The sequence below is a fragment of the Lactuca saligna genome, chromosome 1 (genome assembly GCF_052625555.1).
Source record: "Lactuca saligna cultivar CGN05327 chromosome 1, ASM5262555v1, whole genome shotgun sequence".
NCBI lineage: Eukaryota > Viridiplantae > Streptophyta > Magnoliopsida > Asterales > Asteraceae > Lactuca > Lactuca saligna.
In genome coordinates, this window is record NC_136417.1 from 43,305,199 (window position 1) to 43,377,287 (window position 72,089).

The following is a 72,089-nucleotide window of genomic DNA, read 5'->3' on the forward strand; positions in this document are numbered from 1 at the left end:
AAAAAGCTAATTTTTGTCCCTGGATGTTACAATATACATCATTTTTTAGGCTTAAATAGATAAATTTACGTTAATGAGTGTAATAGACATAATATTTCCTGGTTGGTATTTTTGTTCCCATTCAGTTGGGTTTTTGACCTGTTTTTCATGGGTTCCTCATCTCTTATTCTATAGGACGATGGGAGTTGGGCTTCTTCTTATGAAGTCCAAAGTTCTTAAAGGAATTGACGGCTCATTAACTTGTTTTACAAGTTCACCTAAGCTTCTTAGGTCCCCTCCTCCTATTCTACAGGTTGGTAAGAGATGGTTTTCTTGCACGAAATCCATAATATAGCACCACATGCTTCTCATCTGAATTGACGGCTTTCATCATCACTTGTCATCACAAGTGCAACTCGAGTTTCTTGAGTTCCCCCCCCCCCCACACCTATTCTACAGGTTGGTGGGAGTTGGTTTTCTTTGCACGAAATCCAAATTATAGCACATTGGGCTTTGCATCGGAATTGACGGTATTCATTTTTACTTGTTAATGCAAGTGCAACTTGTGTTTCATGGGTTCCCCACTGCCTAGTCTACGGGTCTTGGTGGGAGTTGGACTTCCTCTTATGAAGTTCAAAAATCTATAAGGAATTGATGGATTTTATCTTGTGTATACAAGATTGCCTAAGCTTCTTAGGCCCCCACCACTTATTCTACGAGTCTTGATGGGAGTTGGACTCATATTATAATATCCAAATGGTTTCGGCAAGGAAAGCACAGATTCGAAAGAAAAAAAAATTTCATCACGAGCAAATAAAGGCGAATAAAAGATGTTTGGTAGATTGACCATGTCTCGGTGTTTTCATCATATATGGCTCCTCGGGACTCTAATTCAAGCGACTCAAGATGTTCCGGAAACTAGACACAATTATCTACAAGTTTCGTTTTTTTGAGTTTTCACTAATTTAGTCATTTTTCAGTTAAAAATCGACTTAGAAGTTGGGATCTATTTGCTTGACGAAAATCAAAAGCTAAAATTAAAAAAAAATGAATTAAAGTTGAAAGATCAAGGGCTAAATTTGTACCATGCTGAACTTGAAAGATACGAGGGGTAATGGTGCTGAATTCCTGAAAGTGGAAGGATCATTCATGCACTTATGCTTTATATATATATATATATATATATATATATATATATATATATATATATATAGGTAGGTTCAAATGTTTTTCATATCTATTGTGTGCTACAATGCATCAATAGGAATTTAGTATTAATTATATGTATATTAAATACTATCCATACTTATAACTTATTTTTATGGAAACCAATTAAATTCCTCATTAATGTCAACAATAATGTTCTTTCAAAATGAATTCATATCTAGAAGAATAAGAGTGTATTCCAGCAGAATGAGAGTGTATTATAGTAGAATACATTCTCGTTCTTCGTATTCAATGCAACTTTATTGTATTTTAAGTGAGCGAGTCCTGAAACAAAATACGAACTCATATATAAAATGTAGATGTGAATTCATTCTAAAGAATGTTATTAGTGACATTAATGACGGATTTAATTAGTTTCCATAAAAAGAGAATTATAATTATGGATATAATTTAATATACATATAATTATGGAAAGCATTCAATATCTATATTTATTTAATTAAATAATTATTTAATTTACTAAATTCCTTTTGGTGCATTCTAGCACACAATAACTGTAAGAAACAAAATAACCTAGCCCTATATATATATATATATATATATATATATATATATATATATATATATATATATGTCACACCCCCGGACCAGACGGCGGAAACGTCCGAAGGCGGGTGACTTTATTGTGCAGTATCATAACAATTGAATATAAATGAAACAGAGCAATCCAAACATTATACATTGAGATATCAAATTTACATTGTTTACATATTGCATTTGTTCTTCGAGTTACACAAAAGAGACATAAGCAGAAAAATTCCAAACTACAGCTAAATAGTCATGCATCCGCGCCCCTTTTGACCTGCTTACTAGATCCCTGAGAATACAAGTCGTTTTGAAAAGCGTCAACTAAAAAGTTGGTGAGTTCATAAGCATTTTTGTGTAAATAGTTTTACACTTGTTTAGAATCGTTCTCATTTCACTTTCAGAAAATCCTATATTTTATATGAAATCGTTTGAAGTCTTGCTTTGAAAATCATAGATATATGTGTGCATGTCATTACTTTTGTTCATCCTTATGAGGAGTGATTTTGAAAAGTAGTGTAATTTGTAAAGGCGAGTTGTGTTCGAGAATAGTTCTTTTGTATAGTAATAGTCAACCGTTTCCAGTAAATCCCTTATTTTCAAAAAGAGAATATAGTTGAACATCTTGTTTTTCTTATCGAGTAAAATTGAGTGTGCGTTCTAGTTTATCGTTATCGAAATCGTATAAAATCGTTTTCTCCAGAAAATCCTATATTTTATGCTATAAAATATTCGTAAGTGTTGTTTCCAACTGTGTATACTTGCATATGTGTATGTTAGTTTATCATTTTCAAAATCGTTTACAAACGTTTTCCATAAAGTCCTACATTTTCTGATTTGCAAAATAGTAGTATTAAGACTCTATACTTGTTAAGTGAAAGAATCAACATGGCGATTGTGGACGTTCTACGCAATGAAAAAGGACAGTCGACGCAACAAATGCGGACCATCACTACCATGTGTAGGACAGTCAACACAACGTGCCAAAATTTATTTATGAGGTTTTCCTTGCATAAATCTCTAGATAACACAACATATTCTAGTGAGTCGTTATAACCATACTAATATGACGGAAGCCTATTTTGGCGTTTCTCAGGCGCCCTCGTTTTGGATAAAGACATTTGTCACCCTAGATTGGTCGGTCTAGCTGTAGCGAATAGCGTAGGTGCGGGGTGTCAACCCCGTATAGATCTATACACAAATTCCGTTCTCCCTCCAGGAGACTCGGGCTATAACTCCTTATAGGACTTTAGACATACACTAATATTTTCATATTGAGGTACTTTTGAGATTTGTCTAACTATAATATTAACAACCTTTTGAGCAATTGTTTGAGATCCATTATTTTTTAGACAAATAATGAAATCCATACTCATTGAATATAAATATCGTCCTCGTTCCATATCGTTTACTGTGCTTGTTAACTGGGTGCTCATGTTCGTTCCGTTTCGTGTATTGAAAAATAAGCCGTTTTGAGCGTTTATCAAAATGACCCAACATTTCGGAATTGGCAAACAGGGTATTTCCTTTCTATAAATGGTCGGCTCGGACTCATATTAGTCAAAAGGAAAAGTGCCAAGTTATAAGTTGTGTAAGTTCATAACTGTAGGTTTTGACACGCAGTTTCTGTTCCATGACATATTACTTATGTTCCCGTAGGTTTTACGACAACAGTTTATGACATGAAAATACTTTTGTCATGAAAACTCAGTTTTCATATATTCTTCTTGATAAAATTATTTATATCAAATATTTATAAATAACCTCAACTAGTTTGTTAATCTGGTAAAAAGTCATGAGCATGGAATAATATTCTAAGATAACCTTTATATTTCTGTTTGGCCAACAGTGATCCAAAATATTATTATTTCCATAATTTAATCACTTTCCAAAATATTTTATCTAACAACTTATTTAAGTGAATCTTGAAGAAAATCCTTATAGTTGTTGTTATATAAATTTGTGACTTATACTTGGTACATACTAGTTCTTGTTTCCAAACATGATTTGTGAAATATAATCCAAACTCTTGAGACTTAACCAAAATCTTGAGTTTTTGGACTATTTTAAAGGAGTTTCATACTTAAGCACATGTAAGAAAGCATGCATACACATTAAGCAATTTGATTATGATTTATGCAAGACTTTGACTTGTATTCTCCCCCCAAAAACAATAAAACTTTGAGAAAAAGGTGGGGGTATGAAGCTTACCTTGAGTTAGTTGATGAGCTGTTTGGAATGATGGAGTGAAGATCTCAAGCTTAGGCCTTTGGCTGAGATGAGGAACTTCCTGGGAGGAATGTTGTCCCAAAGGTGATCATCACATATTATTATGAATAAAATATTTTGAAAATTACATAACATGTTAGATGAGTGGAGAAACTTACTTAAAACTCTAGAGAGAAGTTGAGAAATCTTACTTTCAGCAAGATCCTTGATTTTTGCTCTTAGGGGGGGTATGTGAGAGAATAGGAGAGAAGTGAGAGGAAATGTGAAGCCCCATTTTCTTTTTATTGTCGTTGCTTTAAGAGTATAAGAAAAGGAGGGAACTTTGGTGTATGGGGATCTGATGGTTCATGCATGGTTATCTGGTGGTTAAAACATTGGATACTATGATTTGCATGGGAAATGATTACATCAAATCACAAGGTCAAACCTCCTTGTCCTTATCTTGATTTATGATAAGATCTTCATAAATCCTAAACTTTTATTTTATATAAATATGATTTAAATAATCAAATTTGGCATAAAATAGAGGTTTTAGGGGTCTAAGTTACGAAAAACACGCGTTTGATGGGATTCCCGACGTCAAAATACCCCAAAGTGGAGAAAAAGTCCGAAATAGTCCAAAATCCGGAGTCAAAACGTGAATTCTGGAGCCACATAACAATTTTCGAAGCTCCTCTTAGAATTCTGGAGTGGAGGGTTAGGTATGCGAGGGTCCGAAGTGGAAACCAAGGAGTTCCGGAGGCGCTGGGCGAGTTCCGAAGTCATCAGTGAAATCCGGAGTTAGGTGCGAATTTGGTCGGTCCGGACCGAGGTGCGAGGCTGGCTAGACTTCCGAAGGGTCCGAGCATGGTGTTTCCGGATCTTAAACTTTCCGGAGCATGCGAGGAGGTCCGAAGATGAGATTCCTCTTGGTTCTTAGAAGGCATTCCGGACTAAGAGGGTTCCAGACCAAGAGGTTCAGGACCAAGATGGTTCCGGACTAAGAGGAGTCTGAACCAAGAGGGTTCCGGACCAAGAAAAGTCTGAACCAAGAGGGTCCTATTGGGTTTTCTCTTTCGGTTTTGAGTTGTTTTCGACTTGTAACACCCAAAGTTTTGAAGACCAAGAAAGGGAAGAAAACCCTAAGTTTAGGGGTCGACTCGGCGAGTCCAAGGAGGGACTCGGCGAGTCGGAACGGGATCCGGGTCGAGAAGTAAGTGACCGACTCGGCGAGTCGGCCAAGGTGACTCGGCGAGTCTGGTTTGTGCGAGGAAAACCCTAATTCCGGGAGTTGTGTCCTATATAAAGGGTGTTATGTCCCTCCCTCAGCCCCCATATCACTCTAGAAGACCTGTAAACCTTATAATCCGTGTGAGCTTCCATTATTGAGAGAAATAGCTTTGGGAGGAAAGAAACTTTGGAGAGAAACTTGAAGATCAAGAAGGTTGCTTCAAGGGAGAAGTGTGTGCTCGAGATCTACCTCAGTTGTGTTCATCTTGGAGGTATTAAGTGTTGGATTAATGTCTAAGTCCATAACTATAATTGGTAAGACTTGACCCGACCCGGCATGGTCCATTTGGGTTGCATACCATCATGCACTTGGATAGACTATAATGAGAGAAATAAGACACTTATGGTTATTAATATATTATAAGTTCTAGTATATTAATAATAAGAATAATAAGATTATTTAATTAGTATTGATCAAGAATTAATCTAGGATTAATTAAGTGATCAAAAGAAGACTAATTAAATATATGGGTTGATTGTGTAAATCATCCATACTTGTATAGTGGGCTAATGCTTCATGGATAATCAAGTTGGGCTAAAACCCATAGGATGGTCCATGGATGCTCCATGGTGTATTTGTACCCATGGATCCAAGGAAATGGAAAGCCATGACAATTAAGAGTTTACCCTAATTGTAACACTATATAAAGATATTATTCTTGGCAAAATCGGCCACTTGTGTGTATGAAGTGAAAGGGCTAGCCGATTTTGATGAGTGTAGAATCCTCTCAAGTCATTCCAAGTGTTTTGATGATTGTGATTCCATTTGAGGTGTCACACTTGGGGCACTAGGCACTCAAGCTTCATGAAGACTTCCTACATCAAAGAGGTATGTATTCTATCTTGCTATAGTCATTGTTTTGTATGCTAGATTAGGATAATACCTTGGAAGTTCTTATTTGCATGTATAATAGAGAAAACATAGATCCAAGGTATTTAGGGTTGCATGTACACTTAGGAGTGTTAGAATGCTCAAAACCCAACAGTGGTATCAGAGCCTAGGCTTGTTTTCTTGTTATACCTGCAATAGAAGCTGAAAAAAACGAATTTGGTGCTGTCTGGCCATCAGACTCGGCGAGTCCATCAGGAGACTCGACGAGTCCATGCCTAAAAAGTGTTGAAATCGATCTAACTCGCCGAGTTGGTTCATGCACTCGACGAGTTGGACCCCCAGACAGCATATTTTCGAGTTTTTTGGCTAGAAATGGACTAGGAACATTACCCTAAGTTGTTTTTGAACTTATAAACTTGTTTTTGATGTGGTAATGTTCATGCTAATTCAATTTCAAAGATAATTGTCAATAGATTCATGTTTTGAATTAGTTTAGTGATTAGGCTAATTACATGAAAAAGTTTGATTTGAATTATCTTGTTCTTATGAGTTGCTTATATTAATAGAAAAGTTGAGTGAAATAGTTGTTTTCAATCCAAATTAATCTAAGAGGTGATTCTAAAATGTGTTTTTGTAACTTGTCCTCAAGTTATATGAAAAGTCACATTTAAGTTTCATAAAGCTCATAAAGGTTGGCAATGGTTACAAAATGAAGAGCTTGTGTCATTGAATAACTTTTTATGACTCCATAACTTGTCCTCAAGTTATGGAAGTTCAAGAGTCACTTCATTAAAGAAAAATATGTAACCATAATTAAATCCATAAGTTATAAAATAAAGAAAAAGTTAGTTCTTTTATTAGTTTAAAGTCTTCCATAACTTGTCCTCAAGTTATGGAACTTGAAGAGTTTTTGGATTAAAACTACTTTAAACACATAAGTTATGGAATTAATTAGTTTTGAATAGTTTCAAAACTTGCCCTCAAGTTTTGGAATTTGTAAAGTTTTCACTTATGAATACTTTAATTCCAAGTTAGCCCTTAGAATTTTAAAAGTTAAAATTCAACCCTTATACTTTATAATATTATAAGTTAATAATATATATATATATATATATATATATATATATATATATATATATGTATAAGAGTAAAGTCAGTCTTACCGCTAGTACGCCTCATTCACGAAGCCGGTCTACAAGGTGGGTATAAGGTTGTTGCCTATAAAATGGCAACTTAATGGGTGTCCACTCTCACCCACCGCTTGCTTGACTGGTGGAAGGTCGCTAGCAGCAGATGGTTGGCCGATGTTGCCAACGCTTTTCGTACGAGCAAGTGTCCCGAGGAGGACAAGGTTAGACTCGCCTCCTGTCTTCTAAAGGACAGAGCGAGGGATTGGTGGGAGGAGATTGGACATGCTTTGGGGGATGATGCCGCGTTGGACGCGATGACTTGGAGCGATTTCTCGGCCAGGTTCAGGGCGGAGTTTTTGCCGATTATTGAGGTGCAGCAGCTGGCACGAGAGTTTCAGGATTTGACGCAGACTACTGAGACTGTGGCGGAGATCACCGCCAAGTTCAGGGAGAGGGGTCTTCTTGTACCGTAGTATGTCGCGGATGAGGAGATGAAGAAGGCTCGATACCATGAGATGTTGAGGGATGACATCAGGGAGTTTGTGAGCAGGTCCAGTTGTAAGACGCTGGAAGATATGATTTCTCGGGCTAGAGAGAGGGAAATTGATTTGGAGCAGATCCGGAAGAGGAAGCCGGATGAGGTTTAGGTAGCTACGGGTTCGGGCAAAAGGCCCAAGGGACCGGATTCGAAATCGAGGGATCATCAGGACCGCAGTCGGTGCGGAAAGTGTGGCAGGGCGCACGGGGGTGCGTGCAGGAGTCGTAGCGGTGGTGAGTCTGGCTGCTTCAAGTGCGGTCGGACTGGTCATTTCAGCAGGGATTGTACTGTTACCGTCGCGCAGGGATCAGACATGATATGTTTTCATTGCAACCAGCGGGGCCACAAGAAGGCCCAGTGCCCCATTTTGTCTTCAGCAGGACGGGTGATGGCACCCGCCCCTGCAACTTTGAGGATCGCAGATGGCCGTCAGGGCCGGGTATAGGCACCCGCGGCAGGGAGCAGGGCTTTTCAGATGACGACCTTGGAGACGCGAGCAACGCCGGACGTTGCAGGTATGCAATTTCCCATTTTCAGTTCTTTTATTTGTGCATGATTTCATTGTTATGGTTCTGCATCATTAGCGGTAAAAGTATTTCATTTTGATTGGTTGATTGTGATCGAGTTATATGCCATCTGCATACCTTGGATATTGTATAGTAGTTAGGGATGTGCTCTATTGAAGAAGGTTTCGAAGGATGCAGTAACTGTAGCATGCTTGGGAGGGATTTGGTACGTTTCGCTAGTTCGGAGTGGTGCAGTGATTGTGATGGATTGGCTAAATCCCTAGGTATGGCGGGCTTGGGTTCCTCAGTAGATGGGTTATGGAATGGTAGCAAAGATCGGGATCTCTTTGAGTAATGAGTAGCAAGGGGTAAGCAGGATCGAAGTGGGGGAGAATCCTCCGGGTGTGCCCAGAGAGGAGCACGCAGACCCAGAATGAGTATGTGACCTCCGAGAGGGAAGAGAAGTAGTTCAGCGTTTGATGGATTGAGGATTTCAGGGTTGGGAGTTTGAGAAACTCCACATCAGCTAGTGCGTGTGATGGTAATGGTTAGTTATGGGTGAGAATTCGGGTTGTGGATCGCCTGAAGGACTCGCGGGAGTCGGAATAAGGATCTTGAGCAGCTGATGGCACGTGGGTGCCTTTGTATCAGCAGTCAGTAGTGGAAGTGTTGTAAGACTACAGGGCAGCTGTAGCATTCACTAGAGGTCATCAATGGATGGTGATGTAAGCCTATGGGTAAGCCGTAGCATTCCTTAGTAGCTCCGTTAGTGGAGTTGGGGCGAGGCCCTTATCTCCTAGTGATCTGGTAGGGATCAAGATTGAGTAGTGGATGAGAATGATAGGGAGTTGCCTGTATAGCTCTAGAGAGGTGAGGCCTTGGGAGAGGCCGCTCCAGGATGTAGTTGGGTGAGACCCGTGGGCGAGGCCCGTATGAGATTAACAGTGTAGATGAGACCTGGGAGCAGGGTTGCTCAGTAGTATGGTTGGGTGAGACCCGTGGGCGAGGCCCGAGCTAGAGTGACTAGACTAGTGAGACTAGAAGGATAGGGGCGGGTGGGACCCGTGGGCGAGGCCCGTGAAGTTTTAGCAGCGCAGGTGGGACCTGGTAGGGACCTTAGTGTCAAGTTAGGGGATCGGGGATCCCAGGTTTGTAGTGCCTGAATGGCAGGGTTGATTGAGCAGTTATAGGTGGTCGAGGTTTCCTTGGAAGTCGCTGAGAGCGACCAGTGATGGTGTTGGGACTAGCTACCGGTGGGAGCCGGTAATCCAGTCATTGATAGGTTGGTAGGGACCAGGGTGGTCCCAGTTTATCAGGGAGTCAGACGAGGAATAGCAGAATTGCCAGTCGGTGACAGTGCGAGTATGCAGCATATGGTGGAAATCAGTTAGTTGAGTCGAGGGGTGCTCGACACCAAGTGTTGTCAGAAAGGAGTGTCAGTGAGTACTGACGGTGATGACCCGTTATGGGAATAGCGGGGGGGGGGGGGTGATGGATTTAGTGAAGGATAGGACCTTCACACTGTCAGAGGCAAGGTCGGTTATGAGGCTTTGCCTTGGGAAGGCAATGAAAATTGCGCAAGGAAAGTAGTGGAGAACCTCTGCGGGTTCAGTGCAGTACTCGGTGAGTACCAGAAGGATTATCGGTTGAGTAAGTTCTGTTTCTAAGATGTTCAGGGTCAGGTTTGACCCAAGGTTTAACCGCGAGGTTGATGTTAGTCAGACTGACCAGGTGGAAGACCAGCGTAGGTAGGCGGCTGGTGTTGGGTATTAGAGGCAGATCGCAGGCGGTGGGCCATGGCAAACTTCGAGGACGAAGTTTAATTTAAGTAGGGGAGAGTTGTAACACCCAAAGTTTTGAAGACCAAGAAAGGGAAGAAAACCCTAAGTTTAGGGGTCGACTCGGCGAGTCCAAGGAGGGACTCGGCGAGTCGGAACGGGATCCGGGTCGAGAAGTAAGTGACCGACTCGGCGAGTCGGCCAAGGTGACTCGGCGAGTCTGGTCTGTGCGAGGAAAACCCTAATTCCGGGAGTTGTATCCTATATAAAGGGTGTTATGTCCCTCCCTCAGCCCCCATATCACTACAGAAGACCTGTAAACCTTATAATCCGTGTGAGCTTCCATTATTGAGAAAAATAGCTTTGGGAGGAAGGAAACTTTGGAAAGAAACTTGAAGATCAAGAAGGTTGTTTCAAGGGAGAAGTGTGTGCTCGAGATCTACCTCAGTTGTGTTCATCTTGGAGGTATTAAGCTGTCATTTTCCCTTCTTTGCATCTAGATCTATTTTGTCATAAGATTTGGGGGGTTTTATGGTTGTTTGAGACCCAAATCGGATTAGGGGCTTAGATATGTTGTTGCCACTTCAGATCTATTGTTGGGATGGTCTATTATGTCATAAAGCATCAGGAGATGAGTAGTTGGTGAAGCCCTTGTGTCCTTAAACCAAACCCTAATGTGTTTTGAGCCTAAATCTCTTTAGTTATACGTAAAGTTTGCAACTTTACGTAGGGATTGAGCTTTGGAAGTATGGAACTATGGATTGGAGTCCCTGCATGACTCAAAAGCCCTCTGCATGTTGGGAGATCTGAATGGACTCGGCGAGTCCTTTGAGTGGACTCGGCGAGTACCATGAAGATGAGGAGGAACTCGACGAGTGCGATGAACAGCTCGTCGAGTCGGATGAAGATAGGCATGAACTCGGCAAGTTGGATGAACAACTCGGCGAGTTGGATGAAGATTGTCGTGTGCTCGGCGAGTCTGTTCTTAGACTCGGCGAGTCAGGTCGCGTGGTCCCAAACCCTTCGAGTTAAGTCTCGAGTCAGCGAGTCGAGCCAGGACTCAGTGAGTTGGACAGGACAGGAATCGGGAATCAGTAGACTCGGCGAGTCAGGGGCTGACTCGGCGAGTAGAGTCGCGAGTGGAAGGACTCTGGACTTATGAACTCGACGAGTCAGTAGGGTGACTCGACGAGTAGGGTTGACCTGGAAGGTTGACTTTGACCAGGACGTTGACTTTGACCAGAGTTGACTTGGTTGACCTTTGAAGGTCAGTTAGACTAAGTGTTATGTTGATATTGGTAGCTCGGGGAGCTAGCTGAGCAGCAGTTCGGAGTCAGTGGTCAGGTAGCAGTCAAAGGGGTTAGTAGCAGCAGTTCAGCAGTATCGGGTGAGTTTTCCCTTTGTATGAATGGGTCTACGGCCACAATGTCGGCCCATGTAGTTATGAGTAGAAGACCCGGGGGTTAGCCCTAGGCATAGTATGCTAGTATGATATTCGGACGAGGTCCAATGATAGAGGGCGGGTGCCCAAGGAGCGGTTTATGTGATAGTTTATACTTGTTGTCTGTGTGATACTTGTATGTGCCTGGTAGGGAGGTGAGTGTGGGCGAGGTCCCGTATCGCACCAATAGCAGAGTGTGGATGGTGTTCCACATCTCAGTAGCAGCAGAGCAGGGGCGAGGCCCAAGTCAGGAAAGGAGTGAGGGTGGGCTGGGCCCGTATCTCACTATCAGTAGGAGTATGGACGAGGTTCCATTACTCATCAGTAGCAGGACACGGGCGGGACCCGGAGATAGGCGAGGCCTTAGAGCAAGAGTTGTTAGTATATGTTTAGTTTATGTAATGTTATGTGATATGTTTATGTGCTATTATATGTTAGTGGGCGAGGCCCTGTGACAGGCGAGACCTAAGTGAAACAGATCTGTATCCGAGCGGGGCTCGAAGCCAGGCGGGGCCTGGAGCGGCGGGGCCGTTGTATCGGGCGAGACCCGGGGTAGGGGCGAGGCCCAGGATAGCGGGCGTGGCCCAGTATGTGCAGTATGTGGTAAGGTGGGGAACTCACTATGCTTCGTGCTTACGGTTTTCAGTTTTGTTTTCAGGTACTTCCGGTAGCGGAGGGAGGAGCTCGGGGTGATCGCATGGCACGCACCATAGATTAGTCAGCCTGGGAATGTCTACTCTGATAATAAACATGTGTTTGAAAACTTATACTCAGATTATGTTTTGGAATGATGTCTTTGGTTAAAGTAATGTTTTATTAAAAAGAAATTTTTGGTCTTGAATTTTGGGACGTTACACGACTGAGGAAGGTACTTAGAGAGATTTGAGATACGTGAAGAGATTTGGGAGAGATTTCACATAATTGGAGAGATTTGATATACTTGGAGAGATTTCATATACTTGGAGAGATTTCACATACTTGGAGAGATTTCACATACTTGGAGAGATTTGGGAGAGATTCGATATACTTGGAGAGATTTCATATATTTGGAGATTTGCGAGAGATTTCACATACTTGGAGTGATTTAGGAGAGATTTAGGAGAGATTCGATATTCTTAGAGAGATTTCATATACTTAGAGAGATTTGGGAGAGATTTCACATACTTGGAGAGATTTCGGAGAGATTCAATATACCTAGAGAGATGTCATATATTTGGAGAGATTTAGAAGAGATTTCACATACGTGGAGAGATTTGGATTCTAACACTATATGGCTCATCAGGAACTCATTTTGTTCACTTAAATGTGTTAGCACAAGTCTCACAATGGTCCTTGTTTACCTGAGGATGGAATTTCCTAGCCAAAAATGCTAGTTGTGACAATATATATATATATATATATATATATATATATATATATATATATATATATATATATAGGGCTAGGTGTGACATCCACATTTTCACGGCCAGAAAAGACCGATTTTGTTTATGCTTTATAAAAATCAGAATACCTCTTTTAATAAGAATATTGTTGAATTTGTTCCCAGTAAAACATGATAAGTATGTTATCAAAGCGTTCCCGAAGAAAAGTATTTTTATTCATTTTAAAATATTTGGGATGTCATCGTCAATACAGAAACATAAGCATAAACATAACATACATTCATTATCACTAGTGATCTATATCTCATTTAAGTCTGTCAATGCAATGTGACTTCATCTCAACACCTGTGATATAAATAAACTGAGTGGGTCAGGTTGGGAAACCTGGTGAATACATAGGGTTTTCAACCCACAATAATATAATTATTATGTTTAAAAAATTAAACAATTAACCCAATTACCCATCCCCATTATCTTCTTTATTCTTAAGGATCTACCCTAAGAATTAGCTATTCCTCGTTCATTTATTCCTAAGGATCATCCTAAGGAATCGGCACAAAGTCCATCGTTTCTACGATTTACACAACGGGCACTAAGTCTACATAGTCGCCAGGGCTTAGGCACTAAGTCTGCATAGTCGCCAAGGTTTAGGCACTAAGTCTGCATAGTCGCCAGAGTTTAGGCATCAAGTCTGCATGATCACCAAGGTTTAGGTATCAAGTCTGCATGATCACCAAGGTTTTAGGCATCAAGTCTGCATGATCACCAGGGTTTAGGTATCAAGTCTGCATGATCACCAAGGTTTAGAGTACACCGGGTGAGCACATCGTTCACAACACCTACAGGTTGCGAGCCTACTAGTGTTCCACTGGACTGTCTAGAATAGTCCGTGGTTGTCATCCATACTCTGCTGAATGACAGGGCCATCGCTTGGGAAAAGGCTTCTCACATCGTCCACCTCTCACCCTCACCTAGTGGTCTATAACACCTCTCAACTCATAATCCAACTCATATTCCATCTATTACATCTACCCATGTTTTACCCCAACATTATTGTAGATATAAAATACATATACAGTTTAAATCATTTAAAACATGTATACAATCGTTCATTTAGCATAGACAACAAGTACTCAGATAATATGCACACATAGCAAGTAATTTATATAAAATACTTCATATTTATGTGTAAGATGAAAGTAACTATGCACTCACTTGAAAAGGTGGTGATTCCGAACTCAGACAGCGCTTCGCTTCTTAAAAAAAATTATTTCCTTCGACGAAACCTAGTATTATTACCAGTAGAGTTTAGTCTATTATTCGCCGAGACTAATTAATAATCTAACTATTATTACTATTATATAAGCGTTAAATAACACTCAATATAACTCATAATAATAGCCCAAATAATTATTTTAAGGTCCTAAAAATGTTACTATAATTAAACAAAAGCTATATTAAATATAGTATAGGCGTAGCTCACTTACAGCGGGTTTTTATTAAAAACTGGGCTTCCCTGGAGCAGCGTTTCCGAGCCGAAAGCTTTTCTTCTCGGAGTCGTCGGGCGCTCCGGGGCTTTCTTCTCGTGCTAGGGAGGTTCCCTAGACATGGGAAGAGTTTAGGGAGGTAGAGAGAAGTTAGAGAGAGAAAGAAATGCTTATGGTGTGAAGAAACAATGAAGGGTTCACTATTTATTTATAGGGATTTTATAGTAAAGTAGCCGCTAAGTTTCGTCTGTATCTTCGCGTACGAGCTCCATTTTCTACATTCTTTATATCCATGCGTTGGTATTTAGGAGGACTACAACTTTCATTTAGACCTCGTCGGCTAATTCTCCTTCTATCTCGGATTTACAAAAACTGTATCGTTTAACACCTGTATAAATACTTACACAGTTCAAATCATTTAACACCTGTATAAAACTCCAATTTCCATGCCCATCTCAAGTAGACAAATAACATATAAACACATAGCACGTATTTCATAGCAAATACTTCATATTTATGTGTTAGAAGAAAGTAACTACACACTCACACATATAAACAACAATATACTTAATACACACAAACCATACTTGTATTATTATCGTGTTTATGAAAGGTAGTATACACTCACTTGATCAGAAGATGATCAGACAGCACTACGGATTGCAGAAGTAGTATATCTCCGCAAATCTGGAAGATCTTCACAAAAATTGAACTTCTCGCGGGCAGAGCTTCGGCTCGAGAATCACGCTCTTTGGGATTCTCGGGGCTTCGGATCTTGCTTCGGGACTTGAGATTCAGACTGGGGCTTCGGGACACTTCGGGCACGCAAAACGATGCAAAACGGGAGAGAGAAGAGAGAAAAATAGCAATTGAGCCGGCTGCCCTCACATCCTATTTATAGGAGGCTGGAGCCTCGGAGTACGCGGGGCGTACGCGTCCGAAACGTCACTGCATGCGTCATCCGAAGAACTCGAGTGTGAAGGTCGTCATGCTTCGCTGTACGCGGGGCGTACTTCGGATGAGTCTGATGACTCGTCTTCGGATAATACCGGGATTTAATAATTAAATTTAATTATTAATTAATTAATAAACTTCGAAAATCCATATCTTCTTCATACGAACTCCGTTTTCGACGTTCTTTATATCCACGCATAGGTGAGACTACGCTCTACGACTTTCGTTTAGACTCCATCGGCTAATTTTGACTTTTATTTTTATTATTTATTTTTAATAGGTCGGGACAGAAAATTTCGTTATAAATTCATAACTTCTTCGTTTGACGTCCGTTCTTGCCTAACTTTTCGTCGTTTCGCTACTAACAATGAGATCTTCGATTCTCATTTAGATCGCTAAGGCTAAATATCACTCTAACGTAAAGTCACTTTTTACGTCATTCAGCGTTGTGTCGGTTCTGTCGCGAAACTTCAACAAGTCATAACTTCTTCGTTATAACTCAGATTTTGGCGCTCTTTATATGCACGAAAACCTTGTAACATATGCTACAACTTAGTTAGGATTATTCATCCTAAATAATCTTCTATCAAAAAGTCATTTTTGACGCTTATTGTCTCTAAATTGACTAGCCCTGATCTACGGGCGTTACAACATATCATCAACCAAGAGGGTATTTCGGTGGATCCAAGCAAGGTTGAGACAGTGATGCGGTGGGAAATAACGAAGAATGCATCTGATATCCATAGCTTTTTGGGACTTGCGGGGTATTATCGGAGATTTATCCAAGACTTCCCCAAGATCGTCGTGTCATTGACCTGTTTGACCAAGAAGAATGTGACTTTCCGGTGGGGCCCGGACCAGCAGTTGGCTTTTAAGACCTTGAGAAAGAGGTTATGTGAGGCCTCGATTCTAGTACTACCCGAGGGGTTGGACGATTTGGTAGTGTATTGTGATGCATCGATCCCAGGGCTAGGTGCACTTTTGATGCAGATAGGGCATGTGATCGCGTACGCCTCAAGGCAGTTGAAGCCTCATGAGGCAAATTACCCCACTCATGACCTGGAACTGGGGCGGTGGTATTTGCCCTCAAAATCTGGAGGCATTTCTTGTATGGAGTGCGGTGCACCATCTTTGCCGATCACAAGAGTTTGAAGTATTTGATGGATCAGCAGAATCTCAACCTGCGATATAGGAAGTGCTTGGATGTACTGAAAGATTATGACTGTGAGATCTTATACCATCCAGGGAAGGCCAACGTGGTGGCCGATGCTTTGAGCCCCAAGGCAGCGGGTTCTCCGATCGGGAACGTTTGTTTTAGGATAACGGTGGTCTCTCCACTGTTAGATATGATTAAGAATGCTCAAGTGGAGGGTTTAAAGAAAGAAAACTAGAAGATAGAGCGGATTCGGGGTCATTTTCCCTTGTTTGTATATGATGGTCGGGGACTCTTGACACAGTGTGGCCGGGTGTGGGTATCGGTGTCTGGGGGAGTGAGACAGAAGATATTGGAGGAGGCACACAAGTCCAAGTTCTCTATACATCCGGGGGCTACAAATATGTACAGAGATCTGAGGCTGAGTTACTGGTGGCCCTGCATGAAGCGGGAGATCGCCTGGTTTGTCGAGCTATGCTTGACCTGCAGGAAGGTCAAGGCCGAACATCAGAGGCCTCATGGTAAAGTTCAGCCTTTACCCATTCTTATGTAGAAGTGGGAAGAGATCACCATGGACGTCATCACGAAGTTACCGAGGACAATGAGGGGAGGGGCATGGATTCTATTTAGGTCATTGTGGACATATAGACAAAGAGTGCCCATTTTATTCTGATCTTCGAGAGTATCTTTGTTGAGAAATTAGTAGATATTTATGTACGAGAGGTGGTGGCCAGGCACGGGGGGGGGGGGGGGGGGGCAATGTCGGTAGTCTCGGATCGGGATGTCCGTTTTACATCCAGTTTTTGGAGGAAGTTCCACGAAGAGTTGTGAACTCGATTACATTTCAGCACCGCGTATCACCCTCAGACAGACGGTCAGAGCGACCAGATGATCCAGACACTCGAGGATATGCTTAGGCTTACGTATTGGATTTAGGAGGGAGTTGGGATACACACCTCCCACTAGCAGAGTTTTCATATAACAATAGTTATCATGCTAGTATCGGCCGACCCCCGTTTGAGATGTTGTATGGTCGGAGGTGTAAGACCCTAGTTTGTTAGGGTGAAGTTGGGCACCGAGTCATGGGAAGCACCGTGGTGGTGCTTAAGACTACCGAGTTGATCTAGTAAGTGTGCGACAGGTTGCGGGTCGCACATAGTCTTCAGAAAGAGCTATGCTGACCGTCGTCACTCAGACCTTGAGTTCTAGGTGGGGGACTTCGTCTTGCTGAAAGTGTCACCATGGAAGGGTGTCATTTGGTTTCGGAAGAGGGGAAAGTTAGGGCCCCGATATATTGGTCCATTTAGGATTACTGCCCAGGTGGAAAAGGTGGCTTACCGTTTACATCTGTCGTATGAGCTTAGCCAGATTCACAGCACCTTCCATGTGTCCCAACTTCGGAAGTGTGTCACTGACGAGGGTTCGGTTATTTCTTTGGATGACATTCAGGTGGATGAGATCCTAAGCTACATTGAGAGACCTATTATGATTCTGGATAAGAAGACTAAAGTCCTTCGTAATAAGGAAGTGAAGCTAGTGAAAGTGTAATAGCAGCACCGAAGAGGCTCCGAATGGACATGGGAGCCGAAAGATGAGATGCGAGACCACTACCCGGATTTGTTCGCATCAGCAGACTTCGAGGACGAAGTCTAGTTCAAGTGGGGGAGATTTGTAACGCTTATTTCAGGTATCATTTATTTCTCTAATGTTTTAGGGTTTTGGACCGGGACTCGATGAGTTGGGAGCTCTAACTCCTCGAGTAGGGATCATTAAGGATGCGGGATGAAGGGTCTACTCGGCGAGTTGGAAGGCCCCAACTCAACGAGTAGATGCTGGAAAGGAAAACCCTAATTTTTTAGGGTTTTCATCCTATATAAAGAACTTATGGCTCATTTGTGACCTCCCTTATCGTCTTCATAGCCTAGAGAAACCCTAGTTCGAGCCTTATACCTTCTTGTGTGTATGTGTTAGCTTTGAGAGTAACTTTTGGTGCTCATTTGAAAGGAACTAGAAGCTTGAAGAGGATAGATTGAGTAGAAGGCAGTAGATCTGGGATTTTCTCTAGTGTTGCAGCTACATTGAGGTATAAATTCGAAACCTTGGCCTTTTATTGCTTAGATCTTCTTCTATGAAAGTTTATGGCCATTATTAGCCTAGTTAGGGATTATTCCTTGGTTGAGCATGATATGAAGATTTAGCCTCAGATCTGGATATCTCAGGGCTTTTATGGACTTAAAGTTCCCAACTTTATCAATTCTTGGCCCCCATTCATACTCTAAGACCCTTGACAAGTTTGTTTAAGCATTTTAAGCCCTTTGATGCGTATCATGGATGTAAAGTTAGCAACTTTATGTGTTATCTTAACCCTAGGGGACTGGATCTGTAGTTTGGGGCTTTAGATTCAACTAAAAAGGGCTGAATAGGTTAAGACTAGGAAAAATCGACGAGTTGCCCTGGCAACTCAACGAGTTGGATCGAGTTACCCCACTTTCTGGATACTGAGTGAACTCGACGATTTGATGAGACAACTCGGCGAGTTTGCTAGGGTTTTTCCCAGTTTTTTGAACAGCGAAGGAACTCAACGAGTTGCTAGATGCACTCGACGAGTTGGGGTCAACATGGATTGTTGAGTTTGACTTAAACCCGGGGTTGACCAAATTTCACTGTAAGGGCATCTTTATTAATTCGGGGTTTGGTGAAGTGATTACAGGTTGGTTGTGGACGGTTGAGTTCGGAGTGTGAGTTGGGATTGGATCTTATCAGTTCGGCATTTCTTGAGAGGTGAGTCTGCTCACCATACCAATAGGTCGAAGGCACCAAGGCCGGCCCATTCTGCGATATGTGGTACACTAGCTGGTTATATGTTATGTGGTATATTAGTTGTTTTGTGATACTTTCATGAAAGACCTCGGGGGGGGGGGGGGGGAGGGGGTTCCCGAGGCACTTGGGTGTAAGACCCTGGAGGGTTTCCAGGGCATCCTAAGCAAAGACCTCGAGGGGTTCCCGAGATGCTAGGGTGTAAGACCTTGGAGGGTTTCCTTGGCATCCTTATTTAAGACCACGGGGGGTTCCCATGGGACTCGGAGTAAGACCCTGGAGGGTTTCCAAGGCATCCTTCTATGTTTGTATGCATGGCCTATGTAGCTTATATGGTTGATATGGTGTGTGTGATTATGTATATTGTGTGGGGTATGTTATGAGGAACTCACTAAGCGTTAGCTTACAGTTTGTTGATTATTTCAGGTGCTTAAGAGCCTAAAGGCAAGGGTAAGGTTTGATGGCGTGGCATACACTCTCCGACAATTTATACGGGGACACTCTGATATTTTGAATAAAATGTTGATGTTATGGATTTCGAAAAAAATTGTCATTGGGATTTCTTATTTAATGGGAATGTTTTGATTATTTAAAAATGAAAAAAAATTGGAAAATTGAGCTGTTACAAAATGGGTTTCGTGTTTTGATTTTTTCGTCTCTATTTTAGTAGATGAAAACGACGAATCTATGAAGGATGTTGAAACTGTGGTAGCTAGACCAGAAAAATTATCTATGAGCCACTTGTTGTGATGTACACCACATGTTTGTGGAAATGCGGGGAAATGATCCACCGGCTGCAAAGAAAGAAGGGAGGATGATGTATTACACGGTGGTGGATGATGATGGGAACGTTGATGGATGAAGAGAACGAAGAAGAAGTTTGTGGGTACGAGATTGTTTCCAACAAGATATCTTCAGTGGCTACTGTCTAGAGAGATAAAAATGAAGAGAGAGAGAGAGAGAGAGAGAGAGAGAGAGAGAGAGGGAGAAAGAAAGATGAGGTGGATTAGTTACGTGACATTAGCAAAGTGATAATTAGGATGGGTCACCGAGTGATCCCTTCAAATTTTCCAAAAGGACCGTTTAAAACCTAAAAATAGAAGTTTGTACCCTTCAAATGCAAAAAATAGTTATTTGGGATCATTTATAAATTAGACAAAACTGCAAAATTGGTCCTTGTGGTTTGCAAAAAAAACTTTGGATAGGGTCCAAAATGTTTTCAACTTGCATGGAAGATCCCAAATCAAGAATTTTCTTTGGTTTTGGTCCTTAAAAATTTGAAAGGACTATTTTGCCCTTATTATTTATTTTTCATATTTTCTTTATTTGTTTTAATTGTTTTATAATTAAAAAAGCAAAAGAAAAGAAAAATAGAAGGCAGGTCCACCCCACCCGATCTCTCTCTCTCTCTCTCTCTCTCTCTCTCTCTCTCAGGTCGTCTTCCTCAACCTTGGTTCACTTCCTTCTAATTTGTTCGATCAATATCATAGTCCCATTTTTGAGGTTAGTTTCATCTTTAATTTGGAACAAGAACTGAAATTCGCTACCATTATATCAAATAATTTCTTCTGAAGTTTCAAATTTCTTCATCTGGGTCGAATGAAAAGCAGCCACAACTCAAAAAAACAAAACCCATCCTCCATGTTTGAATCTTAAATTTACAAGCCCTAAATTTAGAATATCCATGGCAGTCAAGCCCAAACTGTGTTGGAATTCTTCTCTGGATTTGGTGAGACGTGGTGGTGGAGACGATATGATTGGGGGTGCTTGAACTGGCCAGGTCGACGGTGATAAGAACATGACTCTCTCAAAAAAAAACTTTACAAATTTACAGTTTTAACACTGACTTTCAATGAGAACCAGGACCCATCCTAGATGACCCCGATACCCTACGATCGGAAGCTGCTTCGGACACTGATAACCATCTATTAACAGTCAAGTTCTTCTATATTGACCCTATCAGACTTGGGCAAGGGCTAGGGTTACGGTTTTGGCTCTAAATCAGAGCTGGAATCACCGATTTGATCTTAGTCGATCTCAGAGAAGAAACTCGAGGTGAAGAAACACGAGGGGAAGAAGCGTAAGGTGAATAGATTGAAAATTCTTCATGGAGTGAAGTATTTGTGATGTTGTGTCTTCGATTTTATGGAAGATACAACAAGATGGGTTGAAGATGAAGGGTGGGGAAGACGATATGAATAGAAAAGGTCATGTGTGTATGTATGTGTGTGAGAGAGAGATCACGTGGGGGTGGACCCGTCCTATTTTTCTTTTCTTTTGCTTTATTTTTAATAATAAAACAAATAAAACAAATAAAGAAAATTTGAAAAATAAATAATAAGGGCAAAATAGTCATTTTACATTTTCAAGGACCAAAACCAAAGAAAATTCTTGATTTTGGACCTTCTATGCAACCTGAAAACTTTTTGGACCTCATCCAAAGTTTTTTGCAAACCACAAGGACCAATTTTACAATTTTGTCTATAAATTACTAGTTCATAACCTGAGAGAATGTAGTTACAAAGTTAAACTTTCATAGTAAAATTCCAAAATTATTAATCAATTATTTTAAATAAATTATTAATTAAGAGATATTTTTTAATTATATAAAATTCTAATCATTGATTTAAATAAATATGCGAAATTATATCACCTTATAATTTATATTAATTTTATTTTAATTTTATTAATTTAATGTAATTAGAATGATAAATTTAAAATTTGAAATGGAGAGTGAATAGGTTGACAAGAGACATGACATTAATTAGAAGACTTAATATGGTATTGACGAGATCTTCAACTCTTGTTTAGATTGTTTTTCCTAACAATCTACTGATTTCAATTTCGGTTTTTTAGTCACACAGGGTTACGATGAAACTTTGAAAAATCATAACTTCTTTCACGAAGTCAGATTTGTGTGTTCTTCATATGCACGAGTTCTTTTTTTTCGATTGCTATGCCTTTTGCTTAGATTATTTATCCTAAACAATATTCTATTTTTTAATATTTATTTTGGTCCTATTTATTACGTTTCGACGTAAGTTTCTACACTGATATCATATATACCTAATATCTAATAATTTCACACACACACACACACACACACACACATATATATATATATATATATATATATATATATATATATATATAATTTGTTTTTATTTATTCATAAAAGAATTTAATCGTCGAACGACATACATGTAGACTCATTACTATGCCTAGCGATAAACGCGGGCCTCACAATATATATATATATATATATATATATATATATATATATATATATATATATATATATATATATATAGTTAGGATCATATATAAACTTCAACTATTGTGTGAACGTATGGCCAATTCTGGACCAATCACCACACAAGGGTATATTATGATCTCTTAATTTGCATGGTCAAGAAACAAGAATTGACGGTGCAAGGGTTATGTTTGAATGAGAAAACATGGTGGGTTTTTTTTCATAGAACTAATAAGCAATAGCTGGTTTAAAACAACAAAGAAGGCAAAATTAATTTGTAAGGTGTGTAATGATGGCGACAATGGAGATGATGTAGGGTTTTGTAATGGTGATACGACAGTTAAGGCATGAAGGAGAAGAGACGCCTATAAGGGATGCATGATTTAAGAGAAGTTACATAATTACGGAATTTTATTTATGCTTCGTATTTAATCATAACCTTATATATGGTTAGGATAAATACAAACTACAAATAGTGTGTGAACGTATAACCATTTATTGTTCGTTGGATTAAAAGAATGAATGATTGTGATATGAGGGTGCATGGTATTAACATGGAATAAGATTTATTCTATAATTACACTAAATTAATTGCAAGGGTACTTTAGGTTATTAACTTATATTTAAAAATGGAAGATTCCTTATTTGTCTCCTACTTTGATCGGATTTTTTATTAAATATTATTTATCTTATTTTATAAAAATTAAGAATGGATAATTATATCAACCTTTTGAAAACGACAAGTTTATATCACATTAATATTGAAACATATTCTCTTTTCATTCTTATAGAATATTACTTTATTCATGTGATTTTTTAGGAATTAATAACCTTAAAGAATACACATGTACGTATTACCAAGAATAACAATTTATATCAAAATACTAATAATTCTTATTGCAATGTTGACACATTCTTCTAAAAATCATGTAAATTCCTAAAGAATGTCACTATATATACATCATCAAGAATCAAAATTTGTATCAAAAGAAAAATCATTATTATTGCAACATTGACATATTCTTTTAAGAATCATGTAAAAAAACAAAATGAGAATGCAATTCTTCAAAGAATGTCTGTATTTTATACTAAATACATAAGGAACAAAGTATATTCTTTGAGAATGAAATATAAAACAAATATTGTATTTGAGAATGCATTTTGACGATTCTCTCATTTCTAAAAGAATATTGTTGTTTTTGTAAGGAGAATACTAAAATTCTCGATTCTCTATACTCTTAAAGAATATTGATGTTTTTATAAGGTGACTCCTGAAATCTGAAAGAATATTATTGTATCACAACATCAACCAAATCCCAAACTAATTGCTATTTGACATCTCAAAAAAAAACACAAGCAAATGATTATTAAGCAACAAATCCATAACGTTGATAATGTTAATATAACAATAAAAAATGAAATAATCGTGAACTAACCTCAATCAATATGATCAAAATAATGTTTTGTTCCAATAAAATAATGTTATTGTTCCATTACTATTTCTTTCCTCACACCATTTTCATGACATAAAATTAATTTAATACATTAATGGAGGTTTGGTGTGATGGGAAAGTGTATAAATGATTAAATATTCAAACAATGGGTTTTATTTTGTGGCTAAAAAGGAGTTACTGTTGGAAAAGTGTCTAAGGCTGCAACTATATTAGGCAACTATTTGACCCGGTTGTGCATGGTCCTTTTGGGTTGCCTTCACCATAGCAACTTGAAAGGATGATTTATTATGAGCGAAGAAATATTATTAATATATTATGAGAATAATATAAGGAATAATATTATTATTATTTGATTAATATAAGTCATAAATTAATTAGGAATTAATTTGGTGACTTAAAGAGATTAATTGAATAAAGGGGTATAAACTGTCAATTGTATGATAGTTGTACTTTGGGCTATAAATCCTTTATGGATAATGGTGGACGGTTTTAAGGACTTTGGATAGGCCTTGAAAATCGTCCAAAGGCTTATCATGAAGGGGATTGGATTACTTAGGGCCTAAGTTATCCAATTAGGGTTTAAGGGTGAAACCCTAGGAGTCTTACAAGTATAAATATACCCCAGGGGTTATGGAAATCGGCACTTGTGCTTTAGAAAGAAACCCTGACCGATTTTGATCCCCTCTCCTCTCTCTCAAATCATCCTCTTGCTAGTTGGTGTTTGTAAGCCATTAGAGGAGTGACAATTGTGACTCTAAAGCTCCAAGGACAAGAAGATCAAGCAAGTGATTCAAGGTATACTTCTAATTCTGATTTCATATTGTTATTATAGTCTATTAGCCATTAGAAGTCTTGGATTGAATGCATGTTCAATTAGAGAAACCTGGATCCAAGCATTAGGGTTGCATGTGCACATAGGAATGTTCATGTGGCTAAAACCCATCAGTTACAAGGAGAGGTATATTATGATCTCTTATTTTGCATGGTCAAGAAACAAGAACTGACGGTGCAAGGGTTATGTTTGAATGAGAAAACATGGTGAGTTTTTTTCATAGAACTAATAAGCAGTAGCTGGTTTAAAACAACAAAGAAGGCAAAATTAATTTGTAAGGTGTGTAATGATGGCGGCGATGGAGATGATGTAGGGTTTTGTAATAGTGATTCGACAGTTAAGGCATGAAGGAGATGAGACACCTATAAGGGATTCATGATTTAAGGGAAGTTACATAATTACAGAATTTTATGTATGGTTATTAAAACAACTGTATGCAAACTTCCGATAATACCCTTGTATGGTGATTGGGCCATACGTTCACACAATAGTTGAAGTTTATATATATATATATATATATATATATATATATATATATATATGATCTAACTTTCTCTCTCTCTCTCTCTCTCTATATATATATATATATATATATATATATATATATATATAATTCTTTTCTTTCTCACTATTTTACACAACTTCGCAACTACAAAAATAAAAAATAAAGAAAAACCCAAACACACCTTTACCAAACCCAAACCGACACTCGAACACAACCTCTCCACGGGATCTGCTAAATGAAAGGATTTTGTAACCTACTTAACACTCATGGTTCATCGTAATTGGCATACCAACAAACTTATTTCAACCTTGCCTCACCTTCGATATAATTTCTTTCATCACCATACTTCCAACAAAACGTTTATGGGCAACAACCAAATTTGTATCTGAACCTTTTAGGTACATCATCTTCCATACTAGATTTCCAAACATAAACAACCATTCAACTAACTCCTACCCAATAATTACCACCCACACAACCATAGGTTGAATTTGTTACCGAACTCAAGCTAAAGGTAGTAGTAAAAGGAAAGCGAAAGAAAGACCAAATACGCTTCTACAATGGTGGAGGATAGAAAAAAAAAATTATGTTAATGGAATCGTAGTGTGGGTCAACAAAAAATGACAGTAAAGGAAGTGATATAAAGCAAAGTGCTTTTTAGGAAGCAATGCTCCAAAAATTTCTTGGTTTCTTGAAGAAAAGTTCATACTGCAACATCGATGCGTTCAATAGTAAACGACGAGAAATGAACAAGAGGTGCACCAATTTAACTTTATCTACAATAAGCTTTATTTGGAAAAGGAAAGCGTTCATAATGACTTCCATGTCTTTAAGGTTGTAAAAGCACAATATCTAGTGGAGATGGGTCATAATTTTTGTTTTTATAGACCATAGGAGATTTTGAGAAAATATCCAAAATTGACTCAATGTTCAACGTCGTCAAAGGTAAAATCTAAGAGGCCACGAATTTGAGTTATGTCAACATGTCTGATGCACAAACTCATATCGACCTTAACGCTGATACGGATAATATTGAGGATAACATTGAGGATATCTCCCTCCTCAACTACTGGTAGGAAGGGACAAGATAAAGTGAGCAGCTAAACATACGGAGGATAGTGAAAGGAAAGTGAAGCACATGGTGGAAATAGAAGATAAATTCAAGGAGTTCATAGTACTGCAACAAGAGAAAAATGTGTTGAGATGTGATCACTTAGAAAATCTTCGAAGACAAGAAAATGTTGATCGGAAAAGACAAGATATATATATATATATATATATATATATATATATATATATATATATATATATAAAGAGAGAGAGAGAGAGAGAGAGAGAGAGAAAGCAATCCATCAGCAACAAGAACTCCACAATGACTTAGTAATTCTTAGGATGAGCACCGAAGGTTTGGCGCCCAAAGATCTTGAAGTGTTGCAAGTGTTGAAGATAAAGATTTGCAAAAACATTAAAGGCAAACATATATGGAAATTAAAGTGGCATGGTGATGCGGTGGGTATTTTCTATTAAATGTGGTTTGTTGTAATGACGGAGCCAGATGGGGTGTTAAGGGTACTACAATACCCCCAAAAAAGTTGTTTTATGTATATAAAAAAATTATTTGTAGACAAATTCTATGTTATTGTACCCCCAGCTAAAGAGATTATATCATATTTTTTAATGGACGGATATGTTAACTACATATAATATTTATTGATAATGTTTGTACCCCATATAAAAATTTCTAGTCCACCACTCAGAAAGACATAATATATATGATGGAAAAAAAATATAGGAAAGAAAAACCAAGCCCACGAGCCTAAAGAATTGCATGGTATTATACTCAAATTTTATATCTGATGCTTTGAGACTATAAACTACGTTCGAGTAACATCGCAACATCATATCTTCCTCTTTCTTTTGTTATTTCTCTCTAATCCATCCCTCTTAGGTGTAAATATCTTGCTTCAATGGTGTAGATTTCTTCGTTCCTACTATAAACTAGTGTTTCAAACAAAAAACATAGTCAATCGGTAAGCTTTTAGTCATAATTGTCAGTTTCATCCGCGATTCACTTTGCTTTTTTTTTTTTTTAAGTTCAACTCAATTGAATCAATCAGTCATATAAAATTTTGTAATCATGGGATAATTTGTGAATGAGAAATTTAATATACTCCTACATTTTATTCCTACTATCATCTTACACGCATTAAATGGTAACAAGTGGAGTAAAATATTATAAATTTTATTAAATATGTTATTAAATGTGACACCTATTAACATTTGATATGATAGAAAGATAAATAGAAATAAAATGTAGGAGAATATTTAATTTCAATTCTCTTTGTGAATACACATATGTTTCTTTAATTGATTAATTAGACAATTGATTTTGCCCTAGATTTTTAATTCCATTTCTTAAATCTCTAATCTCTTTTTGCCCTAGTTTCTTAAAATTCTATAATCTTGTATATTTTGTAAACAGACGTATGGTTTCTTTAAGAAACCTTCATAATGTGTATTTATTTTCCTATTCTAGCTTTGTATTTTAGGTTTCGTTAGTAAAGCTTTAGTATGATGCAAGTGAAATTTGCGGTCCTATGAACAACTAATAATTTGTACACTACAATACGTATCAATAAAATCTACGTATGTAACTAAGACACGCATAACAACAATTGTGTAAATTTGGTAAAACATATTTACAAAATTTAATTATCCTGTGATGAGAATGATTAAGAGTGATGTAATTTATTATCATCATCATCATGTACTTTTAAATTTTTTGGTTTAAATTAATGTAATATTTTAATTTTATTTATTTTATTTTTATTTCATGAAGGGGAGAGATGGATGATCATTTCCTAAATAAAACAATTTCCTAGGTAAAATAGAATTGTAGGAGGTGGATAAAGATGTGGAGTGATATCACTATGAGGTGTCATGTAAAAAGTGAAAAGAATATGATGACAACACATGATAGTCTTTGGGTGGTTGGAGCAGCTTCGATTGAGAGGAATGAGATTAGGGGTATCGTCGATGGAACAACTCCAAGTAGCTGGTGGGTTCGTGGGGGAGGGGTATCTGATGGAAGGCTTGAAAGCGGGTTAGAAAAGCCGCATTCTCCCCCCCCCCCCCCCCCCCCTCTCTCTTCTTTACACACACACACACACACACACACACACACACACATATATATATATATATATATATATATATATATATATATAATGGTTGTAAAAATCGCTCAATGTTAGCTAGTCGATGGATTGAGCTTAAATGATTAATCGGCTAGTCAGAGATTAATCGGGGACCATTAATTGCCAATTTATTGAATTTTAAAAAATTAAATAGGACTGATATCTTATAAAAGTTCCTAAATGCCACTAATATCATAAAAAAGTAGGTTAGTTGTAACACCCCGGATTCCCAGGTATATTATTTTATTCCTTTATTTTTGGAGGTTGGGAGGGGACTCGGCGAGTTGGTGTTTAGACTCGCCGAGTATGGTCGCGAATTCGTATCCAGGTTCACAGCTGGACTCGATGAGTTCATGAGTGGACTCGGCGCGAGTCCACGCTGTTTAATGAAACCCTAATTTTCTGGGTTTGGGACCTATTTAAAGGCCCTTAGGGCCGTCATTTGCGGCTACCAAACCCCAGAGAGAAACCCTAAGAGATCTAGAGTGTTTGTGAGGAAGGAGTGGCCATTCTTGATCATTATGTTGGTGTAATTGCAAGAAGGAGGTGACCAAGGCAAGAGGAGGCTGAAGGAGGTGCGATTCTGGTGACTTCAGAGTTCATAGACTTCATCTTGAGGTATTTATTCGGACCTTCTTCAAATTGGTGTTGATTCTTAGAGTTAGGGTTTTCTAACCCCTTTTAGAGGATGGATATGTGGAGCAATTGGTCCCCTATCGAGCTTATGCTTTGGATCTGGACTCAAAGAGGTCCAGAGACCTTAACCCTTGGAGCTTTATGAGTTATTTTGGGAGCCATGAACTTAGGATGTTATTTTTGGGGCTAAATCACCAAGTGGGACCATCTAGATGCTATATGTGTGTCAAGGTCTGAACTTTACGTGACTATCATGCTTGGGAACGTCAGATCTATGGATTAAAGGAACAGATGTGACCTCAGGAGGTCTATGGAGTTTGTGCATGGCATGAACTCGCCGAGTCCAAAGATCAGACTCGGTGAGTAGGGTTAGGGTTTCCCGTAAATCACTCAGTGAGTAGACTTGCCGAGTTGGGGAAAATAACTCGGTGAGTCAGAGGGGGGTTAGGGGACTGGAGTTCAAGGCGAAACTCGCCGAGTTGTTCTTGAGACTCAACGAGTTGAGTCGGGGTAACCCTGCGATTCATGCCAAGTGTGACTCGTCGAGCAAGGGGAGGAACTCGACGTGCCAAGCGGGACTAAAGAGTTAATGGACACATGTAGACTCGCTGAGTCGCCCAAGTGCACTCGACGAGTCGGGTCAAAGTTTGACCATTGACTTCTGTTGACTTTTAGGGTTTGGTCAACAATGTGGCCTTTGAGCTAAAAGAGGGGTAAAATGGCCTTTTGCCTGCTAAGGGTGCCTAGAGAGGGTTGAGTCTAGTCCCGAGAGTTATATTTATGAGAATATTTACTTTATGTGATTAGGCGGAGGCTAGATCATATTTCTATCGAGTCAGAGATTTACTGAGACATCTGAGGTGAGTCTTCTCAATATACTTTACCAAGTGTGGTAACAGAATTATGTGATAGAGTATTTTAGAGTTATATGTCAGGGTATTTGCATGTTATTATGTGTTGTGATTTATTGTGATATGTGATATGCATGATTCAGAGTTTACAGAGTTAGGACCAGTGGGTCCACAAAGTATGGGACCAAGAGGGTCCCACTGAGATATTCGGCGAGAGAGTCAACAGAGTTACAGCCTTGAGTGGCTGATATGTGTTTATGTGGTATTTCGGGGAACTCACTAAGCAAATATGCTTACAGTGTTATGTGTGGTGTTTCAGGTACCAGCGATGATCGCAGGAAGACGTCGGCATGACTCGTACACACGCACACTGAGTTTATATGTTTTGATCTTGGGGTTTTGTATTAAGATAATGATGATATAATGTTTTAAAATGTGGATGTGAATGAAATTATATGATTTTTAAAATGCAAAAAATTGTTTAAATTTTTACGGTGTTACAAGTTGGTATCAGAGCCTTGGTTTGAGGGATTCGGATACATCTTCGGGCGTATCTGAACTCAAACTGAGGATTTGAGGAAAATTTTGATAATAAAGTAAAAATTTTGAAAAGAGTAAAAAGAGTTTTGAGACAAACAGAGCCGAGCCGTGTGTACGATCAGCCAGCGCCCGAATGGTGATTTCCCAAAATACCCTTACAATAAGTGCTATCAGATATGTTATGTTATGCCATATAACGAATTGTGATATGCATGCTAGAGTAGACTAGGTATTCTTATTAGGACTAGAGTGGCCTGATATATGATGCCTTAGTCTAGAGGATTTTGCTGCTAGAAATGTTTGAGAGTGTTTAGATAGCAGCGAGGTGCTTATGAGATATTTGCTTGTGAGTAGCACATGATTTAAGAGAGTAGAGTGCTTGGAAATTTGGGACTCTGGGAGGAGGACTTGGAATGAGTGCCGAGTCGGTGTGGTCGGTAGTATTGGGCCCGTACTACCGAAGGCACCGGGTCAGTGCGCAACCCAAGTAAGAATCCTTAGGGTACCAGAAACCAAGTAGGATTGGGGGTATCGAGTGTGTGCATGCTCGAGTGGGTCCTTGATATCTAGTGTTGTATTTCAGAGAGGTATCATGGTGGGAACACGCAACAGACCAGGGACTAGTGGAGGGGTGTCAGGGACTAGTGGAGGGGGTGTGAGCGACGAGGAGCTCCGCCAGATGATTCATGATGAGGTGGCTACTGCCATCCGCGCTGAGATTCCAGAGATGTTCGGGTCTATCAAGACCACCCTGATAGAGACATTTGATGAGAGATACACTGCTCTTTCTGATGCTGCTGTTGTTGCGGCCACTGCAGCTGTAGCTGCGGCTAGACCGCGGGGTGGTGATACGTTGTTGTTCCGGGAGTTCAGCAAGACAAAACCACCAGAGTTTGATGGGACCCAAGACCCGATTGCAACGATGAGGTGGATTTCAGCCATTGAGGGCTGTTTCTTTACTTGCTCATCTCCTGAGCATTTGAGAGTCCGGTTCGCGCTGAACCAGCTTCGCTTGGGAGCGAAGGACTGGTGGAAGTTTGTGACGGCGCACTATACGCTTGCTGAGCTTGTTGCAGTGACCTGGGAGAGATTCACTGCTATGTTTCGAGACAAGTACGTTCCCCAGGTGGAGAGAGAGCGTTTTGCCCAGGAGTTTTTGACCCTCAAGCAGGGTACTGAGTATGTCACATTGATTACGAGGATGTTCCATGAGCGGGCGATGTTCTTCCTAGAGCGCGTGTCCTCCGAGCAGGCACGTATGAGCCGATATATGAGCATTTTGAGGAGGGATATACGGGAGTTCGTGGCGAACTCAACGTACCGGATATTTGCTGAGCTTCATGCAAATGCCCGGAAGAGGGAGATAGAGCTGGAGACTCAGGGGAGGGAGGGGGCTGAGTCTCAGGGGAGGGATCGACGATCGGCGTAGTCTCAGCCGACAGCCAAGCGGGCTAAGACCACTGATTCGAGATCTAGGAGTCAGAAGGGCCGCACTTGTGGCAAGTGCGGCAAGAGCCACGATGGGGTGTGTAGAGCGGGGTCTTGCTACAAATGTGGCAAGGAGGGGCATATGGCCAAGGATTTCCCCAAGGGGTTTGCAGTATGCTTTCACTATAACCAGACCGGACACCGCAAGGCAGAGTGTCCACGGTTGCGAGGGACAGCCCAGGGAGCACCTCAGGGATCTGTCCCTGCTGCTATCAGAGCTGCTGAGAGCCGGCCAGTAAAGGCCGAGGTACCAAAGGCACGAGGGAGAGCCTTTCAATTGACTGCGGAGGAGGTCCGCGCTGCGCCCGACGTCGTGGCTGGTATGTATCCTTTCTTGTATTTATTTTGATGTTGGGATATAGTGTTTATTTTATGTTATGCGTAGGTACTTTTCTTGTGAATTCTGTACCTGCCTTGGTGTTATTTGACTCGAGTGCGAGTCGGTCTTTTGTATCTTTGGCTTTTAGTCAGCACATCAGTATTAGTCGAGAGGCGTTGAGTTGACCTCTGAGAGTTTCCATAGCTGACGAGAGGACGATGTATGCCGCCAAAGTGATCCGAGGATGTGTACTCGATATTTTCAGCGTCGAGTTTCCGATTGATTTGGTTCCTATTGCGATGGGGGGTGTCTGTGTCGTCGTGGGCATGGACTGGTTGAGCAAAGTGGGAGCAGTTATCAACTGCGAGAGACAGCTGGTGACCATACGAGACCCCAGTGGGGGAGTTCTTACGGTGTATGACGAGGGTACACATTCTGGGTCAGCATTTTGTTCAGCCGCCAGAGCGAGACAGAGTCTACATCAGGGTTGTAGGGGATTTGTAGCATATGTGATGGATACGAGGGTTGATTCAGAGAGACCGAGGTCAGTTGATGAGGTCCCGATAGTGCGTGAGTTTCCGGATGTATTTCCAGAAGATTTGATGCGTGTGCCTCCGGAGAGGCAGGTAGAGTTCAATATCGATTTGGTTCCGAGGGCTGCGCCTATCGCCAGGGCGCCTTATCGTCTTGCACCTCCAGAGATGCAGGAGTTATCCTCGCAGCTGCAGGAGCTGCTGGGGAAGGGGTTTATTCGGCCGAGCAGTTCGCCATGGGGAGCACCTATCCTTTTTGTCAAGAAGAAGGATGGTTCACACCGGATGTGCATTGATTACCGGGAGTTGAACAAGCTACCGGTCAAGAACCATTACCCATTGCCGAGGATTGACGATTTGTTCGATCAGTTGCAGGGGGCATGTTGGTTCTCCAAGATCGATTTGAGGTCTGGATATCATCAAGTGAGGGTGCGAGATGAGGACATCCAGAAGACAGCATTCATGACTCATTATGGGCATTACGAGTTCGTGGTGATGCCTTTCGGACTCACCAACGCACTGGCGGTGTTCATGGATCTCATGAACAGAGTGTGCAGACCGATGTTGGATCGCTCGGTGATCGTGTTCATCGACGACATATTGGTGTATTCGAGATCCAGAGAGCAGCATAAGGAGCATTTGAGGGAACTCCTCGGAGTTCTAAGATCGGAGAGGCTTTATGCCAAATTCTCCAAGTGTGATTTTTGGTTGCGAGAGGTCCAGTTCCTAGGGCACCTCGTGAACCAGAAAGGGATATTGGTCGACCCAGCCAAGATTGAGGCAGTGATGAGTTTGGAGGTGCCGAGGTCACCTACCGAGATCAGGAGTTTCCTAGGGTTGGCTGGTTATCATCGGAGATTTATCAGGGATTTCTCCAAGATCGCCGTGCCACTCACTAAGTTGACCCGTAAGGGTGTTGCTTTTTCATGGGGTCCAGAGCAGCAGACCTCCTTCGAGACACTTCGCTAGATACTATGCGAAGCTCCGGTGTTAGCCCTTCTGGAGGGGATGGAGGACTTCGTAGTGTATTGTGACGCGTCGATATCTGGGCCGGGAGCGGTGCTTATGCAGAAGGGTCATGTGATAGCATACGCATCGAGGCAGCTGAAGCCTCATGAGATGAGGTATCCCACCCACGATCTGGAGTTGGGGGCGGTGGTGTTCGCCCTCAAGATCTGGCGTCACTATCTGTATGGGGTTCGGTGTACCATATACACAGACCACAAGAGCCTGAAGTATCTAATGGATCAGCCCAACCTGAATATGCGCCAGAGGAGATGGTTGGATGTGGTGAAGGATTACGATTGTGAGATCCTGTACCACCCGGGCAAGGCTAATGTTGTAGCCGATGCACTGAGCCGAAGGGCGGAGGGCACCCCAATGCGAGATGTTTCTTTGAGATTGACAGTGATGACTCCGGTGTTGGACACTATTCATGGGGCCCAGGCTGAGGCCGTGAGGCCAGAAAGCCAGAAGAAAGAATGAGTTGTCAGGTTGATATCGGAGTTCGTTACCGATGGCCGGGGGCTTATGACATTTTAGGGTCGGATATGGGTACCGTTTGTGGGCGGGACGCGTACCATTTTGATGGAAGAGGCTCATAGATCGAAGTTCTTGATCCATCCCGGGGCCACTAAGATGTATTTGGACCTGAAGAGGGAGTATTGGTGGCCCTGTATGAAGAGGGATGTCGCATGGTTTGTAGAAAGATACTTGACCTGTCGCAGGGTTAAGGCCGAGCACCAGCGTCCACATGGTAAGCTGCAGCCGTTAGAGATTCCCGAGTGGAAATGGGAACAGATTACCATGGATTTCATCACCAAATTGCCAAGGACCGCGAGAGGTGTCGATGCAATTTGGGTTATTATGGACAGGTTGACGAAGAGCGCTCATTTCCTTGCTATCAGTGAGAGCTCTTCCATGGAGAGGTTGGCAGAGATGTACGTGAGAGAGGTGGTATCGCAGCATGGAGTGCCGATCTTGATTGTCTCAGATCGAGATGTACGTTTCACTTCCAGGTTTTGGAAGAAGTTTCATGAGGAATTGGGTACGAGACTGCATTTTAGTACCGCATACCACCCACAGACTGACGGGCAGAGTGAGCGGACGATTCAGACGCTCGAGGACATGCTCTGAGCATGTGTGTTGGATTTCGGCAGGAGTTGGGACATGTACTTGCCCTTGGCATAGTTTTCCTACAACAACAGCCATCATTCAAGCATTGGTATGCCACCCTTTGAGCTGTGGTATGGGAGGAGGTGTCGGACCCCCATTTGCTAGGGAGAGGTAGGGCAGCGTGTGATGGGTAGTACTGAGATCGTGCTTCAGACGACAGAGCAAATTCAGCAGGTCAAACAGAGGTTGTTGACCGCTCAGAGTCGTCAAAAGAGTTATGCGGACAGGCGCCGGTCCGAGCTCGAGTTTCAGGTCGGCGACTTCGTGTTCCTGAAGGTATCTCCTTGGAAATGAGTGATTCGATTTAGGAAGAGGGGCAAGTTGGGGCCCCGATATATTGGTCCTTTTAGGGTGATCGCGAGGGTAGGCAGGGTAGCCTACCGTTTGGAGTTACCTACAGAGTTGGGTCAGATCCATGACACTTTCCACGTGTCGCAGCTGAGAAAGTGTATAGCCGACGAGTCGACAGTGGTGCCATTAGAAGATATTCAGGTGGATGCGAGCCTGAACTATATTGAGAGGCTAGTGGCGATTAGGGATTAGAAGATCAAGGTTCTGAGGAGCAAGGAGGTACCTCTGGTGCAGGTCCAGTGGCAGCATCGGAAAGGGTCAGAGTTGACTTGGGAGCCGGAGCGTGAGATGCAGGAGCAACATCCAGAATTGTTTGCAGAGTGAGACTTCGAGGGCGAAGTCTAATTCTAGTGGGGGAGAATTGTAACACCCGAATTCCCAGGTATATTATTTTATTCCTTTATTTTTGGAGGTTGGGAGGGGACTCGGCGAGTTGGAGTTTAGACTCGCCGCGTATGGTCACGGATTCGTATCCGGGTTCACAGCTGGACTCGACGAGTTCATGAGTGGACTCGGCAAGTCCATGTTGTTTAATGAAACCCTAATTTCATGTGTTTGGGACCTATTTAAAGGCCCTTAGGGCCGTCATTTGCGACTACCAAACCCCAGAGAGAAACCCTAAGAGATCTGGAGTGTTTGTGAGGAAGGAGAGGCCATTCTTGATCATTTTGTTGGTGTAATTGCAAGAAGGAGGTGACCAAGGCAAGAGGAGGCTGAAGGAGGTGCGATTCTGGTGACTTCAGAGTTCATAGACTTCATCTTGAGGTATTTATTCGGACCTTCTTCAGATTGCTGTTGATTCTTAGAGTTAGGGTTTTCTAACCCCTTTTAGAGGATGGATATGTGGAGCAATTGGTCCCCTCTCGAGTTTATGCTTTGGATCTGGACTCAAAGAGGTCTACAGAACTTAACCCTTGGAGCTTTATGAGTTATTTTGGGAGCCATGAACTTAGGATGTTATTTTTGGGGCTAAATCACCAAGTGGGACCATCTAGATGTTATATGTGTGTCAAGGTCTAAACTTTACGTGACTATCATGCTTGGGAAGGTCAGATCTATGGATTAAAGGAACAGATGTGACCTCAGGAGGTCTATGGAGTTTGTGCATGGCATGAACTCGCCGAGTCCAAAGATCAGACTCGGTGAGTAGGGTTAGGGTTTCCCGTAAATCACTCAGTGAGTAGACTTGCCGAGTTGGGGAAAATAACTCGGTGAGTCAGAGGGGGGTTAGGGGACTGGAGTTCAAGGCGGAACTCGCCGAGTTGTTCTTGAGACTCGGCGAGTTGAGTCGGGGTGGCCTCGCGATTCATGCCACGTGTGACTCGTCGAGCAAGGGGAGGAACTCGACGTGCCAAGCGGGACTAAAGAGTTAGTGGACACGTGTAGACTCGCCGAGTCGCCCAAGTGCACTCGACGAGTCGGGTCAAAGTTTGACCATTGACTTTTGTTGACTTTTAGGGTTTGGTCAACAATGTGGCCTTTGAGCTAAAAGAGGGGTAAAATGGTCTTTTTCCTGCTGAGGGTGCCTAGAGAGGGTTGAGTCTAGTCCCAAGAGTTATATTTATGAGAATATTTACTTTATGTGATTAGGTGGAGGCTAGATCATATTTCTACCGAGTCAGAGATTTACCGAGACATCTGAGGTGAGTCTTCTCACTATACTTTACCAAGTATGGTAACAGAATTCTGTGACAGAGTATTTTAGAGTTATATGCCAGGGTATTTGCATGTTATTATGTGTTGTGATTTATTGTGATATGTGATATGCATGATTCAGAGTTTACAGAGTTAGGACCAGTTGGTATACAGAGTATGGGACCAAGACGGTTCCACAGAGATATTCGACCAGAGGGTCAACAGAGTTACAGCCTTGAGTGACTGATATATGTTTATGTGGTATTTTGGGGAACTCGCTAAGCAAATATGCTTACAGTGTTATGTGTGGTGTTTCAGGTACCAGCGATGATCGCGGGAAGGCGTCGGCATGACTCGTACACACGCACACTAGAGTTTGTATGTTTTGATCTTGGGGTTTTGTATCAAGATAATGATGATACAATGTTTTAAAATGTGGATGTGAATGAAATTATATGATTTTTAAAATGCGAAAAATTGTTTAAATTTGTACGGTGTTACATTAATATGATTAATACAACACTAATCATATCTCAAAAAGTTTCTAATGAGATATTATTTCTTCAAAATGTTAAAATTTCAAAGGGTTCTACTGCTTTACTTATTGTGTATGCAGAGATTAATCGCTAGACGCCTTTAATCGGTTGAGTAGTGTTTAGGGATTAATCAGAGATTAATCAGGACCTAGTCGGGATTTTTATAACACTGATATATATATATATATATATATATATATATATATATATATATATATATATATATATATATAATGTTTTTTTAATTTGAAAAGGTATAATACTATCAGATATAATTAATATTTTGTTTATATGAATTAATTTTATATTTCATGAATTAATTTGTATGTTTTTAATAATTAAAATAAATGATGTGGCAAGTGGATTGGCAAAAATGGTGTAAATAGAATGTATCAATTATGTGTAACTCTAGGTTCTCCGTCCTCTTATCAAGAAATCTTTTTTCTTGTTATAAAAAAGATTGGGAATATGTTATTTTCATGTGTTTGGTTTGGAAAAAAATATTACAGAAAAACTGATTTGAAGCTAATTTGACAGTGAACTGAATGAGTTGAGAGACTTCTACTCCTACCTCCCTTAGGAGGCGAGAAAGATATCCATAAAGTGGAAAAGAAAACAAGAAATGATATGGAAAACTCATTTAACGTTTCTTGAGAAGTGCGAGATTGATTCTGATTTGTTCATTCTCATCCTCGATTCTCACTCACCAAGCATTCGTAGTCTCGATTTTGACTGTAATCTCTCATTCTCACTCGACTACATGATTGCAATCCGAAACTACTCGGTTCATTGGTTTCATCACTATGTCTCATGTACTATTGTACTCTTACTTGGCAATCTAATTTTGATATTATAATCGGTTCATTAATTTTACTCTGTCCTTCCGGTGTGTTTGTGTTACCATGTGTTAATCGTATGTTGTTTGTGTGTTTTTTTGTTGAATTACTGTTTGTATGATCATGTTAGTTGGATTCATTTGTGTTATATGATTGTTCGAGACTAGTTACTCTAATTTATAGTTAACTAAAGCACAATATATTGATATTGTTAAATAGACAGAAGTATTAGTTAACTAAAGAATTAGTACCTCCAGATAAGAAGGCCAGGGTGAAGAATAATGGAAGTTGAAGGCTGAAAACATTTGTCATTACTATGTTATAAAATGAAAAAAAAATACGAATATTTTTGTATTAATTAGACTATTAGAGGTTACTGGATTTCAGAGATGCTTGCTTAAACAAACGATTTTATTTACACAACACAATTAGCCATGCATTCTCCATACTATATATAATACAATCGTACGAAGCATAATAACAAGAACTATACTACCACCACCAAATTTCTTGCCTTGAAGATTCGTTTAGGCATTACATCGAACAGTTGTGCGTCGTTGAAAAGAATCTTCCATCAACCTATTCACATCAAGCCCAGAAGCGATACCAGGTTAACTACATAGAACAGTTGTACATGAAGGTCTTTAGGTGAGTGAAGCTAGAGAAGAGATAAGAAGCGAGCGAAATCGGAGCACATGAGGTAAAGAAAAATAATGGCGAATATGATGAGAGGAAGTCGGGAAATGACGAGGATGAAGATGACGATTATGAGGTGAAAAAAGAAAGGGAAACTTTGCGAATCGTCTTCTGGTGCATGGTAGTACGGCATGTTTGTTGATTCTGTAAATGGGTTCGCAGGAATCCATGGATTTATTGAAGTTGAGAAGGGTAGAGGTGAAATTAACTTTTGTACTGATTTGAGTACAAACTAAAAAGAAATTAAAACAAAAAAGTTACCATGGTCTATTACTCTATTTATTTGGATTTGAAAGAGACAAATATGACATAGGCCTTAGAACGGGACCGGTCTAGATAATTATCGATAATTAAAGATGCCGGACCGGTTTTTTAGTATATTTTTTTTAATTTTTGAATGTTAAATATAAAAGAAATGTCAAATAAGTCTTTTTTTTTAACCCCCAAAATATATTGTACATTTCATAATGGCATCTCATTTGAAGTTCTGCCATAACTATAACTAATGGAGATAATTGATTATCTAACATGTAAATAGATTTATTACTAACTAATCTTTTATTTAACAATCATGTTTTTATTTAATTATGAAGTTATGTTATTTTTATGTAATTATTAACTTATGTTACATGATGTTGATTCAGAAAAGATTTTTTCTATTAGCAATTGACTTCGACATATTTCTTACATGAAGTTTGTCTTTACTCTTTACTGATAGATAACCATAATTGTGTAACATAGTCACTATTTTATTTACCATTCCTTTCTTTTTAGAACAATTTTTTTTATTTAAACTAGCAAAGAACATGGCAAAAGTAATTACATGATGGAAATAGTCGAAGTTGGGTCCTATGAACAGCAACCCAATTCATGTGGTTTTTTACCACCTACATCTGAAGAGGAAAGAGCCACCAAGGAGAGAAGAAGAGAAAGATTATCCCACTGCATCCCCTCGGCCCCTCCTCTAGGAATACGCCAAAACGAATCATGAACACTTATTTTGTTGCATTTTAAAAGCAATAGTCACTTTCTTGTTTAACTCCAAGGCTTAAATGATGTGAAATCTCAACTTCAAAGGTTATCATCAAGTTGAATATCCTCCCAAACCCTCGTAGAACACCCATCACCAACTATATTTTTACAATGCGAATAGAGAAGAGCACCTTAATTTATTTTGTTCTTTTATCCAATGCCTTGATGATATTTAGCCAAATTGAACCACCAGCATTCCTAGGAAATGTGCGCTCAAACAATCCATGAACTCCATGAATGGCCTTAACAACCTTCACCTAAAGAACATTAGGAGAAAAGAATTATGTAAGGAATCAAGATGTCTAATCACAACATTCGACGCTCTAAAAAGGGACATGTAATAAGTAGGAAGTACATCCAACACCGACTTAAGCTAAGTCAGTCCTCCACAGTTCCCCTACCGAGTTTAGATATCTGAAACAATTATTCATCCCAATGCGGAAATCTTTATTCTATAATCAAGAGATAATCAACTTAAAAAAGATAAATTAAGAAGTTATACATTAAGTAATAAAAGTGTATTTTTCTTTATATGATGATCTTTATTGTTAGATTCAATTAAATACATATAATGGTTATCTAATGAATTTTCTAATTTTGCTTTCATTATCTTATCCCTCTAATAAAAGCAAAGAAAGTGGAAAAAGTTTAGTTTTAGATGAATGTTGATTTGTTTGACTGTTATGGTCCTATTGTAGACTTACCATACCAATGGTTGTGGTCCATTGTTATGAGTAATTATCGAAATTATTTGTGAGGTATGGAAGAAAAATAACGATAACGATGGTGTGGTTGTTATGATGGTGATATATCGATCCTTATTGTACTCGTAGCTTAAAAACGAGTAACTCCAAAACTACTTTTAGGCGGATGTACCTAACATGCATTTACCATCTTCTTACGTATTTATTTTGAACCGAAAACTTACCATTTTGAAGGATGACATGAGCTGACTTTAGGTATGATACATATAAATAGTATGTCTTCTTCTTTCAAATTAAGTTCAGTTCAACAATAAATTTAAGAATAATGCCTGGTCATCAGATATGTAGATAATCTTTCAAAATATACTTACATAATACAAATTATGTTTAATCGTGATCAACGGTATCAATATCTTGTAGCCACTACCCATGAATAAGAAGATTCTTCCATTTTGAAACTTTTTCAAAAATGTTATTATACACAAGGACTACCATGACACTACACGAAAGGTGGGTATTAGCGGCAACATTTAAATGACGTGTTACATGTCGCTGCTAATACCTAGCGTCGTGGCTAATACCCAAACAGTAGCGATCCGCGTCAAATGAACCATGTCCGTTCGATCTGTATTCAGTCGAACGGTTGTAAGGGCATGAAAAAGGCATTGATTTTTCCCTCCAGGGGTGTCGCCGCTAACGCTCCAACCTTATGCCAACGTGTCTGCCGATGTGGCCTTTAACGCTCCAACACCCCCATTATATATATGTTTTCTTGATCATTTTCATATTGAGAAGGTAAACATATAAAGAAACGTCAACTTTTTTGTATTAGTTATGCATAATCTCTTTGATAATGGAGAATTAATAATCCTAAGTAAAATAAAACTTAACAAGAAACGGAAGGCATTGATCAGCCCATAAAAATCTTGAATTTGAAATCGATGATCAGTGGTTATTTGAAATGAGAAATAGTTTGGGAAGAAAAATGAGTTACACAGTAAGTGTATTTCAAAGAATTTTGGTGTAATGAAGCTTAGATTTATTAAAAATTAGAAGAGATGTAATATGTTTTGCTGATTTTGTAGGTTTTAGCTATGTATTCATATGATGACGCATTCAGTGGCGTCTTTTATGGGTTAAAAGAACCATTTGATGGGATAAATGAAGTAGACATGGAGGTTCATGGAATATACATCGATCACTTACTAGAAGAAGAGTTCTTTACCCCTCCCATTTAGGTCTTTGCTTAACAAATTGTTTGATGGTTAATGATTATCAATTATATCAATTATATATTGAAAAGTGTGACATAACTAGAATTGTTTCTAGATGTGGGAAAAATAAGGAATTCAATTTATTCCCTTTTCGATTCTATTCCACTTGTATGTATAAAGAGATATCATTTTGAATTAAAGGTATGATCAGGGCCGACCCATGGGTCTAGGCAAGCTGGGCGACCGCCCCGGGCACCCAAATATGAAAGGGCCCCCATTTTATATTTATTATATTAATTAGATAAAATTGCAAAAATAGTCCCTGTGGTATGTATTTTTTTGGGGTTTTAGTCCAAACCATGACTTTTTTGGTTTCGTGGTCCTTTTGGGCTACTTTCATCGTAGAATTGGTCCCTGATAAAGTTGAAAAGACTACTTTACCCTTTTAAATTGTTTTTTCTATTTACTTAAATATTCTTTTTTTTATTTAGTTATAAATGTTAAACAAATCAAGAATGGGACCCACCTGCTCTCTCTCTCTCTCTCTCTCTCTCTCTCTCTCTCTCTAAAAAAAAAACCACTTCCCCACCCCTTCTTCTTCTTCTTCTTCCTCCTTACCTGTACCACCATTCTCGATCATTCTCTATGTTTCTTCCTTACCTGCACCACCATTCTCCAACTCGTGATTTACCACCAATATAGCCCCAACTTGCATCATCTTAATCTCCCATAACTACAATGTGACCAGAACACAAATCCTCGAAAATTAATGTAACATTAGATCTAAACAATAACCTTAGCAGACCATTGAAACCATATGTATCGTTGGAAGAACTTGCAATAATCAGATAAATGAATCCATCAGATTGCTCAAACTATTATGGTTCTTTTTTTCCTAATTTTCATGTCGACTGGAAAGAGAAAGGACTTCTCATACCTACAAAAAATGCTTTATGATATATATCGAATAGTAGATAGTTTCCATAAAACAATATCCAAAACTCGAAGAGCTTCTTGTGGGGAATCCTCTTGCCTCCCCTGTAAAAACATATCCGGGTGACGTAAATCCACACGTGAATCCCTCAAGAACCTTAGTTGTTGATTGATTTTACAATCATGTTAGCTTAATCTACATTTGATAAGCCTCCACCCCTACATCACTAAACTCTTCTGCACCACACCATCATCTCCACCATCTGCAATCCAAATTGAAAGAGAGAAACCATGGATTTGTGCTGTAAAATCATCTGAAGCCACTGAAATTGTTGATGTAGAAGATGATGAACAGTACTCGATTTTGATTTGTAGATTTTTGGATTTGGAGGGTAAAATAAAGTTCATTAGAGCCAAAAATCACCACCAGAGCAAGGAAAGAACTTGTAAGACCACAAATTCGCACAAGGATTTAGATACAGTGGAGCAAGACGATAAATCCGCACATGGTTTTAGATATAGTGGAACATGACCACAAAAAAACTTGGATAAAGAAATTATACCAATTTGGGTCTACAACCAGGTGTTTGGTTTGAGAAGAAAAATTGGGGGGTGGTTTGCTGAGAGAGAAAAAGAGAGAGAGAGAGAGAGAGAGAGAGAGAGAGAGGTCCCATTCTTGATTTGTTTAACATTTATAATTAAATAAAAGAAAAAGAATATTTAAGTAAATAGAAAAAAACAAATTAAAAGGGCAAAGTAGTCTTTTCAACTTTATCGGGGACCAATTTTACAATGAAAGTAGCCCAAAATGACCACGAAACCAAAAAAGTCATGGTTTGGACTAAAACCCCAAAAAAATGCATACCACAGGGACTATTTTTGCAATTTTGTCTATTAATTATATAGCAGTAGTCCATTAGTTTTAAGCTTATTGAACCGGTTATTGAAGCCCAATCCTCTTATCAGGCGCCAACCCAAAAAGGAAACGGAGGATTGAGGGATCGCGACTGGCGTGCGAGAGAGGAATGATGTCCGACTTCCAAGGCAAATTTCCATGGAAAATCCAAACATTTTCTCCGGATTCGATAAGGTAAGCAACAGTCAGAACTCAATTTTTTTCTATTTCTTATTCAATTCAGATGAATCGATGCGACATCCCCAAAATCTCGGCCAGAAAAGACCGATTTTCATTTATGCTTTTAAATATTTTCAGAGTAAATCCTTTTGATTTGAAAGAGTTGCGGAATTTGTTCCCAAAAACAAAACATGATAAAACAATGTTTACCGAAGCATTTCATAAAAGAAATGTATTTTCATTATAATCAAAACTCGGGGTGTCATGTTCCGATACAGACCAATAAGCATAAACGAATACATTACAAGTCATATAACAAATATAAACATATGCAGACTTGTAAACAAAACAACTTGATGGATCATCCATCTCATGCCCTTCCGCCACTTCCTGTAATACAATTTAAAACTGAGTGGGTCAGGCTTGGGAGCCTGGTGAGCATATAGGGTTTTCAACCCACAATAAATATCATATTTAATTTTCACCAACCAACAATAACCCAATTACCCATTCCCGTTATTCTCACTTTAATGTCCCTAATTCAACTAACATAAGGGACCTAGTCTAAGAATATTTCATCGGGGCGACAACACATGCTTCGGGGGTACCTCAGCAATATAAGTCAAATAAGGCAACCATGAGGGGGATGGAGTACAGCGAATGAACACCCAAGCTCATTAACACCTACAGGTGGCGAACCTGCTAATGTTTCCACAAGACTATCTAGAAAAGTATGTGGTCGTCATCTAAACTCCGCTAGATGACTAAATCAAACAACAACGAGGCCTCTCATCTGTTTATTACACACCAACTATCTACCCATGTTCTACCCAACATATTAGTAGATAAAAATATACATTTGTATACATAGTTTAAAAACCTGTATAGCATGCTTTAATCAACACATATATCACATAACAGATGAGGCACACACACACATAACACATATCTCATAGAGAAATAATCAGATCTATAAGATAGAAGAGAGTGAATACACATTCACACATAACACAACCAAATATATACACATAGCACGTATTTTATATAAAATACTTCATATTATTGTATTTGGAAGAAAATAACTACACACTCACTTGATCAGAAGATGATCGGACAACACTACGACTTGCAAAAGTAGTAATCCTCAGCAGATCTGGAAGATCTCTTCAAAAATCGAACTTCTCGCGGGCAGAGCTTCGGCTCGGGAACCGCACTTCTCGGGATCTTCGGGATCTCGGGACTTGCTTCGGGGCTAGAGAAAAATACCGGGGCTTCGGGGTATTTCTGGCACGCAAATCGATGCAAAATGGGAGAGAGAAGAGAGAAAATAGCAACCCTAAACGGCTGGCCCTTCAAATCTATTTATAGGGCAAATTTGGCCCTTGCCACGTCGTGGCAACCTTGTTCCACGTCGTGGGCTTGGTCGTCACTGCATGCGTCATCCCAAGTTGCATCTGGGGGACTTCCGGAGGTGACAGTACACTTGCCACGTCGTGGCAACCTTGTTCCACGTCGTGGGCTCTGACAGTTTTGGGGTTTCGCGCCCCGAACTTCAGAAATTCATAACTTTCGCATACGAACTCCGTTTTCGACGTTCTTTATATCGCCGCGAAGGTGAGATTATGATCTACAACTCTCATTTAGACTCCATTGGATAATTTTGACTTTATTTTTAATATACTATAAGTATATTACTTATATGTTATCTTTAGTAGGCCGGGACAGGAAAACTCCGTTCGAAATTCATAACTCCTTCATCTAAACTCCGATTTCGTCTGTCTTTCCGTCGTTGCACTATTATCAATGAGATCTTCAATTCTCATTTAGATCACTAAGGATAGATATCTATCTACCTTAAATTCACTATTTACGTCGCGCTGGGTCGCGCCGGTTCTGTCGCGAAACTTCGACAGGTCATAACTTCTTCGTTATAACTCGGATTTTGGCGTTCTTTATATATTCGGAAACCTCGTTTCAACTAATACAACATTATCCAAAGATATCAAGTTTATTTTAAACTTAAATTTTGACGCTTATTTTTATTCTTAATTAATCAAACCACATAATTAAGCAATTAAGCACAAAACACATAATACTCAAATAACACAATCTTATTATTTCCAAAACGGGTTACAAAGGTTAACCTAGACTATTACATTGCTAAAAATGGAAAGCCCAGAAACACAGGCGTTAGAATTCTCTCCACCTTAGAATGATTCCGTCCCCGGAATCACACATCAACAAACAAATGCGGATAGCGACTCAACATGTCACTCTCCGTCTCCCAGGTGAGATTCGGCCCATTCGTGTGTTTCCATCGGACAAGCACTAACCCAACCATTTTGCGTCGCAACTTCTTAGTCTTTCGGTCAACAATTGCCTCTGCTTCTTCAATTAACCTCTTGTTTTCATCAATTCTCAATTCAGAAATTGGAATTATATCGGGAACTTCTCCCGTGAACTTCCTCAAATAACACACATGAAAAGTGTTGTGAATTCCATTCAGTTCTTCGGGTAATTCGAGCTTGTAAGCTTGGTTCCCAATCCTCTGAAGAACTTTAAACGGTCCAATAAACCTTAGACTCAACTTTCCCCTTTTTCCAAATCTTATAAGTCCCTTCCACGGCGAGACTTTAAGCAAAACCGAATCTCCAATTTCAAAAGTCATCGGTCTTCGCTTCTTGTCAGCATAGCTCTTTTGACGATCTTGAGCTGCTAACATTCTTTCCCTAATTATTTTCAAATTTTCAGCAGTTTGATGAACCATCTCCGGTCCCATAAACTGCTTTTCCCCAGCCTCAAGCCAACAAGACGACGTACGACACTTCTGTCCATACAAAGCTTGATAAGGTGCCATCTTAATGCTCGAGTGAAAACTATTATTATAGGAAAATTCTACCAACGGTAAATGTTCATCCCAATTACCTAGGAATTCCAGGGTACATGCTCTCAGCATATCTTCAAGTGTTTGTATTGTTCTTTCACTCTGACCATCAGTCTGCCGATGGTAAGCTGTGCTTAAACATAACTTGGTACCCATTTCCTCTTGTAGACTTTTCCAAAACCTTGAGGTGAAACGGCTATCACGATCTGATACAATCGTTAACGGAACACCGTGAAGCCTCACAATTTCCTTCACGTAAGAATTCGCAAGCTTTTCCATAGACCATTTCTCCCTGGCCGCTATGAAATGCGCACTCTTAGTGAATCGATCAACGACCACCCAAATCATGTCGTGACCATTCTTTGTTCTGGGCAGTTTAGTGACAAAATCCATAGCAATGTCTTCCCACTTACCCATAGGCACAGGCAATGGTTCTAAACTCCCGTAAGGTTTCTGATGTTGTGTCTTGACTCTCGCACAAGTCACACACTCGGCCACATACTTTGCAACATCAAGCTTCATCGTCGGCCACCAGTAGTAGGGTTTCAGGTCCCTATACATTTTAGTGCTACCCGGATGAATTGAGTACATGGTTTTGTGAGCTTCTTCCATCAGAAGGTCCCTAATTCCTCCTGACTTAGGTACCCAAATACGATCTTGGAATACCTTCAGTCCATGACCGTTTGTACCAAACACCAACGTTTTACCCAAACGTTCCTCCTTTCGGTCATTTTTATCAGAAGCTTCCTCTTGAGCTTTCTTTATACTCTCCACAATTGTCGAGACAACTTCAATTCTCAACGCTCTTGGCCTTTTCCTTTCCAAATTGACCTTCCGACTGAGAGCATCAGCAACAACATTAGTTTTACCGGGGTGGTAAAGTATCTCACAGTCGTAGTCTTTAAGTAATTCTAGCCAGCGTCGTTGCCTCATATTCAATTCTTTCTGATTAAAGAGATATTGGAGACTCTTATGATCAGTAAAAAGTTTGCACTTCGTGCCATAGAGGTAATGCCTCCATATTTTCAGAGCGAAAACTACCGCTGCCAACTCCAAATCATGAGTCAGGTAATTCTTTTCATGCTCTTTCAGCTGTCGAGACGCATATGCTATCACCTTTTCTCTTTGGGTCAAAACACAACCCAATCCAACCCCAGACGCATCGCTATAAACAGCGAAGTCTTCAACTCCATCGGGTAAAGAAAGTATTGGTGCCTCGCATAGCTTCTTCTTTAACTTCTCGAATGCCTCTTTATGCTTATCACTCCAAGCATAAGTAGCTCCTTTGTGGGTCAAAGTTGTTATTGGACTAGCGATCGAAGAAAAGCCTTGGATAAACCTTTGGTAATATCCGGCTAATCCTAAAAAGCTTCGAATCTCCGTGGGACTTTTCGGTTGTTCCCACTTCGTCACAGCTTCGATCTTCGCTGGATCAACCATTATCCCTTCTTGGTTGACCACGTGACCCAAGAATTGGACTTCACGAATCCAAAAATCACATTTGGAGAACTTTGCATACAGCTTCTCCTTCTTCAAAACTTCTAACACTTCTCGCAAGTGTCTGCCATGCTCCTCCTGGCTTTTCGAGTAAATCAGAATGTCGTCTATAAACACTATCACGGATTTATCAAGGAAAGGATTACAAACCCTTTTCATCAAATCCATGAACGCTGCCGGAGCATTGGTTAGTCCAAACGACATAACCAAGAACTCGTAGTGTCCATATCTAGTTCTGAATGCAGTCTTCTCGATATCTTGCTCTCTTACCTTCAGCTGATGATATCCTGACCTAAGATCGATCTTCGAGAAATAGCTCGAACCTTGCAATTGATCAAACAGGTCATCAATCCTCGGCAATGGATATATATTCTTTATTGTTGCCTTGTTCAGCTCTCTGTAATCGATGCACATTCTCATACTTCCATCTTTCTTCTTCACAAATAACATCGGAGCTCCCCAGGGCGATGAACTAGGTCTAATGAAACCTTTGTCCAATAACTCCTGAAGTTGCATCATTAGCTCCTTCATCTCCATCGGTGATAATCGATATGGTGCTTTTGCTATTGGCGTGGTCCCTGGTAACAAGTCTATTCTGAACTCTACTTGTCTATCAGGTGGTAATCAGGGAAGATCTTCGGGAAATACTTCCGGATAATCACACACCACTGGAATACTCTGCATCACCTTCTTTTCTTTCTTAGCATCAATCACGAATGCTAAATATGATGTACATCCCTTGGTCAAACACCTTCTGGCTTTCATTAGGGAAATGATTCCAGAATTCACTCGACGTTTGTCCCCATACACCATAAACGAATCTTTCCCAGGCGGGTTTACTTTAACTATCTTCTTCTTGCATAAAATTTCGGCATCATTGGCGCTAAGCCAATCCATTCCCAACACGATGTCGAAACCATTTAGTTCGATAGGCAATAACTCCTCGTGGAACTTATTCCCATTAAGGTCGATTAAAATGTCTTTCATACGATGGCTAACAGGTACAAACTTGCCACTAGCTACTTCGACTAATAAAGCATTATCTAGTCTATCAATAGGCAAAGCTAGATTTCTACCAAACTCATGCGAAATAAAGGAGTAGTTGGCTCCAGAATCAAACAAAATTTGAGCAGGTAATTCGTTTACGAGAAAGGTACCTGGAGCGACATCAACTTCATCTTTCGCAGCCTCAAGTGTCATCTGGAAGGCTCTCGCCTTCGGCTTTGGTGGAATGTTGGGCCTAGCTGCCTCCTTCTTCTTCGAACAGTCTTTCAAAATATGTCCCTCTTCATTACAACCAAAACACATCCTTTTGTTGTTCGGACATTCATTGGCAAAATGTCCAACCTTTCCACACTTGTAGCGGGTCACATCCTCGCTACATTTCCCAAAGTGCTTTTTCTTACACTTATCACACCACTTTGCTTCGCCTCCTTTTCCTCCAAACTTTTTCGAATCAGATTTCGAAAATTTTCCTTTCTTACCGGAACCAGACGTTCCCTCAAACTTTCTTTTCTCACCAACCTCAACCTTGATGGTGGTTCTTCCCCTAATCATGTTCTCAACAGACTTGGCAGCCCAGATAGCTGCCTCTAGAGTAAGTGTCTGACGTACTGGCACCTTGTACTCCCATGGGAGTCCCTTCGCATACCGGTCCACCTTTGTCAACTCGTCTGGGACGATACGCAAGGCAAACTCCATCTTATCGGTGAAGTTATTGGTGTATTCATCAACTAACATGCTGCCTTTCGTCAATGTCAGAAACTTGTTCTCTAGTTCCAACAGATTTTGAGCCGAGCAGAACTTGCGCTTGAACTGCACCAAGAACTCTGCCTATGACAATTGCAGTGGCTCATTAGGGCTCAAAGTCTTCCCTAGCGTGTTCCACCAACGAACGGCTCCACCTCGGAATTGTCGGACTGCATAGATAGTCTGCAACTTGCCTCTGCAGCCACAAGTCATGAAGGCTAACTCCATTTCGGAGATCCAATCCATAACTCCAATTGGATCCTCATTCACGATAGATATTCAAATCATCCTTATCACTCCGAAATGTTTAGAGTTATTTAGAGTTAATTTGTTATTCATTCGTTTAATTTCAGTTTTTGAATGTAAGAACGTTCATCATTTGAATTCGATTTCCTTTTTTTTAACTTCAACATCCCAGGCAACCAACAACAGGAGGTACAAAAGAACTCATTTTTTTATTTGTTATTTTGTTTGTTGCTTGTTATGTGTATGTTGGTTGTCTTTTATCACTTTGCATCTAAAAAAGCTCATGAATGTAAATTTCTTTAGTTTTTCTTTGTTATGTTTATGTATTAGGTTTCAGCTCTGGCCTTTTTATTTTGTTGTTTTGTATTAATAGATGCTAGGTTGTTTGGCTTCCGGGGCCTGTCCCGAAGTCTTTTCTTTCCATAGGTGGGGAGTCCCCAGCCTTCAATTGTATTATTTTTATAGATAATAAAAATTTCCGGAGGTGCCGCCCTCTATAAAAAAAAGACCTTGATTTATTTTTGTCCAGGACCCCAAATTGTCTAGGACCGGCCTTGGGTATGATTGAAAACTATAAGTGTGCCAGACAATTTTGGGATTATTTTACACCCTCTTAGATTAGTAGTCATTACATGCATGAAATTTCCAAAAATCCTAGGTTAAAACTAAGAGATATGATTGTTGACATTAAGGAAAATTAAGGAAAAGAAATAAGTATGTTGTGTTTTTTTTTTGTTCTGAAACGGCAAATTAAAATATATTAAAAATAAACTACGAACACTCAACTTAGCAAGGAGCTAAGAAGGAATTAGCCAAAAGAAACCAAGAGTACATTACAATTTTCTACATAAAAAATGGGGAGCACATCTACTCAACCCAATTACACCTATCTCATTTACGTCTATATTTATACCAAAGTATGTTGTGTCAATTAGGAAATGTTAATTGTTTCTAATTCTGAAGGGCGAAGAATTATGAAAAGATGGCTTCGTCCAATAAAGCAATCTTGGGTTTGGTGTATAAAGTAAAAAAACTGGTTTCGGTAAATATTGGAGACATTCGTTAATAGTGAATTCGAAGCAGAAGTTCGGTCTTGGTTAGAAGCTCCAAAGTATAGTCAATGCTTCAATATTATCAGAAGCTTTGGTCTGAAGTGGTAATGAAGCCACTTGAAGCTTCATTATTGTTCGTACAATCGTGAAGACAAAGTTAATCTTGTTAAATGCCCATTACGTCAATATAAGTTCATCTAATTTTTTTGTAACTCGTTAGCATGACAAATGATACTAAGTGCATTAAATATGTTTGATGTCCATAAAAGAATCTCTATCAACTTTTAAATTTATAAACCTAACTATTTGTCTACTAATGCATTTATAGGCAATCAGTTTATAGTATTGTAAACTAAGTTGGGCATCGAACAGGAACAAGATTTAGCTAATAAAATAATTACTAAAAATTAACCTAAAAACAATAAGTAAAGAATGAGTTTTTATCTGATTTTACAAGTTTAGAATTACTTAACTAAAACTAATCAAACATTCAACTAAGAATGATTGTAATCAAGATTATGAGAACACTTCCGTTTAGCTTTAAATCCCCTTTTTTCCTATGGATAGTTTAAACATGGATTTATTCAGTTGGTTACCAATATTAATATAATTAGCTGTCTTGATCCGATCTCATAATATTTTCACCAATTCATGAACTACTATGTAATAATCATATACAAGCAAAGACATAATTAATTATTAAGGATAATTGGGCTATGTAAGATATATCTAAGATAATTATCTATGATCAAAACAATTAATTAAACACAATTATGAATAAATTATGCTCTCTAACACAACTAAAGTTGTTACCTTTATTACTTAATCTAAGACTCGGTTAATCCTAACTCCAGAAATTTAATGATCATAAACTACTAGGTAATCGAGTTCATTCAATTCAAATGGTCATTAAACTACATTAATTAACTTGAATCAAAGCAACAAATATCAAAACTTTAACATGCTAAGGAATCATAATCAAACACAAGCTTAAACCAACTTCATAAAATCCATTAAAAGCTAGAAACTAAGACATAGTATTAGGGTTCATCTACACTAAAAAAATGTCTAATGATTAGCTACTCATTAGAGATGCACACAAAAACCGGATTGGCCCATAGGATCCGATCCGATCCGGAAACCGGATTTGGTCAAAATCGATTTTGACCGAACCGGTTTGGAGCTTCGGGCGGAAAATCGGATCGACCCCGGATCGTAAACCGGATTTGACTGAAAGCATATCCAAAACCGGATTGAAACCGGATTTTTTTTACCATTAAAAAACAGACATTTTCGATTTTTTTCTAACCGTTGAAAACCTCTAAAAACGGCTAGTTTGATTTTTTTTTATTTTTTTTTTATTTTTGACTTTTTGGCCCTTCTAAACACATATAAATACATGGCATTTGCTACATTTCAATTTTACACAAAATTCTACTACTTTATACTTCTATTTTCATAATAATGTTAATTATGTATATATTTATACTTTGTATAGTCTAGGGGTCCTTATGTAATTATTTCAAACCCTGTATTATTTATACTGATGTTTTCAAGGAAAACCCTAAGAGGGATAATTTTCACAGTCAAACATGGTATCGAGCCTGGACAAGCTGCCGATGACCTAGCATACAAAATTAGTCGTGTTTTTTTTCGCTCCTTCTTCCTTCTCTGGGTACAATTTCACGCCTGCCTCCTGTCTACGTGCTATGCCACTCATCGACTGCAACCATTTGTCTGCGATCTTATTTTTTGGTCGGCTCCAACCATTCACGTCTGTTATCTGCTGCCTCCATATCTACAACATTCACTGTTTAGTTCGGTAAATTTACTCTAATCCCTCTTCCGAACGTTAGTTATCTAATTATTATTACGTTAGTTTATTACATTGTGTTTTTCGATTTTCCACACCATGACCACCGTTGTCGGAACCTCAAATACCGCACCTACTGCACATCAACTTGTTTATGCTGTAACCAACGTATACAATTCCTTCAGTTTCAAACTCACATCTGACGGATCTAAATACAAACTTTGGTGTCGTATTTTTAAAGATATTTGTACCGGGGCTAAGGTTTTAGGTCATATTACTGGAAAATCCATACCTAAAGATGATGATGATGAAGATTGGCACTCCATTGATGCTCGTGTCAAGTCTTGGTTCTATTTTACTTGTGATCCCTCCGTATTACAAGTTATTACCAAGGACTCATGCATTGCTAAAGACATGTGGGACAACCTACATGAATTTTTTCTCAACAATAAAATGCCAAGAATGCTCCAACTTCAAGAATAGTTTCGTAACTCAAAGAAAGGTGCTTCCTCAATTCATGATTATTGTCATAACCTCAAACATCTCGCTGATGCTCTCCATGATGTCGACTCCGAAATATCTGAAGTCGAACTTGTCATGCAAATACTCTGTGGTCTACCGTCTTCCTACCATAGCATTGTTGATGTTGTTACCAACACCAAACCATTCCCGTCATTCATGGAAGCCAAGAATATGCTTCTTTTACATGAAAACCGCGAAGATAACAATGACACAATGCTAGACCCGATGTCTACCACCACAACGACTCTTTATTCCTTCCCTCACCAAACCGGAAAATCAAAAAACAAATGGAATAAAAATTGTAATAATAATCGGAATACTTCCAAAGGGGGGGGGGGTAATTCGGGTATTTTTTTTCCAACACTAACCCATCTACATGTACAAATACAAGCTCTCAATTTGTTGGAATTATGGGAGCACACCCAAATGCACAAGCTACAAATCAATCTCCTTATTTTTTTGGTGTGCAAAATGCTACTGCTTACCCTCATGCCCCATTATAATTTAATGTTCCAACTCAAGGTGGCCCACTGCCACTCACGCCTCACATTGCCGGCACCTATAATCCTCCACTGGCCCATCATGCGTCTTTGGCCCAACAGCCAATTGGACCTACATTTCTGCCCCATCAGATCACTTCAGTGCCGCAGCCACATGCTGCCTTTTTAGGGCAGCCCATCAACTCATCTTACAGACCCATTTCAGCCGGATTTCAACAGCAGCCCAGCGCCCCAATCTCTTCTCTTGGTCCGACTTTTCAAGCTCCAAAATCAGCCCATAGATTTGTCTTCAATTTTCCAAGCAATGTCGATCCAACCTCCACCCGACAATCAACACTACATGGACACGGGGGCTAGTTCACACATGAATTTTAATCAAGGTAACATGCGTTCCCTCACTCCGTGTAATTCTAAATTCATAATGGTTGGTAATGGTGTTATTATTCCGGTTTCTCATATTGGTCAAGCTTTTCTTCCTTATTCTCGTGATAAATTCTCTCTTAAAAATGTTTTAATGTCAAATCAAATAATCAAAAACTTAGTGTCTGTGCGTAAATTCACTACTGATAATTGGTTTTCTGTCTCTTTTGACCCTTTTGGTTTTTTTGTTAAGGATCTAGACTCCGATGCCCTTCTTCAGCGATGTGACAGTGTTGGTGATTTATACCCGTGCACTCTTCCCACTCCAGTCACGGATTCCGCTCTCGTTGTAGTATCGCTTCCCACATGGCATTACCACTTAGGACGTCCTGGCTCTTCCATTCTCCAGTTTTTGACGACACATCATTTTATTTCTAGTAGTAACAATAAATTTTCCATTTGTCATGCTTGTCAACTTGGTAAACATTGCAGGTTGCCGTTTTCTTCTTCTTTGACTAAAACTACTCGTGTGTTTGAGCTTGTTCACTCTTATTTATGGACATATCCTATTACTAGTTTGGGTGGCTTTAAGTACTATATTCTTTTTCTTGATGATTTTTCTCATCTTTTGTGGGTTTTTCTGTTACGTGCCAAATCTGATGTTTATGCTGTTTTTTGCAACTTTCGCATGTATGTCAAAAATCAAATTAAAACCGATATTCAACCTTTTCAGTGTGATAACGGTCGCGAATTTAATAATCATCTCCTTCTCACGTATCTTCAATCGAATGGCATTACTATTCGTTTTTCTTGCCCTTATACATCTCAGCAAAATGGAAAAGCCGAACGATCCATACACTCTCTTAACAACATTATTTGTACGCTTCTCTTTCAGGCTTCCTTAGCTCCTACATTTTGGACTGAGGCCCTTCTCACTGCTGTTCATACTATCAATCTTCTTCCCACCATCACTCTATCTTTTAAGACACCATTTGTGACAACCATCAAATTCTGGTCAATTCAAAGTCAAATAAAGTCAACAAGTCAAACCGGTCAACTCAACTAACCCTTGTGTACTAGGGCTTACGTTCTGTAATTACTAAACAACTCGCTATTCTAATGAGGGATCATAAATCGAAAAGCACGTACATCTAGATCTCCTTAACCCAAAACTGTGGTAAGTGACGAACCAAACCAATAAAACAATGTTGCATACTCATCGGGAGTGTGTAAGATCCTTAAACAAGGCTTAACGGGGTTTACGGACCTTGCATTGCGAAGCCGGACACTCACATTTGTCACACACGAAACCGCTCTCAATCGTTTTCACTCTATCTCTTCTTATTGAGAATCTCTCCCAAATCTCTCCAAGTATGAGGAATCTCTCCCAAATATCTCTTTGTATGTGAAATCTCTCCAAGAATGTCAAATTTCTCCCAAATCTCTCTAAGTATGTGAAATCTCTCCCAAATATCTCTTTGTATGTGAAATCTCTCCAAGAATGTCAAACCTCTCCCAAATCTCTCTAAGTATGTGAAATCTCTCCCAAATATCTCTTTGTATGTGAAATCTCTCCAAGAATGTCAAATCTCTCCCAAATCTCTCTAAGTATGTGAAATCTCTCCCAAATATCTCTTTGTATGTGAAATCTCTCCAAGAATGTCAAATCTCTCCCAAATCTCTCTCAAAAGTTTCCGTAACTTTTTGAAGTCATTCGGGTCATTCCGACCCTTAACCGGGTCCAAAACGGCTTATAACGGGGCAAAAACGGACAAAATAGGCTTAAGGACCCGAAACTCCTCTTAAGGACCCGAAACCCCTCTTAGGGCCGAAAGTCCTCTTAGGGACCGAACCCTTCTGAGCCGAACCCGAAGGCTGCTGAACCGAACCCGAAGGGTCCACTCGGGCCCGAACCTCGCACAAGACCGGAACCCGAAGCCTCGGTCCATTTCGCTCCATGATGCCTTCGGTCTAGTTCGCTTCTGACTGCTTCGGACCGAGCCTACTCTTCTCGCTGTACCGCTTCGCTTCGCCTCGCACCCAGCCTCAGCCTCAGGAGGACCGAACCTCCGACCCCTTTCTGAGAAGCCTCGTTGGAAGTTCTTTTCTTCCCGGTTTTCGACTACGACTTCATTTTAGCTTCGTTTTTAATTGTTTTAATACGGGATTTTCATCCAAAACTTTATTTTAACATATAAGGACCCATAACTATTAAATTATCACGTTTTTAAGGATAAAACTTTATCCAAAAAAGTGGGTGAAGTACAAGGTGGAGTGTTGACTTTCCTTTATTTTATGACACAAGCAACCACCATATCTACTCCATGACTAACCCACACTCCTCCCCACCATACCTTGTCACTTCCTTGTCCTTTTTACCTCACTCACAAGCCATCCCCACGTTTTTGAGAGCTGGACACTCAACCTCTCTCCTCATTTCTTTCACTTGCTCTCATTTCACAAAAAATCAAAAACAACTTTTCTCTCAAACTTTTTCTCTCTATTTCAAGACTCTAAGGCTGATTTTCAAGTTTTATTCTTCTCTTGGTAAGTATAATTCATCCTCCTTGTGATTATTACACCTCATTCTACTCAAATCATTGATTTCTTACACAAACATCATCACATTCTTGTTAGATCTTCGAACCGTCAAGTGATTCTTCAAGTGTTCTTGAGTTGAACACTTCTTCTCTGTCACACCCCCGAACCAGGCGGCGGAAACGTTCGGGAGCTGTCGTGACTCAATTGAATACCATAACATTGAATATATATGAAACGTAACAACATTCGTCACCATGCATTAATATAGTACAACCAATAAAGTTTACATGAAGTACATTGTTTAAACATTACATTCCCAAAATAAATTGTTCGATTCGTTAATAAGTAAACTGCAAGCCATCACTGAGTACATTTTCCTTTGATTCACTGGTTCCCTGAGAATACAAGTATTTTGAAAAACGTCAACATGCGAAATGTTGGTGAGTTCATAAGCGGTATTTGAAAAAAAAAAACAATGTTTTGTATCGTTTTGAAAACCACCAGAGAATCCGATATTTTCTGAAAAGAAAAGCTTTTGAAAACGTTTGTGAAGATCCATAGGTATGCTTGTTTGTTTCTATACTTGTAAAGAAAATGTTCATCAAAATTGTGTACGTTTTGAAAACCGAATGTATTGAAAACCCTAGGAAAACCCGATGTTTTCCTAATTCTTTGAATTCCATGAAGTTAAAATGAAACCATTGCAACGCATGAAGTTATCAATCCCAGGCAACGTCGGATTATTTTTGAGCATGATTAATTGCTATAAACACGCGTTACACAAACGACCAGTTTATAGCTATACTAACGATCCCGAAGGCGTCGTTCGTACTAATCACGTTATCCAACCGCCCTGACTTCCCCACATCCGAAGAGAAAGAGGACACGAAGACCCCGATGACTCCATTAACCGGTTGGGGATAAAAAAAAAAGGTACGAGGGGTCCCTGACCCGCCTCGCATGAAATACCGACTTTACTAGCAATACCAAAGAACCCTTGGGGACCGATAGTATACAAGCCATTGAAAGTCCTTTTACGCTGTGTTAGATCGGTAAGACCCAACACTTCGTAAGGTAGAAGTCTTCGGGCCTTAAGATCAGGTCATTGGGCTAGCTAGGCCCAACAAACAAGATTTTACACTTTTGGGGCCCAAAGATAGTGCGTAGACGTCTGTGCACTCTCACGTGTATATTGAATTCCCAAATGTTTTCGTGTATGAATCGAGTTATCGTCGTGTTAGTATTTTCGGATTGTTATTGATTCGAGACCGAATCAATTCGTTTAACAACGATTTTTGGTATTGTTGTGTATTGTATTACGTAGGTAGTCGCGGTGCCAATATTTGATCAAGTTGCGTGCATTGAATTAGCCTTGAAAGTTTTCTGTTTTCAGCCCCTCATTGTTTGTAAAATTTACCTTTTTCAACCCTCTAATTAAATAACTTTCCGGTTTGGTCCTTAAATCATTTTTCTTGACATTTTAACACCAAAAATTTTTGAAATTAATATTTTTCAGCATATTTTTCATTGAAAACAGTTTAAGTCCCTGAAATTGCAGTTTTCTCGGTTATAACCCCTCTTTTTCGCAGTTTTTACAATTTTGGCCCAAATTGGAAAAATTTTGTAACTTTGGTCCTTTTTAAATTTGAAAAGCATTTTAAACCTTTGAAAAGTACTTGGAACCTTAGTAGTCCACTGTTTTATAGAAAAACACAGTTTTGGCCCTCCAAAACAGAAAATTTCGCATAATGGGCCCTATTGGGCCGAAAATGTCATTTTTAGCCCATTAAGCTTGAAATTTGTGTTTTTAGTCCTCCAACAAGTATATTTTCAGAAAATACATTAACTGTTTTGGCTCATCTTCCCCATCAGATTTCGAAATATTTCAATTTGGGCCCTTTAACTTTATATTTTTAGCATTTTATGTACAAAAATTGAGTTTTAGCCCAAAGAAAATGTTACTAAGCCATTTAGCTATTTTTTTCTTGGAACACTTTGTATGTAGGAATATACTTGATGCTAGTATCATTTAACATAAAGAATATCTCGGTTTTTAGGGGTTTTATGGCTAGATCCAACATTATAACACACAAAAACACACATATAAGCATAGAAATCATACAAGGCATACAAAACACATATAGATCTACACTTTCACTTGTATTCCCCCCCCCCCCCCCCCCACAAAACTCATAAAAACAGAAAATAGGGGGTATGAAGCTCACCTTAGGGTGTGATTTCGGTTTTTGAAGAAAAGATGGAAGAAAACTTGGTGATTTTTGGCCTTAGCACCCTTTTCTTGAAGATCTCGAGTTTGGTATGCTTCTAAGAGGTAAGATCACGATTTTGGCATGGATTAGGAAAAGATTTTGATGACAAAAAGAATCTAAGTCATAAATCCAAACATAATCTTACCTTAGATGAAGAATTTGTGGAAATTTCCTCTTGAATGCTTCCTAAATTTCGAGATCTTTGAGTGGAGAGGGAGGAAGTTTTCTTGAGTGTTCTTGAGAGAGTTTGTGAGATGTGTGTGTGTTTGAGATGGCCGAGAGTGAGGAAGAGAGAGAGATAGAGAGAGAGAGAGAAATAGACCCTTGAGGTGATATGCATGGAGATATGGAATAAGTTGCATGGATATCCAAAAGACAATAATGAGGTGGCAATGGCAAGTCAACTCTTCATCTCTCCTTGGGTTTGGGCCTTGGGCCGAGAGTTTTGAAGGGAAAAGGAAAAATTTGGGCTTTTTGCCCCTAAGCCCAATATTAGAGTTTGTTTGGGTGTGTTTCAACCTAAAAGAATGTGGTAGGATTTTTTTACATTTTTGTTGGACTAGTTTAGGTTATTCATGGATCAAAGCTTTTAATTCATTTCATTCTAGGCCCAATATGGCCCAAAATGTTGAAATAAATTAATGTGGGTCCAATTAGAGCCCATTTAAGGGTTCTAAGCCCATGATAGTCAAATTGAAAGCTTATTGGTCCATTTGGATCCAATAAGGAAGTCCTAGTCCAAGGTGGACCTAAATAAGAACTTCTAGGGTTTCCAATTGTTTGATGACTATTTGTAGTACTTGTATGATGTATTGGATTTAAGTTTTTGATGTCATAATAGTAGGTATCACACATGCTCTTAAGTTTTTGATTCACATTAACTTGAGTGTATAGATTACATGACACAAAATTTTCAGTTGTGACATCATCCCCCCGTTAGAGGGAATTTCGTCCCGAAATTCTGTTTGAAAGCTAGATTTGAGAATGCTAGAATAGGTGAGGGTACTTTTGCTTCATTTGGTCTTCGCGTTCCCACGTGAATTCTGGCCCACGCTTTGCGTTCCACCGTACCTTCACGATCGGGATGCGACTTTGCTTAGTACGCTTCACCTCCCTGTCCATGATTTCGATTGGTTCTCCGACGAACAGGAGATTGTCATTGATTTCGATTTCGTCAAGAGGAATGACAAGGGTTTCATCTGATAGGCACTTCTTCAGGTTAGAGACATGAAACACGGGGTGTACACCGTTTAGCTCTGCAGGTAGTTGCAGTCTGTAGGCTACCGGACCTATTCAGGCGACGATTTCGAAAGGTCCAATGTATCGCGGGTTCAGCTTTCCCCGTTTTCCGAAACGTATAACCCCTTTCCAGGGTGAGACTTTCAACAGTACTCGATTGCCGACCTGAAATTCTAAGGGCTTTCGTCGTTTGTCGGCGTAGCTCTTTTGTCGGTCACGCGATGCTTGCAATCGAGCTCTGATTTGAACGATCTTTTCTGTGGTTTCGCGAATGATCTCCGGTCCCGTTAGTGCCTTGTTCGACATATGTGTTCTCGCTAGCTGGGTATCACCTATTTCAGCCCAACATAACGGTGATCTACATTTACGCCCGTACAGTGCTTCGAAAGGAGCCACCTTGATGCTCGAATGATAACTGTTGTTATACGAGAACTCGATCAAAGGTAGGTGGGTATCCCAAGACTTCCCAAAGTCTATCACACATGCACGAAGCATGTCTTCAAACGTTTGAATGGTTCGCTCACTTTGGCCGTCCGTTTGTGGGTGATACGCGGTGCTCATGTCGAGATGAGTTCCCATTGCCTTGTGGAGTGATTGCCAAAAGCGCGATGTGAACCTACTGTCCCTATCTGAGATAATAGATTTTGGCACTCCATGGAGTCTCACGATTTCTCGTAGGTACAAACGCGTCAATCTCTCCATCTTGTAGGATTCTTTGATTGGCAGGGAATGGGCAGATTTCGTCAGTCGGTCGATTATTACCCATATGGTGTCCAGTCCGTCCGACGTCTTGGGTAGCTTGGTCACGAAATCCATAGAAATCCCCTCCCATTTCCACTCAGGGATTGCCGGTTGCTGTAACAACCCTGAAGGTTTCTGGTATTCCACCTTTACTTTGGCGCACGTAAGGCACTTACTAACATAGGTCGCGATTTCCGCCTTCATGTTAGGCCACCAATAGTGTTGTTTAATGTCCAAATACATCTTGTCCGAACCGGGATGAATGGAGTACCGTGTCTTGTGGGCTTCCTTCATAACGACCTCCCTAAATCCTCCGATTTTTGGGACCCAAATACGGTTCATGAAGTAGTATACCCCATTCTCCCTTGCTTATAGGTTCTTCTCCATCCCGCGCAATGTCTCGCTAGCTCTATTTTCCGTTTTCATAGCCTCCGACTGGACTGATGCAATTTGAGTGGCTAGATGAGATTGAATGGTTATCGAGAGAGTTTTCGTACGGCGATTAGAGTACTCCTTCCGACTTAATGCATCAGCTACCACGTTGGCCTTGCCTGGGTGGTACTTGATCTCACATTCGTAGTTGTTTAGTAATTCCACCCATCTTCGTTGTCTCATGTTCAGCTCCTTCTGATTCAAGATGTGCTGGAGGCTCTTGTGGTCCGTGAAGATGGTGCACTTTGTACCGTACAGGTAGTGCCTCCAAATTTTCAGAGTGAAGACCACGGCTCCCAGTTCTAGGTCATGGGTCGTGTAATTTACTTCGTGCGTCTTTAGTTGGCGGGACGCATATGCTATCACTCTTCCACGTTGCATGAGAACGCAACCTAAGCCTTGATTCGACGCGTCACAGTAGAACACAAAATCTTCCGTTCCTTCAGGTAGAGATAGTACAGGAGCGCTACAGAGAGCTTGCTTCAAGGTTCGAAAGGCAATCTCTTGTCGGTCTGTCCATTTGAATGGTACACCCTTTTGCGTAAGCGAGGTAAGCGGCTTGGCGATCTTAGAGAAGTTTTGAATGAATCTCCTATAGTAGCCTGCTAGGCCTAAAAATTGACGAATTTCTGTGGGCGTGGTCGGAGTTGCCCATCCTTCCACCGCTTTGACCTTAGAGGGATCCACATGAATTCCGTCTTGGCTAACTACGTGGCCTAGGAAATTCACACTCCGGAGCCAGAACTCACACTTGGAGAGTTTGGCGTAAAGCTTTTCCGATCGCAGAGTGTCTAGGACTTGTCGGAGATGTTGGCCATGCTCCTCTTTGCTTCGAGAATAGACGAGGATGTCATCGATAAATACAATGACGAAGTTGTCAAGGAATGGTCGACAGATTCGATTCATTAGGTCCATAAATGCGGCAGGTGCATTTGTTAGACCGAAGGGCATTACGACGAATTCATAATGTCCGTAGCGGGTTCGGAAAGCGGTTTTAGGAATATCCTCTTCCCGGACCTTGAGTTGGTGGTATCCGGACCGTAGGTCTATTTTAGAAAAATAACTAGCTCCTTGGAGCTGGTCGAATAGATCATCGATTCGTGGGAGTGGGTAGCGGTTTTTAACAATGAGTTTATTTAACTCTCTGTAATCGATGCACATTCTGAAGGATCCGTCCTTCTTTTTGACAAAGAGCACCGGAGCTCCCCATGGCGAGTAGCTAGGTCGGATAAATCCCTTGTCCAGAAGCTCACTGAGTTGGCTGGACAATTTCTGCATTTCAGCAGGAGCCAACCGATAGGGTGATTTAGCGAGAGGAGTTGCTCCTGGAACGAGGTCGATTCGGAACTCAACCTGTCTCTCTGGGAGTACTCCTGGAAGATCTTCAGGAAACACGTCTGGAAATTCACACGCTACCGGAATATCTTGGATGTTAGTTTCTTCTTTGGTCTTGTCCACTATGTGAGCCAAGAACGCCAAGTTGTTCTTTCGCAGATGTTTTTGTGCCTGGATACACGAGATGAGACGAAGATTCATGCTAGGTTTGTCTCCGTAAATTACTAGGGTTTCGTGATTTGGGAGACGAAGGCGAACGGCCTTCTCGTGGCACCTAATCTCAGCATGGTGGGGGCTTAACCAATCCATGCCGATAATCACATCGAAACTCCTAATTGATACTGGCATTAGGTCTATTCGAAAGACGTGTTGGTTAAGGGTTAGGGTACATCTGATGTAGATCTCCCCAGTGGATTCGGTTTTCCCATTGGCCATTTCCACCGTATAGGTTTCATTTAGCTTATGGGGTTGTTGTTTTAATAAATGTCTAAACTTCTCGCTTACGAAACTTCGCTCCGCTCCGGTGTCAAATAAGATGCATGCATAAGTGTGGTTTAGGAGAAACGTACCGGTCACAACTGCGGGGTCCTGAACTGCCTCACCCTGACCCATAGTCAGCATCCTTCCTGCTCCTCTGTTTCCTGAATTGTTGGTGTTAGGGCAATCTCGGCGGAAATGCCCCGTCCTTCCACACCCGAAGCAGGTGTGGCTAGTCCCTGCATTGTTGCCGCCGGCATTGGTGTTATTGTTATTGCAGTGGTTGTTGTTGTTGTGGTTGTTCCCCTGATTTTGATTCTGGGGAGGATAAGTCCTGCAGAACCTTGCAGTGTGTCCCCTTCGGTTGCAACTGGTGCAATAGAGTTCCCTGCATTCGCCGTGATGATGGAGACCACACTTATTACATTTGGGAAGATTACCGGAATAGGGTCTTGAAGCATTTGAAGCAGCTGAGGCTGGAGCATGTGATGTGGCTGGAATTGGTGCGGTGACAGCGTTAACTGCCACTGTCTGCTGCCTTTTAGAGGTCTCGGGGCCCTGACGCCCCTTTCTCTTGTTGTTCCTCCCTTTCTTGCCATCGCCCTCCTTTTTCTTCTCAGCCTCCACTGGCTTCTCGCTCTTCTTGTTGTTATGATCATACAACCTCTTCGCCAATCTCTTCGCACTGTCAAACGTTTCAGGGTTCGCAGCTATCACATTCCCTTGAATGGGGGATGTCAGTCCCCAGATGAATCGCTCAATCTTCTTTCCTTCTGATGTGATCATACCCGGGCACAGCAGAGATAGTTCACTAAATCTTGATATGTAGGCATCGATATTCGCATTCTGCACGGTGAGGTTCCATAGCTCTTGCTCCATCTTCTGTATTTCGCCTCGTGGGCAATACTCAGTCATCAACATTTCTTTCATTTCTGTCCATGACATAGAGTTGGCTACAGGGAGCGTCATGGCTTCCACGCGTCCGTTCCACCAGGTGAGCGCTTGATCGACAAGAGTGCAGGCTGCGAACTTCACCTTCATCTGCTCAGGGCATTCGCATATCTCGAATACCGACTCCACCTTCTCGATCCATCGCTTCAGAGTGATCACCCCTCCAGTGCCGTTGAAAGTTCGTGGTTTAGCGTTTGTGAAGTCCTTGTAGGTGCACGTTTTAGTGGGTCCTTGATTCGTCCCGTTGTTCGAACTTCCGGACCCTTGCCTGTTGCCTCCTCCGTTGTTCCCTCGGTGAAGTTGTGCCATAGCTGCTGTGACCGCAGCAGACACGGCTGCCTGGAAAGCAGTGGAGTCAACTTCGGGCGGGGTTGGTTCGGGATTTCTGCGAGTAGCTCGGTGAGGCATCTTTCTGTCATGAAACGGAAAGATATTGAGTGTATGTGGTTTCTGTGAGGTTGCGATCCTACTAACTAGGGGTATGGTACGGACTTAGACAATACTACCATCGGACATACAATCATAACTTCTCAACACATAGCAATTTGTAATATCATAGTAAAGCACACAAAAGTTCATTAATATTATCCGCATTTAATATAAGAAAATTTTGCTCGTAAGAGTATACATAAGTGACGCTATTTCGACAGCATAACGGCTCTATGAGTAGTGTAGTCACTTAAACATAGAGCCGGAGTACATAGCATAGCTCCTAATGACCTACTATGATAAGTCTATCCCTAACCGTGATGAGCTGCGTCAGGAGATGGTGCCGAGGTCATATGCCGAAATGTTGCGCCAGTAACTGCGCCATCTCTGCCATGTCTCTAATAACCTCATCCCTTTCATGCTCTGCTCGCACTGCCCGAGCTTCCATAGCATACAGCTGTAGTCGCAGTGCGGCGATCTCAGCTTCGAGGGAACGGTTCTCTCTTGGGGGTTTCACTGGTGGAGCGGGGTGATCTGGTTGTGCCTCGTTCTCGCATGGCGGGACGGGGTCCTGGTCCCCGACCTGACCTTCCTCGTCGTCGTCGTCGATCTCTCCAAATTCGTAGTCAGTGTCTACGTATTCGTTGGGTCCGACGTCGTGTGCTTCCCCTGGATTCTCTCCCGGTTCATCCTCAAGCATCCCGTGAGCTATTAGGACCTGATGGAACTGGATACCCTGCTGCTCTTCCTCCTCTAGCCATCCGTTGTTTCCCTGATTAGGGAAATAGGGGTCTCCAGGGTGATGAAAACCAGCCATGCTGTCTGCGCGAGTATGTAAATATGCTAACATTATTCCTAGGATGCTATGACTATTGTACGGACTAAACAAGCGTTCTCTTTTTAGTGATAAAGGGTATAGTTTTAGGTTCCCTAGCTATCCCAATCTCATCAAGACGTGTGTTAGTTTTACTTTGGAGAGAATGTAGTTGATCAGGCTACATTCACTCCTTGGTATCACTAAGAACAGTTCCGAATTAACCGAGATACCAGCATTATTGTGTTTGATTCGGCGTTATGTTCTTATTCCTAATGCAAGCAAGCGTCTTTTATTTACTTGTTTTGTTCAGAGTTATGTTAGTCCCTCTTTTTAGTTTATAGTTGCATATCAATGTGTGGCTCGACATGCTAGTTCACTACAAACAAAGCTCTGATACCAACCTGTCACACCCCCGAACCAGGCGGCGGAAACGTTCGGGAGCTGTCGTGACTCAATTGAATACCATAACATTGAATATATATGAAACGTAACAACATTCGTCACCATGCATTAATATAGTACAACCAATAAAGTTTACATGAAGTACATTGTTTAAACATTACATTCCCAAAATAAATTGTTCGATTCGTTAATAAGTAAACTGCAAGCCATCACTGAGTACATTTTCCTTTGATTCACTGGTTCCCTGAGAATACAAGTATTTTGAAAAACGTCAACATGCGAAATGTTGGTGAGTTCATAAGCGGTATTTGAAAAAAAAAAAAAACAATGTTTTGTATCGTTTTGAAAACCACCAGAAAATCCGATATTTTCTGAAAAGAAAAGCTTTTGAAAACGTTTGTGAAGATCCATAGGTATGCTTGTTTGTTTCTATACTTGTAAAGAAAATGTTCATCAAAATTGTGTACGTTTTGAAAACCGAATGTATTGAAAACCCTAGGAAAACCCGATGTTTTCCTAATTCTTTGAATTCCATGAAGTTAAAATGAAACCATTGCAACGCATGAAGTTATCAATCCCAGGCAACGTCGGATTATTTTTGAGCATGATTAATTGCTATAAACACGCGTTACACAAACGACCAGTTTATAGCTATACTAACGATCCCGAAGGCGTCGTTCGTACTAATCACGTTATCCAACCGCCCTGACTTCCCCACATCCGAAGAGAAAGAGGACACGAAGACCCCGATGACTCCATTAACCGGTTGGGGATAAAAAAAAAGGTACGAGGGGTCCCTGACCCGCCTCGCATGAAATACCGACTTTACTAGCAATACCAAAGAACCCTTGGGGACCGATAGTATACAAGCCATTGAAAGTCCTTTTACGCTGTGTTAGATCGGTAAGACCCAACACTTCGTAAGGTAGAAGTCTTCGGGCCTTAAGATCAGGTCATTGGGCTAGCTAGGCCCAACAAACAAGATTTTACACTTTTGGGGCCCAAAGATAGTGCGTAGACGTCTGTGCACTCTCACGTGTATATTGAATTCCCAAATGTTTTCGTGTATGAATCGAGTTATCGTCGTGTTAGTATTTTCGGATTGTTATTGATTCGAGACCGAATCAATTCGTTTAACAACGATTTTTGGTATTGTTGTGTATTGTATTACGTAGGTAGTCGCGGTGCCAATATTTGATCAAGTTGCGTGCATTGAATTAGCCTTGAAAGTTTTCTGTTTTCAGCCCCTCATTGTTTGTAAAATTTACCTTTTTCAACCCTCTAATTAAATAACTTTCCGGTTTGGTCCTTAAATCATTTTTCTTGACATTTTAACACCAAAAATTTTTGAAATTAATATTTTTCAGCATATTTTTCATTGAAAACAGTTTAAGTCCCTGAAATTGCAGTTTTCTCGGTTATAACCCCTCTTTTTCGCAGTTTTTACAATTTTGGCCCAAATTGGAAAAATTTTGTAACTTTGGTCCTTTTTAAATTTGAAAAGCATTTTAAACCTTTGAAAAGTACTTGGAACCTTAGTAGTCCACTGTTTTACAGAAAAACACAGTTTTGGCCCTCCAAAACAGAAAATTTCGCATAATGGGCCCTATTGGGCCGAAAATGTCATTTTTAGCCCATTAAGCTTGAAATTTGTGTTTTTAGTCCTCCAACAAGTATATTTTCAGAAAATACATTAACTGTTTTGGCTCATCTTCCCCATCAGATTTCGAAATATTTCAATTTGGGCCCTTTAACTTTATATTTTTAGCATTTTATGTACAAAAATTGAGTTTTAGCCCAAAGAAAATGTTACTAAGCCATTTAGCTATTTTTTTCTTGGAACACTTTGTATGTAGGAATATACTTGATGCTAGTATCATTTAACATAAAGAATATCTCGGTTTTTAGGGGTTTTATGGCTAGATCCAACATTATAACACACAAAAACACACATATAAGCATAGAAATCATACAAGGCATACAAAACACATATAGATCTACACTTTCACTTGTATTCCCCCCCCCCCCCCCCCCACAAAACTCATAAAAACAGAAAATAGGGGGTATGAAGCTCACCTTAGGGTGTGATTTCGGTTTTTGAAGAAAAGATGGAAGAAAACTTGGTGATTTTTGGCCTTAGCACCCTTTTCTTGAAGATCTCGAGTTTGGTATGCTTCTAAGAGGTAAGATCACGATTTTGGCATGGATTAGGAAAAGATTTTGATGACAAAAAGAATCTAAGTCATAGATCCAAACATAATCTTACCTTAGATGAAGAATTTGTGGAAATTTCCTCTTGAATGCTTCCTAAATTTCGAGATCTTTGAGTGGAGAGGGAGGAAGTTTTCTTGAGTGTTCTTGAGAGAGTTTGTGAGATGTGTGTGTGTTTGAGATGGCCGAGAGTGAGGAAGAGAGAGAGATAGAGAGAGAGAGAGAGAGAGAGAGAAATAGACCCTTGAGGTGATATGCATGGAGATATGGAATAAGTTGCATGGATATCCAAAAGACAATAATGAGGTGGCAATGGCAAGTCAACTCTTCATCTCTCCTTGGGTTTGGGCCTTGGGCCGAGAGTTTTGAAGGGAAAAGGAAAAATTTGGGCTTTTTGCCCCTAAGCCCAATATTAGAGTTTGTTTGGGTGTGTTTCAACCTAAAAGAATGTGGTAGGATTTTTTTACATTTTTGTTGGACTAGTTTAGGTTATTCATGGATCAAAGCTTTTAATTCATTTCATTCTAGGCCCAATATGGCCCAAAATGTTGAAATAAATTAATGTGGGTCCAATTAGAGCCCATTTAAGGGTTCTAAGCCCATGATAGTCAAATTGAAAGCTTATTGGTCCATTTGGATCCAATAAGGAAGTCCTAGTCCAAGGTGGACCTAAATAAGAACTTCTAGGGTTTCCAATTGTTTGATGACTATTTGTAGTACTTGTATGATGTATTGGATTTAAGTTTTTGATGTCATAATAGTAGGTATCACACATGCTCTTAAGTTTTTGATTCACATTAACTTGAGTGTATAGATTACATGACACAAAATTTCCAGTTGTGACATTCTCTCCATCATCCATCTTCTGAAATCACTCAAGGTGAGTTCATACCCCTACATTTTCATGTTTTCTCAAGTTTTTAGGGGGGGAATACAAGTTAAAACACCAAGAACATAACTAAACTTTTCTAACAGCCTTCATCAGAAAAGTTCAACTCCATTCACGGACTGTTTTGGATAACTTAAACATTTTAGTTTTCAAAACTGTTTTAGGTGCAAGTAGTTCCACTTCTTAGCTTTAAAATGACTACTTGCACATCTCCACACGATTTTTCTAAAATTTATGGTGATTTTTACAAAACAGTCTGTCTTTTCAAACACAAGTCCGGACCAGTCTGTGAATATGAGCATTTTAATACAAGTTAAAGGCTTCCAAAAATCATGATAAAAATTATGAGTAAACTAGACACAATTTAGGAACTCTCAGAATTTACGGATCTAGTTTTTGACTTCGTATGATTTTTCTATGATTTTTCTAAAACAGTGCAGAAAGGTTAAGAGTTAGTTAACGACTTCTAACTTTCAAAACACTTTGTAACATGTTGAGCAAAGTGTTAAATCTTTGATGACTTCATATATTACATGTATTTCTTGTAATGATATATTTATATAATAGGAAAATTACTTACTGAATTTATAAGAATCCTCCATCATAACCATTAGTACAAAACAAAGCAAGATAAACATAGCTATATTGTACTATAAATTTGACTTACATAGAAAGGGTTCAAATACACCACAAATAAACATACTAAACTATAATAAGTATAGTTAGGTTGCATGTACATTTCAAACATTTTGATAAACTATAATAGGTATAGTTATGATCATTACATTACAAAAGGTTTTCACACGAATAGGGTACATTCCAAAGTACCGGGTTTTCACATAAATGGGGTACATTCCAAAGTACCGGGTTTTTATACAAAAAGGGGTACAAATACAAAGTACCGGGTTTTTAATTACAAAAAGGGGTACAGATACAAAGTACCGGGTTTTATACAAAAAGGGGTACAGATACAAGGTACCGGGTTTTATACAAAAAGGGGTACAGATACAAAGTATCGGGTTTTCATATAAATGGGGTACATTCCAAAGTACCGGGTTTTATACAAAAAGGGTACAGATACAAAGTACCGGGTTTTTAACTACAAATTGGGTACATTCCAAAGTACCAGGTTCACATAAAATAGTTGTTATCATATTAAAACTATATTTCATCTAGAATTGTTAGACTTCAACTATAATAGTTGAGCGTATATGCTTGAGTCATATAAGAAATTAGTCTTGATTGGCTTAGAATTGGTGGTGCCCGCCTCATCTCCTGTTCCTCGTTGGGTTGTGGACCTAGGGCAGACCCACTATATTCAACGTTTTATCTAACTTAAATCCTATATAACTTATATACGTTGGACGATTATAGGGGAAATCTACGGGTCATTCCAGGGTTCATTAACGCATCATATAGGAATAGTTTGTTCACACTTAACTAAGAAAATATTGGATTTTCTGGAAATCAAACTCTATCGATTTTACAAGGAAAACGGTTTCTACTTCAAACAAAACTCTTATGAACTCACCAACTTAATTGTTCACACTTTTTCAAAACTACTTGTATTCTCAGGAAATCAGTGAAACAGGAAAACTTCAACGCTTTGAGGATGGGACGTTAAACCGTCAACAATTTATTTTTGTCATCATAATGTAATTGATTTTGGAACATGTAAACATATACTTTGGTGTAACTTTTTCAATTATATTTATGATGGTTGTATTTATTTTGAGCACTATTATACACGTTGTTGTGATACTGTACTTGAAGTCCTCCACCCCCGGACGTTTCCGCCATCCTTGGTTTGGGGTTGTGACACCATTTGAAGTTCTCTTTGGGTTCTCTCCAAAGTATGACCATCTTCGGGTATTTGGTTGTCTGTGCTACCCCAACACATCGTCCGCCTCTCCTCATAAACTTTCTCCCCGATCCACTGTGTGTGTTTATCTTAGGCCTGCTCCCGATCACAGGGGGCATAAGTGTCTAGATCTAGTCACACAACATGTCATCATCTCTCGGCATGTCATGTTCGACGAAGATCACTTCCCTTACTCTGATTTTCATCCTACTCCTTCTGAGTCTGATTATGCTCAGTTCACTCCGGACGATGATCCCCTACCCGTCGTCTCTCCTTTCGTGGCCCCTTCTACCCCTGACCAGGTGGTCGATTCACCACCCTCGCCACACCCGTTCAACCACCCCCCCCCCTTCTCCAACCGTTGGTCATCCCATAACCACTCGTTCTCGTACTGGGTCCCTAAAACCTCGAGTTATTTTGAATCTCTCTGCTACCTCCGACATCTCTCCCATTCCCAGATCCACAGCTCAGGCTATGAGTGATCCAAATTGGAAACTAGCTATGGACGCCGAGATGTCAGCTCTCGCTGACAATCACACCTGGGATCTTGTTCCGCGACCTCCTTCCACTAACATCGTTGGCTGCCGATGGCTATATCGTCACAAATTTAACTCCCACGGGAACCTTGACCAATATAAAGGTCATTTCGTTGCTCAAGGCTTCTCCCAGCAACCTGGAGTTGACTTCGATGACACTTTTAGTCCGGTTGTCAAACCCACCACCATTCGTACCGTTCTCAGCATTGTTGTTTCTCGTAGATGGTCGATTCATCAACTAGATGTTAAAAACACCTTCCTTGATGGCGATTTAACAGAAGAGGTTTATA